The following is a 65,574-nucleotide window of genomic DNA, read 5'->3' on the forward strand; positions in this document are numbered from 1 at the left end:
TACAGACCATTGCTATTAGTACACTTTGGGTCTTATGAAACTACCTTTTGTTAATACTAACTCAAACTAATAACAGTTGTTCTTGCATGAAAATGTGGCATGTAAAAAATAAGTTAAAATTGGTTTGAAGAAAAGAAATGCAACAGGGAGTGTAAACTGGAATACAAAGGTTTCTTATGATCTTGACAACTGGAATCATGTTGATCGCTTCCATTTCAATGATCAGGTAATACGGTTTTGTTGATGTTTGTGTTATTACTAATCGTTATATGTCAGCGATAGTCAATTAAGACGTTATATGTCAGGGATTAGTCAATTAAGACAACTGGAATCATGTCTTGAATGCAGGTGGCAGCAAAGATGTGGAGATTCTTCTGTATACCGTGGTTATAAAAACTGACTTGATACCTTTTGGAATTGGAATAGTAGGTGCAGTGTCTATTTCATACACCCCACCTTAGTTCTATTCACGTTTCTGTGTGCCTGTAAATTTAAATTATATTTAACTGAAAATAAACCAATGTTTTTTAACTATTTTGAATAAGCATCAACAGCTTTTTAGTCCTTTTATGTGCAATTGGTATATATATTAAATTATATTTTTTGATTAACTGTAGTGTTCCTCCACTGAAAATGGCACCCAAACCGAGAATGATACATCGAACATGACAGTGAGTCTGCAAATGGTATATATGTGATTGCATATTATGTGGAACATTTCTGTTAAATAACCATATTGGTGTCTCGATACCATGGCGATATGGTATGTCAATATAATTTAAATGGAACTTGATCGGATATATTCATAGTGAATGAGGAAATTGGACCGTTATATGTTACTGAGAAACAAGAAAAATGGTACACCCTTGCTGCTAACTGTTTTATTTAAAGCTATCTCAAACAGAATTAGCCCTAGTAATATGAACCTTGTCGGTAATAATTACGATTTATTCAGGATATGGTGTTAATGCAATTTTAATGTATATATACCCTTTGTTTCCATTTTAAAATATCTATGCTAGTCTGTACTTGAATTCATATTTTTTTTATGTTGTTGCAGAATAAGAAGATAAACCGTGATGATTTTGTGAAAAGACTGAGGATTATTGTTGGAGATGCATTACTGAGGTTAGCAATTCTAAAGATTTAAGCATATTCGCTGGAGATGCATTGCTGGAGATCCATTGCTGGCTTTCAGATTTGGCAATGTTTAAAGTGAGTTCTAAGAGACACATAGGGCATGTATATCCTACCGGCCACTGTACGGTTACGGCGCTTGTTTACTTATTATTTATTTTAGCGTGAAAGCTAATTTTTTTAGGGTATCCATTTGAGTAATAAAATATTCAATGTAAATGCTCTTTATTTTGATGATGATAATAGACAGACTATGTATTTAAGCATGCATTCAAATCCTATTATTTCCTTAGTCTACCTGATTGCAAGATCCATATATTTGATGTATGCTAGTTACAAAAGCAATTGGACATCACTTTTAAAGAAGAAAAGTTGATGCCAAAAAAGTTAATGTACATCATTTTAAGGTAAAAAAATTGATGTCAAAGAAATCCAGGTTCAAGTCTAAATGAAACATAGAAATCACTTTGTTTAAGATAAAATTGATGTCTATGTGACAGTATACACATCACTTTTAACCAAAAAATACTGATGTCAAACAACACAATGTACATCAGTTTCAGACAAACAACTGTTGTCAAAGACTAACATATTCAAATCTAAATGAAACATAGACATCACTTTATTCAAGAAAATACTGATGTTATATGCTAAAATAGACATCACCTTTCAGTGAAGAATCAAATGTTTAATACACCATTTTACATCACCCATATGAAAATTTTTGATGTCTTTGTGACAAAAAACATAGCTCATTATATGTTTAATCTGTTTTAATAGGTGTTATTTAGTTATTAAATAATTTATTTATAACATTTTTTGTAAAAAAAAATACATGGACATCAGTTTTTTAACCAAAATCGATGTCTAAGCTTGCATAGACATCGGGTATCCACCGATGTCTAGAATAGACATCACCGACATCAACATCGGTTGGTTAACAGCATAGACATCGGCCAAAAACCGATGTCTATGGACTTTTTCTTGTAGTGTATCTCTGTCCTTCTTCTGTATTGCAACATTGTTTAATCAAATTACACCTAATACTATTTTAACTATGATTCAGAGATGTTAAATTTTCTCAGCAATAATATAACATATATCAACATATTTTCACAACTTAGTATAATCGCTTTGCACATCACAAATGCATTAATGTTATATACAAGAAGAAAATATAGCTACCAAAATTTTAATACCTCTGCTACATGTCCTATTGTCTGTTGCAACCGCAATAACACCTCTTAAACACTAAGAAACATAAGCACCGCACACTTTTGATAATCCATAATTGTAAATTTATCAAATTCTTGACATAGATATAAACACTTAACAATTAAAATCAAAAGAAACTATACATAAAACAAAAAATAGTGTTAGTGGTTGAAGATATGAGGCTGAACAAAGATGTTAAATAAAAATAAAAATAAAATTGAAAAATAAATCTGAAAATACTTACAAATTAGGGGTCGATTCATGTTTTAGAAACTCTATTACAACATGGAAGAGACTCAATTCTTACTTTGCAGACTCAATTAGACCTTTATTAAAGCTCGATTAAAGTTTTTTAAAGCTCGATTCGAGTTTTATGAGTTCCAGTTAGTGTTGTATGTAGACCTAGTAGACTCGATTGCTTGAAAATTAGGGCAAAAGAAGAAAGATGTGAGAATAATGACCGAAAAGGTTTGAATTTTATGAAAAAAATATTAGACAACAGTTATTTTGAAAATTCTGATGTAAAAATATGTCTTTAACATCAGTTGAAAATAACTTATGTAATATATGTTTTTTACATCGGTTATTTTTTGACTGATGTTAAAAGGGTGATGTCTATTGGCCATTTTCTAGTAGTGTAACTTGTGTAGTTTGATTTTGTACTTCCCATTTGGATTTCTAATTGCCTTGGTTAGATTCTAATGTTCTAGTTGCATGGTATTCATGGATGTACTACATTCCAATTTGCCAACATTCGCTTAATACTTAATTTCATTTCGCAAGATCGATTGTTTCTCGAAAATGTTTCACATCATAAATCCTTTTATCCTAAATTTCTTATTATTTCTTGTACTTGAACTTGGTTGCATATATGAAATTCTAATTCTCGTATCCCTTGATGTCCCCTAGAAAATGGCCTTTCGAAATATCAATTTTCTATGAAAACTAACGACCTTTACCTACACTCATCTGTAACGTAAAAACGTAATATCAACTCAAAATCATAATTTAAATACTCGTGTAAAGTGTGGTCTTAATTTTTTTTATTTATACCGTAATATTACTATTCATAAAGATCTTTTATCAATGTCCAAAATTCAGGTTTTCACAGTATTCTCCCATTTAATCTTCACAGTTCCGCTTTCATTTTCGGAAAGATCGAGCACTAACTTATTCAATCCATGACATCCCTTTTCACACTCGGTCATTAATAATATTCTCTATATTTCAAGACATCTTCAATTCTTTCCATTACATAAAAATGGTTTTTTCCTCTCATTATTCTTTCTCAACACAACCTCAACATTTTAGTCAATTATTGAGTCATATTTCTAATTAAGTCCTTTAGTTACGTTCAAAGTATCTGAACTTCAAAATCCATCAGCTCAATCTTTTCTCTTTTACTTAAAGTGTCGGCCACCACACTGGCCTTTTCTTGTTGATAATAAATTCTCACATCCTATCCTAAATTAATTTTGACTATAGCCTCTAACGTCGTATTCTATGTCAGTATACACTCCGCAATATGGTTAAGAAAAAAAAAATCACGATTTTCCTCATCAGTTAAAGTCTTTATCCCTCAGAGGGGGCCTTGTCGCTGTTATTCTAAGTCATTATTAGGATACCTTTGTCACGGTCCTTAAATCGCTTACACACATCATTATAGTTCACAGACAAAATCCTCTTTTTATCGTCATGTATTGCTAACACAAGAGTGTTACCAATCTTACCTTCACTTTTTGAAAAATAAAATTCTCAAATTTCCTACATGCTTGGTTATTCTCGAATCCATTACATACTCATTCTGAAAAATTTTCGTAAGAGCGTACTCTTACTAATCACATCAGTATCTTTCAAATTTTCCCTCTATGATCATATTAAAGATCCTTATGTCTTTTCTAAATGTGTTGTTCCCACTTCAAAATACTTTACTCATCACGATGCTTCAATTACACAATCATATCACTCAGTTTTCATTCTCAGTTTAGATCAACGATTCTCAATTTTCTTTCCCCTTGCTCATATTGTAATCAATATTGGAAAATGATTTTCAAAGATAGTAATTTCATTTCGACCATTTTAAAAAAGATTCTGACATGGGATGTTCCAAGAAATAAGAAGCTCTGGATATAAAGAGCCTCAATGCTAAAAATATATAAGAAATTGCAGAAAGAATGTAATAAGGTTTATCGATCCTTCCACATCCTTAAAATTTTATATCATGATATTTTAAGTAATATTACTCGAAGGCGATAATTTCTTGGACGTAAACCCCATAAGGGTGGTCTTTATGAGATTTTCACATCAGAAGAATACTTTTCCTCTTGAGAAATAAGTGGATAATATTGAATAACTCATTGATTAAGGTTGACCAATAGGGATTTGTAAATTACAATAATTTAAAATATAAGTTATACATCATGGTAAAAATAATAAAGTAATTTGTTATTCAATTTATTATATAAACGAAAGAATAGAATATTCAAAGAAAAAAATAATTTCATAGAACTAAATTGAATTCTCGTTTGAGTTGAAAACCTAGTTATATCTCAATTAAATCATTCTTTGGAAATTCCTTTATCATACATGCTTGCATATTTATGAATTCTGAATAAAATTTTAGATTGGAAGTGGGACTAGAGGAACAATATCTAGTCCATCTCAAGACATATTACAACCGACTAAGAAACTGGCTAGCTCAATTGGATTAACATATAACAATTAGGTAGGACGATTAGCAACATTTTCATCATATTAAATAAAATTTCAACTAGTTAGGATAATTAACTAGTCGTTCATGAGAACATATGCAACTAAGCAGATTCAGCTTGTTCGTATAAAATTTTAATATTGTACCAACTGTAGAAAATCGTGGCTACCTGGGTAATGAGTAAAATAAAATTTTTTCAATTTTCGGCCAAAAGAGAATATAAAATCTGAATCGAGTGATCTTGGTATCGGAAAAATTGGTAGCCTCTCATCAATATTTCATATTAATAAACCGGTCCACCCAAAGGTGCCTCTGTATATATATCTTATCAGATTCTTACATAAAATTTAATTTAAAATACCAATATCGAATTGATATCCTAACTATGATTTCAACATTTGATAAGCAATCTAATCTTGAATTGAAGAAAAAAATTCACGAAGAATCCGTGGATATGAAATCATTCATGTTCTCAATAATTTGTCAATTATTAACGAGCTCGACTTCGAAGTGTAAGTATAAAAGAAAGAATTGAATGTAAATATTCTATAAGGAATATTTGTCAGTTAATTAAGAAAATATTTAAAATAAATTCCTTGAACAATTGAAAGAGAGTATAAATCGGTGTGAGCCTGAATAAGATAATCACAATTTTGAATAGAACTTCGTGGATCAAATAAAAGAATTGGAAAAGTCCTGGTTCATATAATTTTTTTAAAGTCATTGGTAATATCAGAAGTTCAAGGTAGATAACTAAAATGATTTCTTGATGTGACTTATCAAGGAAATATGAATGATACAAAGTTTTAAGGGTGTAGCTTTTCGAGGAGTAAATGACAAAATAAATCACCGATTATCCTAAATCTCACAATTACCCATTTGAGGATGATCCCACCTCCTCGCCTTCATAGTTACATATTCCAACTAGTGTGTCTCTTAACATCATTTAAGTCACTCATTAATTCGGTATCACAATTACATATGTTATTCCAGTAATTTTCCTCGAAGACCTTACTCCATATTATTTTAAAGGCATATGTTAAGCCGATAGGGTCCAACTACATGCATTCGTCACAAATTACAAGTGGCCAGTTACTTTTGGGAACAGATCAAAGAGATCTCTCATGGATCTTAATGTAGTCCATAAGTTCAGGGCCATGTGTGTGTAAGTAACATATGCTACCAAATTGATAGAGGTTTATGAATATATATCTGTAATCTCTAATAACAATTCTGCCGAAAATTTTTACTTTAGAGTCACTAGTCTTCTCCATTTAGTAGGTTTCAAGATTGAACCATCATTCATTGTAGTCCTATGCAATTCCATTGCGGATATAATCATCGATTTTATAAAGTCATCGATCTCCGGGTTGACCCATCATGGTCTAACGTATGAAGCATACTCATAATATCATGATATAGCTTGCTCGTCTTACAATAACGTCCTCATACAGAGTGGAACTCTTTTTTAAGGGTAATAAAATCATCAAGGGTGTAGTGGATATTATCTTTGGCGAATATAATGTTTATAGGGTATTGGATCCTTATAAGAAAATAATACATCTAAATATAATCCGTAACTTATTAACCCATTAACCTTAAATCTGTAATCATAATGAGACTTCATGGTTCTCACGTGTAAAATCCCGAATTTTTGACATCGGTAAAAGACCTTTATGAATAGTAACCTTGCAGTTCAATAAAAACTTTTACGAAAACACCTATATATGAGCTTTTAAAATAAAATTTCTAGTTGATAGTGTGATTTTACGTACCAAATGAGTGTATGTAAAATCCCTTCGTTTTCGGAGAAAACGAACTTTATAATCTTACGGACTATCGAGGAATACGAGAATCACATTACGATCAAGAATTTAGAATTCTAAAAATGAAAATCCAAGTATAAGGTTTCAAAGCATAAATGATTTATAAGAAAGGATTTACCCAACGAATAGATTACGAAGATTTACCACAAAAATGAATAAGCGACCAAGCGAATCCGTAAGTGAATAAATGAACCAACTAAGGCCATACAAATCCCATGCAAAAATATGCCAACCAAATTAGTACAAGGAGAAACCAAATTGGTTGATCAATTTGAACGAAGTTCGAAATATGGTTCCTTGAAACAAGGATTCTTGTTATTCATCATTAAAAGTTTGACAAATCCATGTACTAGCCAATGGCTAGCCTTAGAAAATAGATGCATCTTCAATTATTAAACATACATACATATTACATATCACACATATCACTGAATACTTCTAAAGGAATCCAATCCAAGCAACGCGCTCTCTCTCTCTCTCTCTCTCCAAGAACACAATGCTGATTTTCAAGAATACCACGGAAAGAAGAATTCAAATCTCATGTTCTACTGATTCATAAATCATCAAATTTTAACCAAATCTCCTCCATATTATGGGTAAGCTACTTACCAAATTTGGAGCCCATCAATGAAGTTTTCAATTTTATAAAAATGATTTAAGTTGAGGATAAATAGTAACTCCGAAAATTACTAACTTGTTTTCTTGATTTTTCATGGAAGTTTAAGTGTCCTAAAGCTAGACAAAGGCTTAATCAAGGATATTAGGACTTAATCAAGTATTATAAAGCTTCAAGGAAGGTATAAACATCATCAACCCTTTGATTTGCTTGAGTTATAAGATTGAGCATGAGTTATGTTTAAGTAAATGCTGATTGATTGAGTTTGGATTGTAAAAAGTTAGGTTTTGATGGTTGATTGTTATGGATTTATATAAGTGATTATTTCATATAGTTTAGGAATGATCTTGCAAGAAATATGAAATAATTGGTGTTTGAGTTGTTGCCAATGAAATTAACGTAATTAAAATCGGGAATCATTGCGCGTATAGCCGTCGTAATGTCTGTTTATATTTATGACTGTTTTAAACAATAAATTTAATGTTTTTATACACCACTAGACATGGATTTAAATTTCTTGTTTTTTAGTATGTAAACATATAAAAATCGTGCTGAGAAGATTTACGGATTAGGAGAAAAGTTCGGTTTAGTGAACGTAATCGAGAAAAGCAAATTGCTACATAGTTTTGACTTTAAGGGTATAATTGAGGCCTTTAAACATTTTTTAAAATCATGAAACTTGCTCAGTAGCTTAGTTATATAATGGGAAAGCACTCTTTAAATATTTAGTTAAAGATGTTAATTTTTTGATTTTATAAAAATGTCGGAGCCGAGGTCAGGCAAGGAGTTATCACCAAGAACACCTACTACCATTAAACCGTCACTTTAGGATTTTCACCCCTGCTACCAGAAAACCATTTTCAATTATTTGGTTCTAAATTTTGTCTAGATCATGCACGAGAAAATGGTACATCAATTCAGTTAACGGTTTGAGAGAAATCAATGTTTTAGTGAAAGCAGTATGAATAGTAAAACTCTGTAGTTGACCGAACATTTAAAATGCTTTTGACCTATTTAAATTCATTTTATCAAAATGAAACTTTTATGATAAATATTAAAACACTCCAGAATCTACTCGATGTGGTTCCGTAATAAAATATTAATTTTTGATTTATTTAAAATTTTAGAGTGCGATTCACATAATAGTAACATTGGGTAAAGTCAACTCTTGAAGACCACTTTGACCGTCCGTTTCGAACAAGGATTGATACTTATTTTGATTCGGTAGATTATTGAAAATTATGAAGTATTGTACTTATTAGAAATATTAGTCGGTGATGGGATTAGGAATGATGATTAAGATTATGATATTTGTTGATTAGAAAACCCGAAACAAGAGCAAGTCGAAAAACATATCTTGGACTCTAGGCAAGTTTTTAAACCTTACCTTTTAAAATTGTTGTGTTGTGTTTATTTTCAAATAAATGCTATATATACATGATGTTGTATTACGATATTTTATGAATTGTAATATGTAATATCATACAATATGTTAATGATTTTGGTACATGAATATTACCGAATTCAATAGACAATGCTACATAGTAGCGTTGTATATAGGAGGTGTATATTTTATACCGAGGATCCGTCAGTATAATTTGATGAAAACGGGAAGTATTCAGGATGTGTTTTATTTAAGAATATTAATGCCATAGTAGAGCGTGATGAACAATTGTAAGACCAAGAGTCGGGAAACTTTTATAAAGTATAAACCCGAGAATCATACTGGAGATGTTTTGGACGATTAAAAGTCCATAGGTATTTTATTCTGAGGGACTCGATGTCCCCTCGCAAAGCATTAAGTACCTCAAACTTTTATTAAAACAATTTCCAAAGATCGTGTTCCCTCAACTTATATTATTTATTTAAATGATGAATATTATTTTAAATACTCATTTTAAAGAAGAAGTATTCTTGGAAGAATACTTATTTAAAAATTTTAAATATTTAACATTTACTTAAGATTTAATCTATTTACTTAAACATAAATCATTCAGGGAATATTATTCAAATATTCTTTTAAAATAGAATTGTTCGAGGTTGATTATTTTAATAAATATTAATTGGTTATTTAATATTTATTTAGTGATTTTATATGGTTTCAAAACCATAAATCTTATTTCAAAATATTTTCTGAGTTTCAGAAAATCATTTTGGTATTATCCGAACTTTGAAAAATATTATTTCAATATATATTAATTATTTTGACTATAGTGTCAAAGGAAACTTCCCCTTAAATACTTATCTGTTGACAATGGTCAAGTCACATTATCTTATTACTTCCTCCGGAAATTCTCGGAAGGACATATATACATATATAAGATGAGTTGTATCTATGAACAAGCAAAAGACTTGAGGAACTTCGATATAATTCAAGTTCCTGTTTTATAATAAGATTTTTTAAAAGGACAAGGAAGGGTAGACTCTAGTACTTTGTGTACTAGAGCGACTACTGGTGTGCCACATGTAAACATGTGGAGTATGTAGAAAGTCTGGATGTATGAGACACACATAATATGCCCGAATGCGGCAAGGGTGACAACCGGATGTATGGTAGTCGTCCTTCTACTAGTAGAAAAGGTTACAGATTTCCGTATTATGACTGATCATTATATGCGGTGGCTCCGTTGAATGTCCTATTCTTCCAATTGGAATTGAGATGCAATACAGTAACTAAGCCTATGCATTGGGTTTACCATTAAGGTATTTACAGACTAATAAGTCAATCGAAAACATTATTTCAAAAAGAGATGTATATCACCAAGAAAATAATTATCCTTAGTATATAAATCGAGAACATTGTCAAGATATTTTGATATAGATAAGATATCTTATTTGATTTAAAAAGAAAAAGGTGTATACCACCAAGTTTTCAAATTTTCATATTATACGATGAAGTATTATATTAACAGTTATTCCCAAAATGTTTTATACATTATGGCTGAGCATTATTGCTCAATCTTGCTTTCTTTTAAATGTCACAACACAACATATAACCAGTATGCTAGTAAGAGACCAAGTCGACTGCACCTGCGAGGAGAAGTCCTTGCATCATTGCTTCAGGAAAGCCAGAACATATAGATAGGCTTCAAATATTTGTAAGATTATTGTAACTTTATGTAGAGGTTATGAATAATAGTTTAAGATCCTGGAAAGTACATTTGAGTTGTAATAAAAGAAGATTACATTTTGTACATCATTTCTAAGGCTATAATTGTGTGTGTGTGTGCGCGTGAGATTGAGGTTTGTTGGATTATTGAGTTAATACAGGTTAAACATGATTGAAGGATTGCGTGACCACCCAGATTTCTTACCCCGAATTATGGGGAGTTACATCACGTGTAATGCCCTCTCATGGGAAACCTATAAAAAAGTACGAGTAACAAGGCTCGTGTTGTCGAAATCGACATATGGTGTTGGTAATGATGTTTCAACCTCAAATGCGCCGGACACTCAGCTCCGTGTTTTATATCAAAATATTTTATAAATCATGTAAGATTTTCAATTCTCATCTTCCATTCTAATTATCTCTAGTGATTCCATTGGTCTTATTATAATACCTCAATTATGTTTTCCAATAAAACTTACTCATAGGTACTACATCTGGTAGTCCTATAACGAACTCTATATGAGCTCTTGCGCTATGCTCACATCTAGACTTTGCTCCCAACACTCTCGTCTCTAAGTACTATAACTTATTATTCTGATACCATTTCTATAACACCCCCAAATTCGGGATCAGGAATCTGGGTTGTCATGCAATCCTTCAATCATGTATAACATGCATCAACTTAATAATCCAATAATTCCACATCAAAGAACCCCAATCTCTCTCTCTCACACACACACATGTTATAGCCTCAGAAATGATGTACAACAAGTACCATTTGTTATTACAACTCAAATGTATAAAAGATCTCAAACAATTATTTGTAACCTTTACATGAAGTTACAATAATTACTACTAATATCTTATACCTATATGAATGATATAACCCACCTTAAACTAAGCTGCAGTAGCTACAGAAATCTTTCCATCTTCCAAGTTTCTTCACCAACATACCGGTTATCAATTGTGTTGTGACATTTAAAAGAAAGAAAGAGTGAGCAGAAACGCTCAGCAATAATATAAAATAGTTAAAATTGACTGTTAAATCTGACTGTAATTTCTAGTATAATATTATATAATTAGGAGAATAACTTTCTTTGTGATATACACCTATTTCAAAAAAAATATTTCATTTCTCAATTATTTTGCGAATACTTTCAGTAAACCCAACACCTAGGCTTGAGTTACAGTATCGCAAACAATTTCAATTGGAAATTTTTTAGGACATTCACGGAGCCGTACTATACGATGCTCAGTCGTATAGCATAATGTTGTTATTATTTTCTACTAATAGAGGGATGACTTCCTTACTACCGGGTCTTCACCCTTGCCGCATTTGGGCATTCTATGCATCTCCTTTCTCCCAGGTATATTTTGCATACTTCGCATGTCCATCGGTATTCATAGTACCTTCTCATGCAGTAATAATTAGTAGTCTCCCAGTACATAAAGTACTGGAGTCTACCACTCCCCGTCCTTAAAGAATTCTATCATATATCTAGATATTATTTTGTTCCCCAAGCATAATGCTTGTTGATAGGTATATACCGATACATATACACACTTTCGGAAATTTTGGAGGAAGTATTATGATAATGTGAGTCGAAATAATAGTTTTTGACGTTTTGTTGGAGGAAATACCGTTGTCAACGGATAAATATTTAAGGGGGAGTTCCTTTTGAAACTATAGTCAAAATATTTAAAACAAGTCAAAATTTTATTTCTTCACGATTTGAAAGTACTTGAATGATTTACTAAAATTCAGAAAATATTTAAAAATTTGATTTATGATTTTTAATCGCTTAAAACCTAAAATAAATATTTAATAATACTCAATAATCATTAATTATATTAAAACTCGAATAATTCTCTTTTAAATGAATATTTGAAATAACATTCATCTACTAAATAATATTTAATTTGAGTAAATAAGATTCTTGGAGATCGTTTGATAAAAATTTGAGGTATTTGATAAACCGTGAGGGAATATCGAGTCACTTGGAATATTTACTTTAATATCAAATAGAAAATAATTGTTTCAAACGAATCTGGAATACTTTCGGATTTTTAATAATTATATATATCGACCGACCCCCGGTCAATAATATAACATAATATACCACGCTGCTTATTAGCGTTAACATTCTTGGAAACACCTCAGGAATGCTTGTGGATTTTTATCAACTTATATCGACCAACACTCAGTCTCAATACACATCTGATATGTAATCTGCTCTTCTCTAGCATTATCAATTGAACTCCGGTAATATATATTTATACCAAAATCATCAACATATCGGATGATATTTTTATATCACAATTATTAAAACATCACAATACAACATTGTGTATATATCGCAATGATTGAAAATATTAACACAACATTTTGTAAAAGGTAGGGTCACTACAACAAATCTGGCCATTTACGACGGTTTTTTTGAACTGAAATCGTCGTAATTGAGCCATTTACGACAGAAAAAAATTGTCATTTTTGGTCGAGTAGTAAGTTCGTTTTTTCGTCACAAGATAAAATTGCGTCGCAAGTTAGGAAGTAGGGGCCCACATAATCAATAAAATAATAAATCTACTTACGACGGAGTATATTCCGTCGTAAGTTATCAACATATGACGAAAAATAATGTCGTATGTTCTCTTGCTGGACCCATATTTAATGAAATTAAACATAAATTTATGACGCAACTATACGTCATAAGTTAGTAAATTCCGACAGAAAAAATGTCGTATTTTGGGAATTAGGGCCTATTTACGATGGAATTTGCGATGAACAACCGTCGTAAGTTTGTATTTCCAGGTTTAAAAAAAATATCTAGCCGAATTCCGGTCACTTTTCGGCAACCCCAATTCAACTATTTAACCACTAGTATTATCCCAATTCGGGAACATATCAGGGTTCCCTAAATGAATCCTACAATAGGAAACCGCCAATTTCTTTGCTTGCTTAATAACGGAAACCATATCATCCCTCAAATTCTTATCTTTCAAAGATAAAACCTTCTTCCCCTCATCATAAGCATGATGATAACAACCTAAAAAATAACAAAAAGCCGGCAACAAAATTCCCCGATAAGCGATCAATCAAAACCCTCTCCATTATATCACGAGACTATTTCAAGTTCGCGGCCTCGGCGCATTCCACATTGCATAGTATGGACTCAAATAATGAATTCTTCCTTGACTATCCTGATGTTCATCCTATGCATGCCTTCAACAACACAGGCATTAGAAATAAATATTAAAATTAGTTGCATACCAAGTAGTTGGAAAAGAATATATATAAATGCAATTGCAATAAAAATTGGACGGTACAAAAGGAATCGAACCAACTCCAAGAGAAAATAAGTTAACACATACAGTAGAGTGGAGAGGGAGGGTCGACAGAGAAAGAGGGGGAGAGAGAGTTGTCCTGATACCTAAATTTCAAGAGTTATGCTCAGTGATCAGGGATGGCAGAGACTTTCGAACAAATTCCAAATCACCAGTTTTGTTATATATATCTACTATCATTGCACTTAAAAGTGGAGGCTGGCTGCATGGCTGCAGAACAGTTTTCCCCGGATCAGTACCTATAACAACAACAATTAATTAAGCTCAACAAAATGAAGCACAAAAGTATTACAAGCTTAAAGAGAAGCTGGACTAGTTATGCTACAGAATAATATTGCAGGTTTGCCTTATGCATAATTAGGACAGAAGTTAGAGAAAGGAACATGTTCAACAACATGCTTCTAGGGGAGTTGAGCCGGACCTCCTCCGAACCTCAACGTCTGGCTCGAGATAGATGTTCCTTTCTGGTAAAAATGTATCTGGCTCAACTCCCCTAAAAGCATAGATTACGGATAATAAGCGCAGGCTGTAGCTGAACATAATCCTGTACAACTTAGCGCACCTGAACCAAAATTGAACAAAGGGTTTTACGTTGATGACATAATTTCTTAGCCCCGGTTCTAAGAAATTATACCCGGGCTAAGAAATTATACATATATATACAAAAACCTATGAGATTGATTGCTTTTTTGACAAAAGAATTATAATTGGTATTACCATGTTACAGAACATTTAGTACAAAATTAGATACATAATTACAAAATTTAAAATGAAAAAAAAATCAGAATTTGCTTAGTGAGAAGTGAGTATATAAATGGATTATTTGTTATGTAATATATAGATCATAATTCATAAACAAGGCGAGGTCAAGCCAAGTCAAGTTCTAAGTGTAAACGAGTTGTGCTTTAGTATGGCTTCGCTTCAAAATTTGTTTGATCTCGCCTAGTTTGTGAACTCTAGCCAACTTGTGAACATCTCAGCTCTCATATTACAGGTCCATATAGGCTACAACTTATATTTAATGTTCGATAGAGCATTCAGTTACACCAAGTTATTTTTAATGTTAAATAGAGTACTCAAGTGATTTATGTTTTCTGTATGCAAGTGATTCAAAATCTTAAGAAGCAACTAGTTATTGCTTTTACTATGAAGCAAAACTTATTTTCTTGCATAAGCACAAGGCCTTGTTACTAGATTCCGTGTGGATTAAATTTTAAAATAAAATGCAGGTGACATCTAAGAAGAAAAGTATAGCAGGTGAGGCAGGAATGATTTTACAAGAAAAAGTGAAGCAATTGGCTCCTGCAACATAAACTGTAGTGGATAGGTAAACTGTTATTCTATACCTTAATAGGAGAGAGATTTTGACCAATAAAAATGTATCTGGTAAGCCAAACACCAGCTGCAACACTATCTTCCTCAACAATAACCAGATGTTCATCACCATTATTTTAAATTCCCAACCCACCTCTATCTTCCTCAACGATAACCAACTAATTTCACTCTTCACACTCTCAACTCACCCCTTTTCTCTGTTACTTCTGAAGCAACTAATAACAGCAACAACAATGCGCCTTCTTTGAATAAAACTGGTGAATCTTCTTCACCACCCATCACTCTTGTTTCTCAAGACTCTGTTCCTCTTGCAGGTGTCATTCAGTTTGAAAAACCCAGCTTTTCTGCTCGGATTATTTGTTGGCTTCTAGTAAAAGCTGTACTAGATCAGGCCGATTTTGACTAATGGCCAAATGAAGTAAAGTTTGACCATCAGCATCAGCTGACTCAACAGCCTTCCAAGAAGGATCACTTTATCTAATACATCTCTAATTTCATCCATAGCATCATCGATAACAAGTTGAATCAGAGCAGGAGATCCAACAAACATGATTTTTATAGCACTATCAATAAACACTTGTTCGTGCAATTGAAAACTGACTGAAACTAGTAAAGATCTTTCCGCAAGTGGGTTGTCTGATTGGATCGAAAAGTAAATGGGTTGCATCAAATTTTGGTTTTTGTTGATGTATGGGGATTAAGATTGTAGATCTGGGCAGTGAGGCGGAGAGAGAGGAGATGTATGTGTTTATCTTTGTCCAGTGTGCTGTGTTTCTCAATATTATCCAAGGGCTGTAAGTTGATTGCATACTAGCAATCCGTGTTAGACCCGTTCATCAAATAAATAAGTGACACGTACTCTATTATGTAGCTCAGATTACCATCTCCACCAGATACAGGGTAATAAAATTATTAAAAGATAAATTAGCGGAGGTAGAGATTTTGATATCAAAAACTTTAAAATTTCAAGTGATTTTTATTTTATTTTTAAAATTCAATTAATCCTTATATGATTTCTTTATAGGAGTATATATAAAAAGTTAATAAATTAATATAGTATATCCATATAAGAAGATCAACTAATATTTAATTGATCTCCTTATCACGCTAAACTACGATCACGGCTATTTTCTAATTTTTTTTATAATTTTTATTATAAATCTATAATTATTATATATTTACATAAATATATTAAAATTAATATATGATTGAATAAATAAAATTTAAAATTTATTTATATATTAACGCAATTCATGTATTGCACAAGATATAAAATATTATTATTCAATAGTGAGTTTGTGGACTGCTCTTGCAACCTAAAGTTACCACTTACAAGTCACACACAATCAATGGTTGAGTTATAATAGACTAAAGAGAGAAAAATGAAGTAATAAATAATTGAAGAGTTTGTGAATGACTTTTTTAATGATATAACTAATTATTTTAAAAATATTTGTCAACGATTCAACCGTGTGAAGTTTAATAGATATATATATATATATATTAGTGACATAACTAAAGTTACATATGAAAATAAGTTTATTTGGTTTGTCATTTGACTATTACATCTAACTAGTATTTAATCTTGAATTGGTGTTTTAATTATTTTAAAAATATTTTTCAACGATATAACCATATGGATTTTAATAGATATATATTAGTGATATAACCAAAATTTCATATCAAAATAGTTTTATTTGGTTTGCCATTTTAACAGTTAAGCGTTTGAGTAATACCACTAACTAGTGTTTAATCCTAAATTAGTGTTTCGATTATTTAAAAAATATTTTTCAACGATCCAACCGTATGGATGTAAATATATATATATATATATATATCAGTGATATAACCAAAATTTCATATCAAAATAAATTTATTTGGTTTGGCATTTTAACAGTCAAACATCAATTCGACTAGTACAATTAATTAGTGTCTAGTTCTGAATTTGTGTTCCGATTATTTAAAAATATTTTTCATCGATCCAACCGTATGGATAACAATATATATATATATATTAGTGATATAATCAATGTTTCATATTAAATTATTTTATCAAAATATTTAATTTTTTTCTGAAATTCTTGAAATGTCACCCAAAAATATAAATGTTGACATTAATATGGTTGGATCATGAAATAATATTTTTTAAAAATTGAAATTATCAAAAATCATGTGTTAATTTACGACGGAATCCGTCATAAATTGTTATCTGCAAAAAAATTGAGAAAAATTAAATTTACCGCCAAAATTTTTGGAAAAAAATTTAAATTTCCCTCTTTGATAACTTACGACGAATTTTAATTTTCGCCGTGAATTGGATGTTCCAATATTTTCCGTGACAAATATTTCGTCATAAATTTAGATGAAATATTTTTTATATTTATTTCAAGTTAATAGTTTAATAAAAATATTTAACTTACGACGAAATGTTCAAATCGTCGGAACTTCAAATGATTTTTATTTTCCCGCCAAAAAATTGGGAAAAAGTTAAATTTCCCTTTTTGATAACTTACGAAGAATTTTAATTTCCGTCGTAAATTTTAATAAAAATAATTAACTTACGATGAAATGTTTAAATCGTCACAACTTCAAATAATTTTTATTTTTATTTAATCATGTCGTCCAGAATTTTATTAATAAAATACTAAACTTACGACGGTTTTTGGTTTCGTCATAAATAATTACGACGTTTTACTTGTTTCCGTCGTAAGTTTGGCACGCATTTTTTTCCGTCGTAAGTTGGGCGTCGTAATTGGCCTATTTTGTTGTAGTGGGTTTAACAACTTGCTTTGAGTCCAAGATATATTTTTCGACTTCTACTCGTTCCAGGTTTTACAATCAACAAAATCAAAATCTTAATCATTATTCCTAATTCCATCAATGACCTCTTTTACTAGTAAGTGTAAAACTTTACATTTTTTGAAATTTTACTAGTAATTTGTATAGGTCAACTTCGAAATTTGGGGTTGTAAGATCGTGCTTTGTATCACTTGTTTGAAAAGTGAATGGGATTTAACCAAAACTCCGCTAATATTATTAACATAAATTGAAAAATACTTTTATTTCACTGAATAACAAAAGTACAATTATATATTTTGTTACCACAGACCTACATCCTACATCTCTCTCTCTCTCTCAAATTCACTCGGTACATGTTATAAACTTGTTAGGGTGGTGTATTTATATTCCCTCGTAGCATTACCTCAATGCTTGCTTATGTAATCTATCAGCTGTCCCACGTGATTAAATATACATATAATTGTAACAAGCATAACAATTTTAAATATGTGAGATCCTGCATCTACAAGTTTCAATAAAGTCTTTCTTCTTTCTAAGATTTAATTTTATGAACCAGCTAGTCCACCTTGCATATAGTGCCGAAGAATTGACAATAGTATGCAACATTAATCTTCCAATCTTGAATCTTAAGCGTATATAACTGATGCATCCATGGATGGTTTTATTTCTTTCATTCATGTTTCTCCTTCACAATTGTTTTGTTTGACCTAACTAGTTGCTGCTCATGGGATTTCAAGAACTTTGACTATTTTCTGTTTTATTATTTTATCTATATTATTAATATTTCACCGGGAAGAGTTTGAATTCTGACAATCACACATAATGCTAAAAAAACTGGAAGTGGGACTAGAGGAACAATATCTAGTCCTTGGAAATTCTTTGGAAATTCCTTTATCATACATTCTTGCATAATTAATGAATTCTGAATAAAATTTTAGATTGGAAGTGGGACTAGAGGAACAATATCTAGTCCATCTCAAGACATATTACAACCGACTAAGAAACTGGCTAGCTCTATTGGATTAACATATAACAATTAGGTAGGACGATTAGCAACATTTTCATCATATTAAATAAAATTTCAACTAGTTAGGATAATTAACTAGTCGTTCATGAGAACATATGCAACTAAGCAGATTCAGCTTGTTCGTATAAAATTTTAATATTGTACCAACTGTAGAAAATCGTGGCTACGTGGGTAACGAGTAAAATAAATTTTTTTCAATTTTCGGCCAAAAGAGAAATATAAAATCTGAATCGAGTGATCTTGGTATCGAAAAAATCGATAGCCTCTCATCAATATTTCATATTAATAAACCGGTCCACCCAAAGGTGCCTCTGTATATATATCTTATCAAATTCTTACATAGAATTTAATTTAAAATACCAATATCGAATTGATATCCTAACTATGATTTCAACATTTGACAAACAATCTAATCTTGAATTGAAGAAAAAAATTCACGAAGAATCCGTGGATATGAAATACTTCATGTTTTCAACAATTTGTCAATTATTAACGAGCTCGACTTCGAAGTGTAAGTATAAAAGAAAGAATTGAATGTAAATATTCTATAAGGAATATTTGTCAGTTAATTAAGAAAATATTTAAAATAAATTCCTTGAACAATTGAAAGAGAGTATAAATCGGTGTGAGCCTGAATAAGATAATCACAATTTTGAATAGAACTTCGTGGATCAAATAAAAGAATTGGAAAAGTCCTGGTTCATATAATTTTTTTAAAGTCATTGGTAATATCAGAAGTTCAAGGTAGATAACTAAAAGGATTTCTTGATGTGACTTATCAAGGAAATATGAATGATACAAAGTTTTAAGGGTGTAGCTTGACGAGGAGTAAATGACAAAATAAATCACCGATTATCCTAAATCTCACAATTACCCATTTGAGGATGATCCCACCTCCTCGCCTTCATAGTTACATATTCCAACTAGTGTGTCTCTTAACATCATTTAAGTCACTCATTAATTCGGTATCACAATTACATATATTATTCCAGTAATTTTTCTCGAAGACCTTACTCCATATTATTTTAAAGGCATATGTTAAGCCGATAGGGTCCAACTACATGCATTCGTCACAAATTACAAGTGGCCAGTTCCTTTTGGGAACAGATCAAAGAGATCTCTCATGGATCTTAATGTAGTCCATAAGTTCAGGGCCATGTGTGTGTAAGTAAACATATGCTACCAAATTGATAGAGGTTTACGAATATATATCTGTAATCTCTAATAACAATTCTGCCGAAATTTTTTACTTTAGAGTCACTAGTCTCTCCATTTAGTAGGTTTCAAGATTGAACCATCATTCATTATAGTCCTATGCAATTCCATTGCGGATATATCAACGATTTTATAAAGTCATCGATCTCCGGGTTGACCCATCATGGTCTAACGTATGAAGCATACTCATAATATCATGATATAGCTTGCTCGTCTTACGATAACGTCCTCATACAGAGTGGAACTCTTTTTTAAGGGTAATAAAATCATCAAGGGTGTAGTGGATACTATATTTGGCGAATATAATGTTTATAGGGTATTGGATCCTAATAAGAAAATAATACATCTAAATATAATTCGTAACTTATTAACCCATTAACCTTAAATCTGTAATCATAATGAGACTTCATGGTTCTCACGGGTAAAATCCCGAATTTTTGACATCAGTAAAAGACCTTTATGAATAGTAACCTTGCAGTTCAATAAAAACTTTTACGAAAACACCTATATATGAGCTTTTAAAATAAAATTTCTAGTTGATAGTGTGATTTTACGTACCAAATGAGTGTATGTAAAAGCCCTTCGTTTTCGGAGAAAACGAACTTTATAATCTTACGGACTATCGAGGAATACGAGAATCACATTACGATCAAGAATTTAGAATTCTAAAAATGAAAATCCAAGTATAAGGTTTCAAAGCATAAATGATTTATAAGAAAGGATTTACCCAACGAATAGATTACGAAGATTTACCACAAAAATGAATAAGCGACCAAGCGAATCCGTAAGTGAATGAATGAACCAACTAAGGCCATACAAATCCCATGCAAAAATATGCCAACCAAATTAGTACAAGGAGAAACCAAATTGGTTGATCAATTTGAACGAAGTTCGAAATATGGTTCCTTAAAACAAGAATTCTTGTTATTCATCATTAAAAGTTTGACAAATCCATGTACTAGCCAATGGCTAGCCTTAGAAAATAGATGCATCTTCAATTATTAAACATATATACATATAACATATCACACATATCACTGAATACTTCTAAAGGAATCCAATCCAAGCAACGCGCTCTCTCTCTCTCTCTCTCTCTCTCTCTCTCTTCAAGTACACAATGCTGATTTTCAAGAACACCACGGAAAGAAGAATTCAAATCTCATGTTCTACTGATTCATAAATCATCAAATTTTAACCAAATCTCCTCCATATAATGGGTAAGCTACTTACCAAATTTGGAGCCCATCAATGAAGTTTTCAATTTTATAAAAATGATTTAAGTTGAGGATAAATAGTAACTCCGAAAATTACTAACTTGTTTTCTTGATTTTTCATGGAAGTTTAAGTCTCCTAAAGCTAGACCAAGGCTTCATCAAGGATATTAGGACTTAATCAAGTATTATAAAGCTTCAAGGAAGGTATAAACATCATCAACCCTTTGATTTGCTTGAGTTATAAGATTGAGTATGAGTTATGTTTAAGTAAATGCTGATTGATTGAGTTTGGATTGTAAAAAGTTAGGTTTTAATGGTTGATTGTTATGGATTTATGTAAGTGATTATTTTATATAGTTTAGGGAATGATCTTGCAAGAAATATGAAATAATTGGTGTTTGAGTTGTTGCCAATGAAATTAACGTAATTAAAATCGGGAATCATTGCGCGTATAGCCGTCGTAATGTCTGTTTATATTTATGACTGTTTTAAACAATAAATACAACTATAAATTTAATGTTTTTATACACCACTAGACATGGATTTAAATTTCTTGTGTTTTAGTATGTAAACATATAAAAATCGTGCTGAGAAGATTTACGGATTAGGAGAAAAGTTCGGTTTAGTGAACGTAATCGAGAAAAGCAAATTGCTACCTAGTTTTGACTTTAAGGGTATAATTGAGGCCTTTAACCATTTTTTAAAATCATGAAACTTGCTCAGTAGCTTAGTTATATAATGGGAAAGCACTCTTTAAATATTTAGTTAAAGATGTTAATTTTTTTATTTTATAAAATGTCGGAGCCGAGGTCACGCAAGGAGTTATCACCAAGAACACCTACTACCATTAAACCGTCACTTCAGGATTTTCACCCCTGCTACCAGAAAACCATTTTCAATTATTTGGTTCTAAATTTTGTCTAGATCATGCACGAGAAAATGGTACATCAATTCAGTTAACGGTTTGAGAGAAATCAATGTTTAAGTGAAAGCAGTATGAATAGTAAAACTCTGTAGTTGACCGAACATTTAAAATGCTTTTGACCTATTTAAATTCATTTTATCAAAATGAAACTTTTATGATATATATTAAAAACACTCCAGAATCTACTCGATGTGGTTTCGTAATAAAATATTAATTTTTGATTTATTTAAAATTTTAGAGTGCGATTCGCATAATAGTAACATTGGGTAAAGTCAACTCTTTAAGACCACTTTGACCGTCCGTTTCGAACAAGGATTGATACTTATTTCGATTCGATAGATTATTGAAAATTATGAAGTATTGTACTTATTAGAAATATTAGTCCATACATTCTTGTTAATAAATTCCTTATATGGTTACTATTCGGTGGATTGATACTTATATGATTTCTTTATAGGAGTATATATAAAAAGTTAATAAATTAATATAGTATATCCATATAAGAAGATCAACTAATATTTAATTGATCTCCTTATCACGCTAAACTACGATCACGGCTATTTTCTATTTTTTTTATAATTTTTATTATAAATCTATAATTATTATATATTTACATAAATATATTAAAATTAATATATGATTGAATAAATAAAATTTAAAATTTATTTATATATTAACGCAATTCATGTATTGCACAAGATATAAAATATTATTATTCAATAGTGAGTTTGTGGAGTGCTCTTGCAACCTAAAGTTACCACTTACAAGTCACACACAATCAATGGTTGTGTTATAATAGACTAAAGAGAGAAAAATGAAGTAATAAATAATTGAAGAGTTTGTGAATGACTTTTTTAATGATATAACTAATTATTTTAAAAATATTTGTCAACGATTCAACCGTGTGAAGTTTAATAGATATATATATATATATATATATATATATATATTAGTGACATAACTAAAGTTACATATGAAAATAATTTTATTTGGTTTGTCATTTGACTATTACATCTAACTAATATTTAATCCTGAATTGGTGTTTTGATTATTTTAAAAATATTTTTCAACGATACAACCATATGGATTTTAATAGATATATATTAGTGATATAACCAAAATTTCATATCAAAATAGTTTTATTTGGTTTGCCATTTTAACAGTTAAGCGTTTGAGTAGTACCACTAACTAGTGTTTAATCCTAAATTAGTGTTTCAATTATTTACAAAATATTTTTCAACGATCCAACCGTATGGATGTAAATATATATATATATATATATATATATATATATATATATATATATATATATATATATATATATATATTAGTGATATAACCAAAATTTCATATCAAAATAAATTTATTAGGTTTGGCATTTTAACAGTCAAACATCAATTCAACTAGTAGAACTAATTAGTGTCTAGTTCTGAATTTGTGTTTCGATTATTTAAAAATATTTTTCATCGATCCAACCATATGGATAACAATATATATATATATATATATATATATATTAGTGATATAATCAATATTTCATATTAAATTATTTTATCAAAATATTTAATTTTTTTCTGAAATTCTTGAAATGTCACCCAAAAATATAAATGTTGACATTAATATGGTTGGATCATGAAATAATATTTTTTAAAAATTGAAATTATCAAAAATCATGTGTTAATTTACGACGGAATCCGTCATAAATTGTTATCTGCAAAAAAATTGAGAAAAGTCAAATTTACCGCCAAAATTTTGGGAAAAAATTTAAATTTCCCTCTTTGATAACTTACGACGAATTTTAATTTTCGCCGTGAATTGGATGTTCCAATATTTTCCGTGACAAATATTTCATCATAAATTTAGATGAAATATTTTTTTATATTTATTTCAAGTTAAAAGTTTAATAAAAATATTTAACATACGACGAAATGTTCAAATCGTCGGAACTTCAAATGATTTTTATTTTCCCGCCAAAAAATTGGGAAAAAGTTAAATTTCCCTTTTTGATAACCTACGACGAATTTTAATTTCCGTCGTAAATTTTAATAAAAATAATTAACTTACGATGAAATGTTTAAATCGTCGTAACTTCAAATAATTTTTATTTTTGTTTAATCATGTCGTCCAGAATTTTATTAATAAAATACTAAACTTACGACGGTTTTTGGTTTCGTCATAAATAATTACGACGTTTTACTTATTTCCGTCGTAAGTTTGGCACGCATTTTTTTCCGTCGTAATTGGCCTATTTTGTTGTAGTGGGTTTAACAACTTTCTTTGAGTCCAAGATATGTTTTTCGACTTCTACTCGTTCGAGGTTTTACAATCAACAAAATCATAATCTTAATCATTATTCCTAATTCCATCAATGACCTATTTTACTAGTAAGTGTAAAACTTTACATTTTTTGAAATTTTACTAGTAATTTGTATAGGTCAACTTCGAAATTTGGGGTTGTAAGATCGTGCTTTGTATCACTTGTTTGAAAAGTGAATGGGATTTAACCAAAACTTCGCTAATATTATTAACATAAATTGAAAAATACTTTTATTTCACTGAATAACAAAAGTACAATTATATATTTTGTTACCACAGACCTACATCCTACATCTCTCTCTCTCTCTCTTAAATTCACTCGGTACATGTTATAAACTTGTTAGGGTGGTGTATTTATATTCCCTCGTAGCATTTCCTCAATGCTTGCTTATGTAATCTATCAGCTGTCCCAGGTGATTAAATATACATATAATTGTAACAAGCATAACAATTTTAAATATGTGAGATCCGGCATCTACAAGTTTCAATAAAGTCTTTCTTCTTTCTAAGATTTAATTTTATGAACCAGCTAGTCCACCTTGCATATAGTGCCGAAGAATTGACAATAGTATGCAACATTAATCTTCCAATCTTGAATCTTAAGCGTATATAACTGCTGCATCCATGCATGGTTTTATTTCTTTCATTCATGTTTCTCCTTCACAATTGTTTTGTTTGACCTAACTAGTTGCTGCTCATGGGATTTCAAGAACTTTGACTATTTTCTGTTTTATTATTTTATCTATATTATTAATATTTCACCGGGAAGAGTTTGAATTCTGACAATCACACATAATGCTAAAAAAACTGGAAGTGGGACTAGAGGAACAATATCTAGTCCTTGGAAATTCTTTGGAAATTCCTTTATCATACATTCTTGCATATTTAATGAATTCTGAATAAAATTTTAGATTGGAAGTGGGACTAGAGGAACAATATCTAGTCCATCTCAAGACATATTACAACCGACTAAGAAACTGGCTAGCTCAATTGGATTAACATATAACAATTAGGTAGGACGATTAGCAACATTTTCATCATATTAAATAAAATTTCAACTAGTTAGGATAATTAACTAGTCGTTCATGAGAACATATGCAACTAAGCAGATTCAGCTTGTTCGTATAAAATTTTAATATTGTACCAACTGTAGAAAATCGTGGCTACGTGGGTAACGAGTAAAATAAATTTTTTTCAATTTTCGGCCAAAAGAGAAATATAAAATCTGAATCGAGTGATCTTGGTATCGAAAAAATCGATAGCCTCTCATCAATATTTCATATTAATAAACCGGTCCACCCAAAGGTGCCTCTGTATATATATCTTATCAGATTCTTACATAGAATTTAATTTAAAATACCAATATCGATTTGATATCCTAACTATGATTTCAACATTTGACAAACAATCTAATCTTGAATTGAAGAAAAAAATTCACGAAGAATCCGTGGATATGAAATACTTCATGTTTTCAACAATTTGTCAATTATTAACGAGCTCGACTTCGAAGTGTAAGTATAAAAGAAAGAATTGAATGTAAATATTCTATAAGGAATATTTGTCAGTTAATTAAGAAAATATTTAAAATAAATTCTTTGAACAATTGAAAGAGAGTATAAATCGGTGTGAGCCTGAATAAGATAATCACAATTTTGAATAGAACTTCGTGGATCAAATAAAAGAATTGGAAAAGTCCTGGTTCATATAATTTTTTTAAAGTCATTGGTAATATCAGAAGTTCAAGGTAGATAACTAAAAGGATTTCTTGATGTGACTTATCAAGGAAATATGAATGATACAAAGTTTTAAGGGTGTAGCTTGACGAGGAGTAAATGACAAAATAAATCACCGATTATCCTAAATCTCACAATTACCCATTTGAGGATGATCCCACCTCCTCGCCTTCATAGTTACATATTCCAACTAGTGTGTCTCTTAACATCATTTAAGTCACTCATTAATTCGGTATCACAATTACATATATTATTCCAGTAATTTTCCTCGAAGACCTTACTCCACATTATTTTAAAGGCATATGTTAAGCCGATAGGGTCCAACTACATGCATTCGTCACAAATTACAAGTGGCCAGTTCCTTTTGGGAACAGATCAAAGAGATCTCTCATGGATCTTAATGTAGTCCATAAGTTCAGGGCCATGTGTGTGTAAGTAAACATATGCTACCAAATTGATAGAGGTTTACGAATATATATCTGTAATCTCTAATAACAATTCTGCCGAATTTTTTTACTTTAGAGTCACTAGTCTCTCCATTTAGTAGGTTTCAAGATTGAACCATCATTCATTGTAGTCCTATGCAATTCCATTGCGGATATATCATCGATTTTATAAAGTCATCGATCTCCGGGTTGACCCATCATGGTCTAACGTATGAAGCATACTCATAATATCATGATATAGCTTGCTCGTCTTACGATTACATCCTCATACAGAGTGGAACTCTTTTTTAAGGGTAATAAAATCATCAAGGGTGTAGTGGATACTATATTTGGCGAATATAATGTTTATAGGGTATTGGATCCTTATAAGAAAATAATACATCTAAATATAATCCGTAACTTATTAACCCATTAACCTTAAATCTGTAATCATAATGAGACTTCATGGTTCTCACGTGTAAAATCCCGAATTTTTGACATCGGTAAAAGACCTTTATGAATAGTAACCTTGCAGTTCAAAAAAAACTTTTACGAAAACACCTATATATGAGCTTTTAAAATAAAATTTCTAGTTGATAGTGTGATTTTACGTACCAAATGAGTGTATGTAAAAGCCCTTCGTTTTCGGAGAAAATGAACTTTATAATCTTACGGACTATCGAGGAATACGAGAATCACATTACGATCAAGAATTTAGAATTCTAAAAATGAAAATCCAAGTATAAGGTTTCAAAGCATAAATTATTTATAAGAAAGGATTTACACAACGAATAGATTACGAAGATTTACCACAAAAATGAATAAGCGACCAAGCGAATCCGTAAGTGAATGAATGAACCAACTAAGGCCATACAAATCCCATGCAAAAATATGCCTACCAAATTAGTACAAGGAGAAACCAAATTGGTTGATCAATTTGAACGAAGTTCGAAATATGGTTCCTTAAAACAAGGATTCTTGTTATTCATCATTAAAAGTTTGACAAATCCATGTACTAGCCAATGGCTAGCCTTAGAAAATAGATGCTTCTTCAATTATTAAACATACATACATATTACATATCACACATATCACTGAATACTTCTAAAGGAATCCAATCCAAGCAACGCGCTCTCTCTCTCTCTCTCTCTCTCCAAGAACACAATGCTGATTTTCAAGAACACCACGGAAAGAAGAATTCAAATCTCATGTTCTACTGATTCATAAATCATCAAATTTTAACCAAATCTCCTCCATATTATGGGTAAGCTACTTACCAAATTTGGAGCCCATCAATGAAGTTTTCAATTTTATAAAAATGATTTAAGTTGAGGATAAATAGTAACTCCGAAAATTACTAACTTGTTTTCTTGATTTTTCATGGAAGTTTAAGTCTCCTAAAGCTAGACCAAGGCTTCATCAAGGATATTAGGACTTAATCAAGTATTATAAAGCTTCAAGGAAGGTATAAACATCATCAACCCTTTGATTTGCTTGAGTTATAAGATTGAGTATGAGTTATGTTTAAGTAAATGCTGATTGATTGAGTTTGGATTGTAAAAGTTAGGTTTTAATGGTTGATTGTTATGGATTTATGTAAGTGATTATTTCATATATTTTAGGGAATGATCTTGCAAGAAATATGAAATAATTGGTGTTTGAGTTGTTGCCAATGAAATTAACGTAATTAAAATCGGGAATCATTGCGCGTATAGCCGTCGTAATGTCTGTTTATATTTATGACTGTTTTAAACAATAAATACAACTATAAATTTAATGTTTTTATACACCACTAGACATGGATTTAAATTTCTTGTTTTTTAGTATGTAAACATATAAAAATCGTGCTGAGAAGATTTACGGATTAGGAGAAAAGTTCGGTTTAGTGAACGTAATCGAGAAAAGCAAATTGCTACCTAGTTTTGACTTTAAGGGTATAATTGAGGCCTTTAACCATTTTTTAAAATCATGAAACTTGCTCAGTAGCTTAGTTATATAATGGGAAAGCACTCTTTAAATATTTAGTTAAAGATGTTAATTTTTTGATATTATAAAAATGTCGGAGCCGAGGTCACGCAAGGAGTTATCACCAAGAACACTTACTACCATTAAACCGTCACTTCAGGATTTTCACCCCTGCTACCAGAAAACCATTTTTAATTATTTGGTTCTAAATTTTGTCTAGATCATGCACGAGAAAATGGTACATCAATTCAGTTAACGGTTTGAGAGAAATCAATGTTTTAGTGAAAGCAGTATGAATAGTAAAACTCTGTAGTTGACCGAACATTTAAAATGCTTTTGACCTATTTAAATTCATTTTATCAAAATGAAACTTTATGATAAATATTAAAAACACTCCAGAATCTACTCGATGTGGTTTCGTAATAAAATATTAATTTTTGATTTATTTAAAATTTTAGAGTGCGATTCACATAATAGTAACATTGGGTAAAGTCAACTCTTGAAGACCACTTTGACCGTCCGTTTCGAACAAGGATTGATACTTATTTCGATTCGGTAGATTATTGAAAATTATGAAGTATTGTACTTATTAGAAATATTAGTCCATACATTCTTGTTAATAAATTCCTTATATGGTTACTATTCGGTGGATTGATACTTATATGATATCTTTATAGGAGTATATATAAAAAGTTAATAAATTAATATAGTATATCCATATAAGATGATCAACTAATATTTAATTGATCTCCTTATCACGCTAAACTACGATCACGGCTATTTTCTAATTTTTTTATAATTTTTATTATAAATCTATAATTATTATATATTTACATAAATATATTAAAATTAATATATGATTGAATAAATAAAATTTAAAATTTATTTATATATTAACGCAATTCATGTATTGCACAAGATATAAAATATTATTATTCAATAGTGAGTTTATGGAGTGCTCTTGCAACCTAAAGTTACCACTTACAAGTCACACACAATCAATGGTTGAGTTATAATAGACTAAAGAGAGAAAAATGAAGTAATAAATAATTGAAGAGTTTGTGAATGACTTTTTTAATGATATAACTAATTATTTTAAAAATATTTGTCAACGATTCAACCGTGTGAAGTTTAATAGATATATATATATATATATATATATATATATATTAGTGACATAACTAAAGTTACATATGAAAATAATTTTATTTGGTTTGTCATTTGACTATTACATCTAACTAGTATTTAATCTTGAATTGGTGTTTTGATTATTTTAAAAATATTTTTCAACGATACAACCATATGGATTTTAATAGATATATATTAGTGATATAACCAAAATTTCATATCAAAATAGCTTTATTTGGTTTGCCATTTTAACAGTTAAGCGTTTGAGTAGTACCACTAACTAGTGTTTAATCCTAAATTAGTGTTTCGATTATTTAAAAAATATTTTTCAATGATCCAACTGTATGGATGTAAATATATATATATATATATATATATATATATATATATATATTAGTGATATAACCAAAATTTCATATCAAAATAAATTTATTAGGTTTGGCATTTTAACAGTCAAACATCAATTCGACTAGTAGAACTAATTAGTGTCTAGTTCTGAATTTGTGTTCCGATTATTTAAAAATATTTTTCATCGATCCAACCGTATGAATAACAATATATATATATATATATGTATTAGTGATATAATCAATATTTCATATTAAATTATTTTATCAAAATATTTAATTTTTTTCTGAAATTTCTTGAAATGTCACCCAAAAATATAAATGTTGACATTAATATGGTTGGATCATGAAATAATATTTTTTAAAAATTGAAATTATCAAAAATCATGTGTTAATTTACGACGGAATCCGTCATAAATTGTTATCTACAAAAAAATTGAGAAAAGTCAAATTTACCGCCAAAATTTTGGGAAAAAATTTAAATTTCCCTCTTTGATAACTTACGACGAATTTTAATTTTCGCCGTGAATTGGATGTTCCAATATTTTCCGTAACAAATATTTCGTCATAAATTTAGATGAAATAATTTTTATATTTATTTCAAGTTAAAAGTTTAATAAAAATATTTAACTTACGACGAAATGTTCAAATCGTCGGAACTTCAAATGACTTTTATTTTCCCGCCAAAAAATTGGGAAAAAGTTAAATTTCCCTTTTTGATAACCTACGACGAATTTTAATTTCCGTCGTAAATTTTAATAAAAATAATTAACTTACGACGAAATGTTTAAATCATCGCAACTTCAAATAATTTTTATTTTTGTTTAATCATGTCGTCCAGATTTTTATTAATAAAATACTAAACTTACGACGGTTTTTGGTTTCGTCATAAATAATTACGACGTTTTACTTGTTTCCGTCGTAAGTTTGGCACGCATTTTTTTCCGTCGTAAGTTGGGCGTCGTAATTGGCCTATTTTGTTGTAGTGGATTTAACAACTTGCTTTGAGTCCAAGATATGTTTTTCGACTTCTACTCGTTCGAGGTTTTACAATCAACAAAATCATAATCTTAATCATTATTCCTAATTCCATCAATGACCTATTTTACTAGTAAGTGTAAAACTTTACATTTTTTGAAATTTTACTAGTAATTTGTATAGGTCAACTTCGAAATTTGGGGTTGTAAGATCGTACTTTGTATCACTTGTTTGAAAAGTGAATGAGATTTAACCAAAACTCCGCTAATATTATTAACATAAATTGAAAAATACTTTTATTTCACTGAATAACAAAAGTACAATTATATATTTTGTTACCACATACCTACATCCTACATCTCTCTCTCTCTCTCAAATTCACTCGGTACATGTTATAAACTTGTTAGGGTGGTGTATTTACATTCCCTCATAGCATTACCTCAATGCTTGCTTATGTAATCTATCAGTTGTCCTTCACAATTGTCTTGTTTGACCTAACTAGTTGCTGCTCATGGGATTTCAAGAACTTTGACTATTTTCTGTTTTATTATTTTATCTATATTATTAATATTTCACGGGGAAGAGTTTGAATTCTGACAATCACACATAATGCTAAAAAAACTGCTTCTTCATCGAGAAAAGCTAGCTAAATGTAGCAAAATAATTTTATTATAATGATTGATACGCGAATGCCTCTGTGTGTTTGGTTAGATTTGTCATCATGTGCTCACTCAGATTCATACGTTTCATGGTCTTCCATCATGTTCGAGGAGAACACTTGATGCTCTCAGCTCTACTCTCAATCCTCATAAGAAATGTACATGATACTAAATTATGGTAAGAGGATAAATGCGGACAATAAAGTCTGTGGATAAAATTTAATTACTTGATACATTATTTGTCTTCTCCCAAAAAAAACTCAATTTTCAGTACATTCTTAGTGGTACCATAAGCGCAATAGGTTTTTCTTAACCTTGAATTGTGTAACATTCTGGTGAGCAAATTTTTGAGGCAGAAGTGCATTTTCGAGTGTGTTAGTAACATGAGGTCTAAATTATTAATTGATTGGTAAAATATTACAAATGTTAAAATCGACAATATCTCGACAATATCTGGGAGGAACTAATCATATACCTTTTCATACATTTCAAGATTTGTCTCTTTCATGTTAGGTGCACTTGTGACCAAAGGGTGATAATTAAATTTATTATTTGGCCTCGAAATTTAATAAATATCCTAAAATTAAATAATGGAAAAATAGCAAGGAAGCATAACATATATTCCAACTTTTTTTGGATTAAGATCAAGAAAGCCAGCATAAGATGATTGGTAATTTATTTGTGAATGGTTTGTTACAGATGTCTAGTAGACTATGTAGTGAAATATAATAACATATGATATTTTTTAATATGACCCATTTTAAAAAGTGATTTACAAATTTGTTCAACTTTTAATATTAATTATAAAAATATCCTAAAATTCATTTTTTTCATAATTTAAATGTAATCATGATTTACTTTTACTTGCACGCATTTTAAGATTTTTTTTATCAAATCTCTTATAAATCATTTAATCAATCAATCAATCAATGGTACCCAATAATACCTCCTATGACAGTGTCTGAGGTGGGTATATAGTACGCAACATTACCCTCATTCCAAAAAATAAAGAGGCTATTTCCTCAAAAGACCCACGCCTTGTGTGTGTGCACAAATATGTGTGTCATAGGTAAGCAATGATCCATAAACATAAGTATAATAAGCGAGGCAACGATAAACAATGATACAATACCTCATCCCATGACCTTCTTCACATGGGACTTACTATAAAAAGTTTCGTTTATTGGTTCATGGTCGTAAGCCCCCTTCTATTTCTCATTTTGCACTCCTTTTGATGCCTCAAACTTAATATTTCCCTTGGAGATCACTCTCCAAACTAAATATTTGAATTACCACAAACCTGTCCAAAAAAAACTAAAACAGCACACAACTCATCTACCATATCATATAATTAGTCATATAGCTTTAAAAAGGGACATTGTAGCACCTACACGAGTAACTAAGACTATTAATAACTATGAGAACAAACTACCAATCTTATTAAGTCTAAGTACTAGACAAAGAAAATTATAACAAGGTATCAAAAAGTGCACTAAATTACAAACTACACATGCAAACTAGGAAAGTCCAAACTAATCTGCCACCCTAATCCTCCTGTGCCAAAATCTCCTATCCGAGGTCATGTCATAACTGAGGTTTAGGGCCTTTAAGTCCAGCGTGATTAGATCAGACCAAGTCCTCCTTGGCCTCCCTCTCCTTCTCGATCCCGATACCACTAAGTCCTCCACCCTGCGCACTGGAGCAGCTACCCTTCTTCGCCTAATATGCCCAAACCAACGCAGTCGGCCTTCACTCACTTTTTCTGCAATAGGCGCAACTCGTAATTTAATCCTGAAAAAACTATTTGACAATCTATTCAATATGGTACGTCCACAAATCCACCTTAACATTCTCATTTCCGCCACCTCTAAACTACACTCTTGAGCCTTTTTCAATGCCCAACACTCCTACCCTTATAACAAGGCTGGTCTGATCGCTACCCTATAAAATTTTCCGTTTACTCTGAAACAAACCCTCCTACCACACAATACTCCTGTAGCAGCCCTCCATTTTAGCCATCCTGATTTGATACAATGTGTAACATCCATATCTATCCCCCTTTCTTATGCAAAATGGAACCCAAATACCTGAAATTATCTTTGGGGTAGTACTTGATCGTCCATCAGAACATCCACCCCCCATCATTCGGTTGATTACTAAAGTTACACCACAAATATTCCGTCTTAGACCTACTAACCCGCAATGCATTAGAATCCAATATAAACCTCCATCGCTCTAATGTTACATTAACTGCAACCCTTGTCTCCTTAATTATGACTATATCATCCGCGAATAACATACACCAAGGTACAATATCCTGAATTCCCCTAGTTAGAACATCCATTATATCTGCGAAAAGAAATGGGCTTAGCGAGGATCCTTGGTGAAGTCCTATTCCTACCAGAAAATAATGTGTATCCCCAACCGATGTTCGAACACACATCCTTACGTGAAAATACATCTCTTTTATCGCCCTCAAATATATCCATTGCACCCCTCTAGCCACCAAACTTTCCTAAATTACCTCACGCGGAACACTATCATATGCTTTCTCCAAATCTATGAACACCACGTGTAAGTCTTTACTATGTATACAATATTTCTCCATCAACTGTCTAAGAAGGTGAATTGCTTCCAAGGTCGACCTGCCCGACATAAAGTGAAATTGATTTTATGACACTTCCACCTTACTTCTTAAGCTATTTTCAATCACTCTTTCCCATAATTTCATAGTATGACATAAAAGTTTAATACCACGATAATTGCTACAGTCTTGTGCATCTCCCTTATTTTTATAAATCGTCACTACCATGCTAAGCCTCCATTCCTGTGGTATGTCACTAGTCCGAAGTATATTGTCGAATAACCTCGTTAGCCATTGCTCTCCCTCTTCACCCAAACACAACCATACCTTTATAGGTATTTAATCCGGCCCCGTAGCTTTAGCTCTCCCCATCTCATGTAATGCTCCCTTAACTTCGGCTCTGCTCATAGAAGGCTGAAAACCGAAGTCAAAGCTAGACTCACTATCTGCTCCTATCTCCCTAACACCGATTCTCTCCTTATTAAATAACTCCCTAAAATAGTTATGGCATCTGTTCCGAATATCCGTATCATTCACTAGAACAAGTCCATTGACATCCTTTATACACTTAACAAAACCTAAATCTCTTCTCCTCCTTTCTTAAACCTTCGCCAATCTATAAATACCATTTTGACCCTCTTTTATACCAAGGTGATTATACATAGCCTCATACGCCTTTGATTTTGCCTCCTCTACTATCTTCTTACCCGTACGTCAAGCTTCCTTACATAAAATTCTTCTCATGTCAACTTGTTCATCATCTTGGCAACACAAAAGTTCCCTAAAACGATCATGTTTAATTTTTACTCGCTCTTGCACCTCCTGGTCCCACCACCAAGCTTCCTTCTGCACCTGAACCTTTCTTGAGGTAACACCTAAGATATCTGTAGCTATATTTATGATTGTACATGCCAATCGATTCCACATTTTATTAACATTCTCATCATAAAATCTGTCTCTTGCCAAACCAATCCTTTCTTTAAAAATACCTACTTTGTCTCCCTATAGATTTTTCCATAAAATGTTTCGGTGTCACCTCTCTATTATCTTGTACTACTCTTTTCCTCATACATATATCCATTACCAACAAAAGATGTTGCATAGTACATGCCTCACCCGAGAATACTTTACAATCTTTACAATCCATGTTGCCTTTTCTCATATGAAGATAATCGATTTGTGAGTTATAACCTCCAATCCTAAAATTAATCAGATGATCATCCATTTTTTTAAAACAAGAATTAACAATCACTAATTCATGTTCCAATGCAAACTCCAAAAGATCCCACCCATTCCTGTTCCTCGTCCCAAAACCAAAACCCCCATGAATGACTATATAACCATCCGACTGTTCGCCAATATGACCATTAAAATCACCTCCTATATAAAAAATCTGGTCCCTAGGTATCAACCTAACTATTTCATCCAAACAATCCCAGAAATTCTTACCAAATCCAAACTATCACCACCACCGCCCCTACTTCTTACCAAATCCATCAATCAAAGATAACTCTATGACACGAAAACACACAACTTAAAAATGAAAAACACACACTATATAACAAGAAACTATAAAAAATGCAAATAAACTAAAAATAAATAAACAACAAGGAAATATATGTAATATCCCATATTTTCAAATATTATTATTATTATTTGGAATTGTTTATGTGATTTTTATGTGATTTTTATTGAATTATATGATAATTGGAATTGATTGGGTGTTTATATGTGATATTATTTGAGTATTTTAATTATTATATGTCCAGAATAAATATAGATAATTGTGATATTTTTCTGATAATTTTTTGATTGTTTTATGATTTTATAATGATTTATGAATTATTAATTATTTTCTGAATAATTACCAAAATTATTTTATAAAGCCGGGAATCGTCCAATTTCAACTGTTTTTATATTTTTACAACCTGAAACTCTTCCGAAAACTCTTTCCTAACCTAATCTGGTAATTCCGGACATTTTTCGTGTTTTGACTTTTTCGATCCGGATTACGGTTTGACCCATGCGCGGCACGACACAAGATTTTCAATACGATAGTTATTTCGATAAATCAACAAAACCCGTACTATCGAAAGACGGGATATTATTACATTATTTCCGTATAAAGTATTTTATAAGAAGCCCAGTTTTGATAATTTTCCAAATCTTATACTAAATTGTATCGTTTAATAGTTACTTAGCGGCTAGGTAATCTATTTTCGGATCGCTTTGCAGTTACTTAGCGGCTAAGCAACAAATTTATCGATCCAATATAAGTCAATGCGTACCAATATTCTATAAGTATAAATAGCTTTTTATTTATTAATAATTATTATTAAAAATCAGTTTTTATTTTTATTTTTCAGAAAATCAGATTTTTCTCTCAAGAATTAGGGTTAGGGTTTGATTTGTTCTTGAAGATCAAAATAAATTTGGGAATGATTCTGTGGTCCAAATCACAAGTATGAATATCCGTTTTAAAGCTCTCAACATCCTCTTTCTGATTTTAGCATCAAAATCAACAAAGGATGGGTAATTTATAAAGTTGAATTTTAGGGTTTATATTTAAGTATTAGGGCTTTCGATTTTATGAGTTTTTGATTGTTTCCGATGATATAGTTAGCTTTATTATGATTAATATGATTTATTTGGACCGGTTTTATTGATGTTTTAGTTCAATATGTTAAAATCAGAGCTCTTGAGTATATCAGATTTTTGAATTGAATTTCTGGATTACCTGGTGTTTGTTTGTTAGTTTTAAGATTGTGATTAGTTTGGATATGAATTCAGGATTATTTTGATACCAGGATTGTAAGTTTTTGTTGAGTATTGGATGAATTTGATTTTCCGATGTATTCACCGGAGAATTAGACTTTTTGGATCGGAATAGTCGACTCGGGCAATTTTTTTGATTTCTGGGTTGGCGTATTTGTTCATAGTAAGATTTGGAATCGATTTGGTATTGAAATCGATCAAAACGAGGTTGATTGGATGTGTTCTGAGTGTTGTCGGAGTTCCGCCGGGCTTACCGCAGTCACCGGAAAACCTCGTCGGTTTCTGGGTTTTCAGAAATTCGGCAGGTATTCTTGGCGACCTGGTCGGTTTCTTGAGGACCCGGATATAACCCGACTTTGACCCGATTTAGATCCTGTTTTCTCCTATTCCAAAATCAAAAACATGTTTCTGCAATTCCTATTTTATTTTGAATCAAAAGGCAGTTTCTTTTATTCTAAAAATTCGTTTTTATTTTAAAAATCATTATTTATAATTCTGAAAATTTATTTTAATTCAAAACTAAATCCAAATTATTTAGTTAATTAATTTTAGTTGATAATTAATTATTTAGTTAGTCAATTAATTTAAATATTAATTGATTAATTAATTTAATTAGTTATTAAATAATTTTAATTCATAATATAATTAGATTTAATTATTTTAAATTGTTTTAAAATTCTGAAAAATAGTTCAAGCTTTAAAATATTATTTTAAATTATTTTCCAGGATTGATAATTATTGTAAACATATTTTCGGGTGTTCGAGCCCTATTATTTAATTATTAAAAGATTTGGAGACTCCTTTTAATTCCGAAAAATGTTCAAAAATTCATAATAAATCAATCGTTCGTCCGTTTAATACGAAACGAACACGTACAGACTCAGAAAAATATTCTGATTTCATTAAAAATAATTTTGAGACCCAATTTTTTTTGGAAAGCTCCCTTGTTTTAGGAATCTTTCTGAGTCGATTTTTGATCGACAAATACTGTTATTGAGTCGAACCTTTTGACGAAACAAGTCATATATAATATGAATTATGTGATACATGAGTTATGTGCTTATGTACTATGTGAATTACGTGTGTATGTGGATCAAGAGTCCTGTATTTGTCTGTTATATTTATGTGTGGGCTATCGTATGGGTAGACGATAGGGTGTTGACGTGCAGTTCGTTGAGTAATTATCGATTAGATGATTAAAGTGTAATCTTTTAAATATAGATGCAGATCTCTCGAATTGATCGGGACAAGATGATGGATAAATAGTAAGATGGAATGATATTAGATATCTGGCTTCTAGCAATCACAGGAGCAGCATATCTGTAAAGTGTTGAAAAGCAGAACATTGATGCTTTGAGACAGAATGTCAGAATAAATGCGTCTTTGCGAGTGTGACTAACTGCTAAAAACCCAAAGGCAAGTATCCCTATCATCACTTATTGTTCAAGTTATATTTATTGTAAATCTTATGAATTGATCGGGACAAGACGATGGATAAATAGTAAGATGGAATGATATTGGATATCTGGCTTCTAGCAATCACAGGAGCAGCATATTTGTAAAGTGTTGAAAAGCAGGACATTGATGCTTTGAGACAGAATGTCAGAATAGATGCGTCTTTGTGAGTGTGACTAACTGCTAAAAACCCAAAGGCAAGTATATCTATCATCACTTATTGTTCAAGTGATATTTATTGTAAATCTTATCATGCAAGTATTGCTTTTCCTATTCACAGTTCAGAATAGATAAATGTTTTATATATCACTGAATTAAATAATTCTGTTTATGCAAGTACCCTGTGCTATTTATGTTCAGAATAGTTAAATGTTTTACTTATCAAATTACTGGATTTATAAATATTTTAGATTTTAAGAAAGATGATTTTGTTGCGAGAATTCCTACCCAAGTGATTGGGGGAATAAAAATTATTTAGGATGTCGAAGGATTCGGCTCCTTTTTTAATAAAAAAAGGTTTTAAGATTGGAATGGTTACTGGTTACTGGTTATTGGTTACAGCATAGGTGATCGAGATAACAGTCCAGCTGTAATATCTTTCAAGGCTAGTTATGCCTTTTCTGGCACCCTATAGGTACCGTATGTCTTCGGGATACGGGTAGTACCTATATTTACGGTATGGGTGCGGGATACCGGTGTTGTTTCGCGACTGATCATCGGGAACATCATAAAATGTTATTGGTTCCAATCTAAATTGATATCTAAATTTCTTTATGGTTTTGATAATCATAGAATAAATGATTTATCAACTGATTCTGTTTTGGATTAAAAGTGAATTGCGGATTTGATTCAGTTCTGATTTATGTGGATACTTAGTTTATTGTTAAATATCAAAGGTGGTACTAATATAGATGATTGATGTTGACTTCAATATGGAATGTTATGAGCATCAAAGTTCGTATTGATATCTAATTTGATATGACAACAAAATAAGTATTATCGTCAAGAGTTCGGTTTTGAGTAAAATTTATGATTCAATCTGTAATCATTGTTTCTTGTTATTATTGTTTACGACATTTCCGTAAACACTGTTTTACGAGTTTTATTCTCGTCAAGATTCAAAGTATTGCTGAAGCATTTCGCTCGAAAATATCAAAAAGGGTTTTGAATACAGCGAGAGACAATTATCTGATTTTTCAATAAATTTTTTGATTCAGCAATTATGATTTTAAATGTTCTGCTCTATTGCGGATGTCGGTTTTTTTATCAAAAGACTTTATATATGCTATAATGAACTTACTGAGCATTTCTTTCGCTCATACTTGCCTGTTTTCAAATTTAACCTCCAGTGAGGATTAGCTTGCGTTGTTTAGCTGCATAATTCAAGAAAGCAAGGAAGAAGCTTTTGGAAGGTGGTTGGTCCAGGGTTTGCGGACTAGTGTAAGTTTTATTGTGTAAAATGGTTTATATTATATTATATTATAGTTGTGTATATTATTTGGGCCTAGTATACTTCATTTCGAAGTTATACTAGTGGGTTTAGTTTTGAGTTGGAATTTATTGAAAAGAGTTTTAAAAGGAAGTGCAAATTTTATTTATGGAATTTGGATATCTTGTTTCTAGAACTATAACCTTAAAAGATCTTGGATTAGTTTGTGGTCATAAATGATAAATATCTTCCGCTGGCATTTAGTTATTGATTAAACAAATTAATTTAGATTGAGATTTTATAGTGATGACCAAATCCTCTGACCCCGGATTTGGGGGCGTTACAGGTTTGTATCAGAGCTGAGGTTATAGTAAACTAGAAACGAGAGTATGTAGGAGTGTGTATAGCTATGTGAGGACGCTTGAGCTCATATCGAGTTCCTGTTGGACTATTGGATATAGTACCAACAATTAAGTTAAGATAAGGCGTATTCGTTTGAGATGATTGTGCTGAGCTGGATGGAACTCCGGGAAGCTGCAAACTTCTATTATGGATTGTGGAATCTTCCGAGGCTACTACGATTCAACGACGATGACGATTATCGATATCCTCAGAATATGAAGAAGTGTCAAGAATCAGATGGCGAGTCAACAGAAGAGCTCAAATAGAAGATAAGTATTAAGACTTTGGTAATACCTTCTCTTTCTTTAACTTCTTTTGACCTCTCTCAAAAGAGGTATCTGTTAGAGGATATATTCCGTAACACTCGTTTAATCATTTTGTTCCAAAATCTTGTTTTCTAGATTTCATTTTCTCCAGAAATATCAGCTTTGAAATCTTTCCAGTTTTATTCCTTTGATTTTGGATTCTTTTGATATTCTTTTATTCTGACTGAGATGAACAACCCTAAATATAGGGGACACAAGGTATACCTGTCTGCGTGATAGGAGTTGGATGAGATGCCATCACTTGTGTGTATTGTGAATATATGAAGGTTAACAACCATTAGTAGTATCCTAGTTGGGCACGTAATACCAAGTTCGTTTGATCATATTGATCTCTCAGTTATTCTTTTATTTCAATAATACTTTTTCTCAAATTCAGATTTTGGTCTCGTTATGGTATCAAATTCATTTCTTTTTGAAATTCCATGATTGTATCATTCCAAATATTCGAAGGTATGTCAATCAAGTTAAGCTCAGTTATCCTGGTCGAGTCAAAGTAAGGCTATGTGATGGGATTACCAACAGCAACAGTGGATTGCAATGTGATTAAAATATCAGTGGCATATACCGAAGTTGGTCTGTTTCTTTACTTCTCTCTCTTTATCTATCTCTCTCTTTCTTTTCTCTCTCTTTATTTTTCTCTCTGTTCTTCTTTCTCACGATCAGTAAAAGTGATTCTATTGAGGAATTTGTCAAAGGATGTAGACGAAACAGTGGTACACAGTGAAGCTCCTGTAAAAGTTTTATTATACAAGGAATAGAAGATTTGTTTGAGATTATGAAAAATTGAGGTTATTTGGAAATGGAAAGTTGGTCAGAAAACCCTTAGTGCTTTCTTCTGCTGATTCGAAGGACGAAATCCTTATAAGGGGGGTAGATTGTAATATCCCATATTTTCAAATATTATTATTATTATTTGGAATTGTTTATGTGATTTTTATGTGAATTTTAGTGAATTATATGATAATTGGAATTGATGTTTGGGTGTTTATATGTGATATTCTTTGAGTATTTTAATTATTATATGTCCAGAATAAAACATAGATAATTGTGATATTTTCCTGGTAATTTTTAGATTGTTATATGATTTTATAATGATTTATGAATTATTAATTATTTTCTGAATAATTACCAAAATTATTTTATAAAGCCGGGAATCGTCCAACTTCAACTATTTTTACGTTTTTACAACCCGAAACTCTTCCGAAAACTCCTTCCTAACCTAATCTGGTAATTCCAGACATTTTTTGTGTTTTGGCTTCTTCGATCTGGATTACGGTTTGACCCGTGCGCGGCCCGACGCAAGATTTTCAATACGATAGTTATTTCGATAAATCAACAAAACCCGTACTATCGAAAGACGGGATATTATTACATTATTTCCGTATAAAGTATTTTATAAGAAGCCTAGTTTTGATAATTTTCCAAATCTGATACTAAATTGTATCGTTTTAATAGTTACTTAGCGGCTAAATAATCTATTTTCGGATCGGTTTGCAGTTACTTAGCGGCTAAGCAACAAATTTATCGATCCAATATGATCTAATGCCTACCAATAATCTATAAGTATAAATAGCTTTTTATTTATTAATAATTATTATTAAAAATTAGTTTTTATTTTTATTTTTCAGAAAATCAGATTTTTCTCTCAAGAATTAGGGTTAGGGTTTTGATTTGTTCTTGAAGATCAAAGCAAATTTGGGATTGATTCTGTGGTCCAAATCACAAGTATGAATATCCGTTTTGAAGCTCTCAACATCCTCTTTCTGATTTCAGCATCAAAATCAACAAAGGATGGGTAATTTATAAAGTCGAATTTTAGGGTTTATATTTAAGCATTGGGGCTTTTAATTTTATGAGTTTTTAATTGTTTCTGATGATATAGTTAGCTTTATTATGATTAATATGATTTATTTGGACCATTTTTATTGATGTTTTAGTTCAATATATTATAAACCGAGCTCTTGAGTTTATCAGATTTTTTAATTGAATTTGTGGATTACCTGATTTTTGTTTGTTAGTTTTAAGATTGTAATTAGTTTGGATATGAATTCAGGATTATTTTGATACCACGATTGTAAGTTTTTGTTAAGTATTGGCTGAATTTGATTTTCCGATGTATTCACCGGAGAATTCGACGTTTTGGATCGGAAAAGTCGACTCATGCAATGTTTTTGATTTCTGGGTTGGCGTATTTGTTTATAGCAGGATTTGGAATCGATTTGGTATTGAAATCGATCGAAACGAGGTTGATTGGATGCGTTCTGAGTGTTGACGGAGTTCCGCAGGGCTTACCGCGGTCACCGGAAAACCTCGTCGGTTTCTGGGTTTTCCAGAAATCCGGCGGGTATTCTTGGCGACCCGGCCGGTTTCTTGAGGACCCGGATATAACCCGACTTTGACCCGGTTTAGATCCTGTTTTCTCCTATTCCAAAATCAAAAACATGTTTATGCAATTTCTATTTTATTTTAAATCAAAATTCAGTTTCTTTTATTCTAAAAATTCATTTTTATTTTAAAAATCATTATTTTTAATTTTTGAAAATTTATTTTAATTCAAAACTAAATCCAAATTACTTAGTTAATTAATTTTAGTTGATAATTAATCATTTAGTTATTCAATTAATTTAAATATTAATTGGTTAATTAATTTAATTAGTTATTAAATAATTTTAATTTATTATTTAATTAGATTTAATTATTTTAAATTGATTTAAAAATTCTGAAAAATTGTTCGAGCTTTAAAATATTATTTTAAATTATTTTCCAGGCTTGATAATTATTATAAAAATATTTTCGGGTGTTGGAGCCCTATTATTTAATTATTAAACGATTTGGAGACCATGTTTTAATTCCAAAAAATGTTCAAATATTCATAATAAATCAACCGTTCGTCCGTTTAATACGAAACGAACACGTACAGACTCAGAAAAATATTCTGATTTCATTAAAAATACTTTTGAGACCCAATTTTTTTTTTAAAGGTCCCTTATTTTACGAATCTTTCTGAGTCGATTTTTGATCGACAAATACTGTTATTGACCCGATTTCTGTTTTAAACGTATTGAGTCGAACCTTTTGACGAAACAAGTCATATATAATATGAATTATATGATACATGAGTTATGTGCTTATGTACTATGTGAATTATGTGTGTATGTGGATCAAGAGTCCTGTATTTGTCTGTTATATTTATGTGTGGGCTATCGTATGGGTAGACGATAGGGTGTTGACGCGTAGTTCGTTGAGTAATTATCGATTAGATGATTAAAGTGTAATCTTTTAAATATAGATGAAGATCTCTCGAATTGATCGGGACAAGACGATGAATAAATAGTAAGATGGAATGATATTGGATATCTGGCTTCTAGCAATCACAGGAGCAGCATATCTGTAAAGTGTTGAAAAGCAGGACTTTGATGCTTTGAGACAGAATGTCAGAATATATGCGTCTTTGCAAGTGTGACTAACTGCTAAAAACCCAAAGGCAAGTATCCCTATCATCACTTATTGTTCAAGTGATATTTATTTTAAATCTTATGAATTGATCGGGACAAGATGATCGATAAATAGTAAGATGGAATGATATTGGATATCTGGCTTCTAGCAATCACAGGAGCAGCATATCTGTAAAGTGTTGAAAAGCAGGACATTGATGCTTTGAGACAGAATGTCAGAATAGATGCGTCTTTGCGAGTGCGACTAACTGCTAAAAACCCAAAGGCAAGTATCCCTATCATCACTTATTGTTCAAGTGATATTTATTGTAAATCTTATCATGCAAGTATTGCTTTTCCTATTCGCAGTTCAGAATATATAAATATTTTATATATCGCTGAATTAAATAATTCTGTTTATGCAAGTACCCTCTGCTATTTTATGTTCAGAATAGTTAAATGTTTTACTTATCAAATTACTGGATTTATAAATATTTTATATTTTAAGAAAGATGATTTTGTTGCGAGAATTCCTACCCAAGTGATTGGGGGAATAAAAATTATTTAGGATGTCGAAGGATTCGGCTCCTTTTTTAATAAAAAATGTTTTAAGATTGGAATGGTTACTGGTTACTGGTTATTGGTTACAGCATAGGTGATCGAGATATCGGTCCAGCTGTAAAATCTTTCAAGGCTAGTTATGCCTTTTCTGGCGCCCTATAGGTACCGTATGTCTTCGGGATACGGGTAGTACCTATATTTACAGTATGGGTGCGGGATAGTAGTGTTGTTTCACGACTGATCATCGGGAACATCATAAAATGTTATTGGTTCCAATCTAAATTGATATCTAAATTTCTTTATGGTTTTGATAATCATAGAATAAATGATTTATCAACTGATTCTGTTTTGGATTAAAAGTGAATTGCGGATTTGATTCAGTTCTGATTTATGTGGATACTTAGTTTATTGTTAAATATCAAAGGTGGTACTAATATAGATGATTGATGTTGACTTCAATATGGAATGTTATGAGCATCAAAGTTCGTATTGATATCTAATTTGATATGACAACAAAATAAGTATTATCGTCAAGAGTTCGGTTTTGAGTAAAATTTATGATTCAATCTGTAATCATTGTTTCTTGTTATTATTGTTTATGACATTTCCGTAAACACTGTTTTACGAGTTTTATTCTCGTCAAGATTCAAAGTATTGCTGAAGCATTTCGCTCGAAAATATCAAAAAGGGTTTTGAATACAGCGAGAGACAATTATCTGTTTTTTTAATAAATTTTTTGATTCAGCAATTATGATTTTAAATGTTTTGCTCTATTGCGGATGTCGGTTTTTATCTCAAAAGACTTTATATATGCTATAATGAACTTACTGAGCATTTCTTTCGCTCATACTTGCCTGTTTTCAAATTTAACCTCCAGTGAGGATTAACTTGCGTTGTTTAGCTGCGTAATTTAAGAAAGCAAGGAAGAAGCTTTTGGAAGGTGGTTGGTCCAGGGTTTGCGGACTAGTGTAAGTTTTATTGTGTAAAATGGTTTATATTATATTATATTATAGTTGTGTATATTATTTGGGCCTAGTATACTTCATTTCAAAGTTATACTAGTGGGTTTAGTTTTGAGTTGGAATTTATTGAAAAGAGTTTTAAAAGGAAGTGCAAATTTTATTTATGGAATTTGGATATCTTGTTTCTAGAACTGTAACCTTAAAAGATCTTGGATTAGTTTGTGGTCATAAATGATAAATATCTTCCGCTGGCATTTAGTTATTGATTAAACAAATTAATTTAGATTGAGATTTTATAGTGATGACAAATCCTCTGACCCCGGATTTGGGGGCGTTACAGGTTGGTATCAGAGCTGAGGTTATAGTAAACTAGAAACGAGAGTATGTAGGAGTGTGTATAGCTATGTGAGGACGCTTGAGCTCATATCGAGTTCCTGTTGGACTATTGGATATAGTACCAACAATTAAGTTAAGATAAGGCGTATTCGTTTGAGATGATTGTGCTGAGTTGGATGAAACTCCGGGAAGCTACAAACTTCTATTGTGGAATCTTCCGAGGCTACTACGATTCGACGACGATGAAGATTATCGATATCCTCAGAATATGAAGAAGTGTCAAGAATCAGATGGCGAGTCAACAGAAGAGCTCAAATAGAAGATAAGTATTAAGACTTTGGTAATACCTTCTCTATCTTCAACTTCTTTTGACCTCTCTCAAAAGAGGTATCTGTTAGAGGATATATTCCGTAACACTCGTTTAATCATTTTGTTCTAAAATCTTGCTTTCTGGATTTCATTTTCTCCAGAAATATCAGCTTTGAAATCTTTCCAGTTTTATTCCTTTGATTTTAGATTCTTTTGATATTCTTTTATTCTGACTGAGATGAACAACCCTAAATATAGGGGACACAAGGTATACCTGTCTGCGTGATAGGAGTTGGATGGGATGCCATCACTTGTGTGTATTGTGAATATATGAAGGTTAACAACCATTAGTAGTGTCCTAGTTGGGCACGTAATACCAAGTTCGTTTGATCATATTGATCTCTCAGTTATTCTTTTATTTCAATAATACTTTTTCTCAAATTCAGATTTTGGTCTCGTTATGGTATCAAATTCATTTCTTTTTGAAATTCCATGATTGTATCATTCCAAATATTCGAAGGTATGTCAATCAAGTTAAGCTCAGTTATCCTGGTCGAGTCAAAGTAAGGCTATGTGATGGGATTACCAACAGCAACAGTGGATTGCAATGTGATTAAAATATCAGTGGCATATACCGAAGTTGGTCTGTTTCTTTACTTCTCTCTCTTTATCTATCTCTCTCTTTCTTTTCTTTCTCTTTATTTTTCTCTCTGTTCTTCTTTCTCACGATCAGTAAAAGTGATTCTATTGAGGAATTTGTCAAAGGATGTAGACGAAACAGTGGTACACAGTGAAGCTCCTGTAAAAGTTTTATTATACAAGGAATACAAGATTTGTTTGAGATTATGAAAAATTGAGGTTATTTGGAAATGGAAAGTTGGTTAGAAAACCCTTAGTGCTTTCTTCTGCTGATTCGAAGGACGAAATCCTTATAAGGGGGGTAGATTGTAATATCCCATATTTTCAAATATTATTATTATTATTATTATTTGGAATTGTTTATGTGATTTTTATGTGAATTTTAGTGAATTATATGATAATTGGAATTGATGTTTGGGTGTTTATATGTGATATTCTTTGAGTATTTTAATTATTATATGTCCAGAATAAAACATAGATAATTGTGATATTTTCCAGGTAATTTTTAGATTGTTATATGATTTTATAATGATTTATGAATTATTAATTATTTTCTGAATAATTACCAAAATTATTTTATAAAGCCGGGAATCGTCCAACTTCAACTGTTTTTACGTTTTTACAACCCGAAACTCTTCCGAAAACTCCTTCCTAACCTAATCTGGTAATTCCAGACATTTTTTGTGTTTTGGCTTTTTCGATCCGAATTACGGTTTGACCCGTGCGCGGCCCGACGCAAGATTTTCAATACGATAGTTATTTCGATAAATCAACAAAACCCGTACTATCGAAAGACGGGATATTATTACATTATTTCCGTATAAAGTATTTTATAAGAAGCCCAGTTTTGATAATTTTCCAAATCTGATACTAAATTGTATCATTTTAATAGTTACTTAGCGGCTAAATAATCTATTTTCGGATCGGTTTGCAGTTACTTAGCGGCTAAGCAACAAATTTATCGATCCATTATGATCTAATGCGTACCAATAATCTATAAGTATAAATAGCTTTTTATTTATTAATAATTATTATTAAAAATCAGTTTTTATTTTTATTTTTCAGAAAATCAGATTTTTCTCTCAAGAATTAGGGTTAGGGTTTTGATTTGTTCTTGAAGATCAAAGCAAATTTGGGATTGATTCTGTGGTCCAAATCACAAGTATGAATATCCGTTTTGAAGCTCTCAACATCCTCTTTCTGATTTCAGCATCAAAATCAACAAAGGATGGGTAATTTATAAAGTCGAATTTTAGGGTTTATATTTAAGCATTGGGGCTTTTAATTTTATGAGTTTTTAATTATTTCTGATGATATAGTTAGCTTTATTATGATTAATATGATTTATTTGGACCAGTTTTATTGATGTTTTAGTTCAATATTTTAAAAACCGAGCTCTTGAGTTTATCAGATTTTTGAATTGAATTTGTGGATTACCTGATTTTTGTTTGTTAGTTTTAAGATTGTGATTAGTTTGGATATGAATTCAGGATTATTTTGATACCACGATTGTAAGTTTTTGTTGAGTATTGGCTGAATTTGATTTTCCGATGTATTCACAGGAGAATTCGACGTTTTGGATCGGAAAAGTCTACTCATGCAATGTTTTTGATTTCAGGGTTGGCGTATTTCTTTATATCAGGATTTGGAATCGATTTGGTATTGAAATCGATCGAAACGAGGTTGATTGGATGCGTTCTGAGTGTTGACGGAGTTCCGCAGGGCTTACCGCGGTCACCGGAAAACCTCGTCGGTTTCTGGGTTTTCCAGAAATCTGGCGGGTATTCTTGGCGACCCGGCCGGTCTTTGACCCGGTTTAGATCCTGTTTTCTCCTATTCCAAAATCAAAAACATGTTTATGCAATTTCTATTTTATTTTAAATCAAAATTCAGTTTCTTTTATTCTAAAAATTCATTTTTATTTTAAAAATCATTATTTTTAATTCTGAAAATTTATTTTAATTCAAAACTAAATCCAAATTACTTAGTTAATTAATTTTAGTTGATAATTAATTATTTAGTTATTCAATTAATTTAAATATTAATTGATTAATTAATTAGATTTATTTTATTTTAAATTGATTTAAAAATTCTGAAAAATTGTTCGAGCTTTAAAATATTATTTTAAATTATTTTCCAGGCTCAATAATTATTATAAAAATATTTTCGGGTGTTGGAGCCGTATTATTTAATTATTAAACGATTTGGAGACCATGTTTTAATTCCAAAAAATGTTCAAATATTCATAATAAATCAACCGTTCGTCCGTTTAATACGAAATGAACGCGTACGGACTCAGAAAAATATTCCTCTTTCATTAAAAATACTTTTGAGACCCAAATTATTTTGTTTTGAAAGTTCGCTTATTTTACGAATATTTCTGAGTCGATTTTTGATCGACAAATACTGTTATTGACCCGATTTCAGTTTTAAACGTATTGAGTCAAACCTTTTGAGGAACCAAGTCATATATGATATGAATTATGTGATACATGAGTTATGTGCTTATGTGCTATGTGAATTATATGTGTATGTGGATCAAGAGTCCTGTATTTGTCTGTTATATTTATATATGGGCTATCGTATGGGTAGACGATAGGTGTTGACGCGCAGTTCGTTTTAGTAATTATCGATTAGATGATTAAAGTGTGATCTTTTAATTATAGATGCAGATCTCTCGAGTTGATCGGGAGAAGACGATGGATAAATAGTAAGATGGAATGGCATTGGATATCTGGTTTCTCGCAATCGCAGGAGCAGCATATCAGTAAAGTGCTGAAAAGCAGGACAGTGATGCTTTGAGACAGAAAGTCAGAATAGATGTGTCTTTGCGAGTGTGACTAACTGCTAAAAACCCAAAGGCAAGTATCCCTATCATCACTTATTGTTCATCTGATATTTATTTTAAATCTTATCATGGAAGTATTGCTTTTCCTATTCTCAGTTCAGAATAGATAAATGTTTTATATATCGCTAAATTAAATAATTCTATTTATGCAAGTACCCTCTGCTATTCTATGTTCAGAATAGTTAAATGTTTTACTTATCAAATTACTGGATTTATAAATATGTTGGATTTTGAGAGATGATTTTGTTGGATGAATTCCTACCCAAGTGATTGGGGGAATAAAAATTATTTAGGATGTAAAAGGATTCGGCTCCTTTTTCAATAAAAAGGTTTTTAAGATTGGAATGGTTACTGGTTACTGGTTACAGCGTAGGTGATCGAGATATCGGTCCAACTGTAATATCTTTCAAGGCTAGTTATGCCTTTTCTTGCGCCCTATAGGTACCGTATGTCTTCGGGATATGGGTAGTACCTATATTTACGGTATGGTTGCGGGATACCGGTGTTGTTTCGCGACTGATCATCGGGAACAACATGAAATGTTATTGGTTCCAATCTAAATTGATATCTAAATTTCTTTATGGTTTTGATAATCATAGAATAAATGATTTATCAACTGATTCTGTTTTGGATTAAAAGTGAACTGCGGATTTGATTCAGTTCTGATTTATGTGGATACTTAGTTTATTGTTAAATATCAAAGGTGGTATTAGTATAGATGATTGATGTTGACTTCAATATGGAATGTTGTGAGCATCAAATGTCGTATTGACAACAAAATAAGTATTATCGTCAAGAGTTCGGTTATAATCATTGTTTCTTGTTATTGTTGTTTACGAAATTTCCGTAAACACTGTTTTACGAGTTTTATTCTCATCAAGATTCAAAGTATTGCTGAAGCATTTCGCTCGAAAATATCAAAAAGGGTTTTGAATACAGCGAGAAACAGTTATCCGATTCTTTAATAAATTTTTTGATCCAGCAATTATGATTTTAAATGTTCTGCTCTATTGCGGATGTTGGTTTTTATATCAAAAGACTTTATATATGCTATAATGAACTTGCTGAGCATTTCTTTCGCTCATACTTGCCTGTTTTCAAATTTAACCTCCAGTGAGGATTAGCTTGCGTTGTTTAGCTGCGTAATTCAAGAAAGCAAGGAATAAGCTTTTGGAAGGTGGTTATTCCAGGGTTTGCGGACTAGTGTAAGTTTTATTGTGTAAAGTGGTTTATATTATATTATATTATAGTTGTGTATATTATTTGGGCCTAGTATACTTCATTTTGAAGTTATACTAGTGGGTTTAGTTTTGAGTTGGAATTTATTAAAAAGAGTTTTAAAAGGAAGTGAAAATTTTATTTATGGAATTTGGATATCTTGTTTCTAGAACTGTAACCTTAAAAGATCTTGGATTAGTTTGGGGTCATAAATGATAAATATCTTCCGCTGGCATTTAGTTATTGATTAAACAAATTAATTTGGATTGAGATTTTATAGTGACGACCAAATCCTCTGACCCCGTATTTGGTCCGGATAAAATTAATAACATGGATATATTACAAGTCACTCTATTATGGTTCAAATATTTACTAGAGCAAACTGTCTGATTTGTTATAGAGAACCAAATAACTACAACTTTTTTCTCATGATTAATTATGAAAATATAAGAATGGATGCTTGTAACTTCATAAACCTTTCCCCCAACATTTTTATCATACTTTAAACTCCTCTATTTTTTTCCGCACCTGGTCTAGCACTCTTGGTATTGGGAATCAAATCTCCACAATACCAACCAACAAAATCATTTGTTCTATTGTAAAAAACCTCATTACAAGTTACCCATACATTTATACAAATTTTCAAAGATGTTTTTGCTTAATTTTTTCCATCATATTATTGAAACTCTCTCAAATGTTGTTACTGAATGTTTGCAACAACTTTTAAGATCATATAAGGCCCTACACACGTTCTTTGAATCCTCAACCATCAATTGCTCAAAATCTTTAATATTTTTCACCCTCATAATATCCATATTAGTCTCTAGTTAAAATATGTCCACTTAAAATTTATAATTATTGAGAAACTAGGAAAAATTGATGAAAAAGATTTAGAAACTTGACAGAAAATTTTTTAGAACCCAAATTTTAAAAATTTTTACCAAGACCATCAATATCCATGTTGAAGAGGCATTGATTGCTAGCAACACTAGTTTGAGTAGGATATCTCTTCAAAATAATTTTCAAAATCAATCATTATCATTATAACCCTTTCACTTAATGGGTTAGCATTTTCAATTTAATTTGTTAACACTTTAATTTAATTTAAATTTTTAGGTGTTGCATATCTTTGTACATTACAAACCGAATGCATCTTCCCTCCATAATTATTTTGATAGATGTATAATGGGTGCAATAGCGAACTAAATGGAGGGGAATAAATATGTTAGAAACAACAAAGTGGCCGTTGATTGTAATGATCACTTAACACCCTAATTGATATGGATACTCTAGTTATATGAGTTAAAAATATTCTTAAATATTGAATAAAAGCTCATATATATATGCATAGTGATTTATTAGGTTGTGATATGTTACCCCAAATTCCTATAACACATGATTTTATGCATGATAGTTGAAAATATATCAAAATGATTAACATGTATAGACTATAATAACACTCAAATTACAGTGTCTACTATAATAACAGTCAAATTAGAGTGTCTACTATAATAACACTCAAATTACAGTGTCTACTTGGACCATCAAACCATCAGCTAAATTTTTTACATGTGAAATGTTAAACACCAGGTGTATGTTTGGTTCTCAAGTTATGACAAGTGAGGATAAGATTTTGATATAAAACTATGAAAACACACATACTCATTTTTAAGTTGTTAAAGGATTATTATTTCAAAACCATAAAAAACCCACATAATTATTTTGATATTATCTTTGTTCAAAACGTCTGTGAACTAAATGTACTTACTTAGATGATAAAATTTCCAAGACAAGGAAAAATGAAAGGCATCTATAAATGTATTTGGAAATAAAAGTAAGAAATATGGTAACAACACTCATCCCTTTTAACCTATCATGAATCATGTTATTTTCTTTTTGGAATTAGATTGCACTCTACTTTTATTTAAAAACAAATCATATTAAGAAAGAGTATATACACAACATGTTACTATTAGTTGTTCAATTTGTATACACATTTTAATGTACATCGTAAATATAGTTAAAATAGATTAATTTATTTTTTCATTATGTAAATAAATATATGTATTTATATATAACTATTAAAATTAACAGGGTTTTTCAAAAATACGGGTATTGGAGAAAATAAACATTTGCAGCGTGATATGCAACTTCAAGTTACCTCCTCTGCAATTTTTGCAACCTGTATGCAATTTGAAAAAACTTTCTCTACACCCAGGTATACAACATTAATAGTATTTTGATAAATAAGGTAAAAACATGACTATTTTTGACATATTCCGTAAAATTAATTTTAATTACATCTTTACAATTTTGTGAAGAAATATAAAAATTTGAACTCTAAGTATTTACTATGCATTAATTATTGTACCAAACTGAAACTATGTTTTCTACCATTTTTGGTAATTAGAAAATAAGGTGAAAGACCCAAATTCATTAATTTAGATTTATCACCAAAGAAAATTTTGAAGAGCCTAATTTTATTTTCTGCAATTATGTGTGACATGATTTATATAATCATTTTCTAGTATAAACCTCAAACCTATACATGTTTTCCATACATAAAAAAATACATGGGAAATTGGCAGAAAAGATTTTTTATGTTGAGATATATATTAGAAATTGTTGACAAAAAGGTAGTCTGCTCTTTGTAGCTACACAATTCCATATTCCAAAACCTTAATGTGTGGTTCCCTAGTTTCTCAATCATTGCTTTGAATTAATGCTCCTCTATAAATAGCAGAGCTAGAATCACTAAATTTATCACCAATAGACTTAGAATTATGTAATTTAGAACCAAAATAAACACATAGACATGTATATATATTAACATTTTATTATATACAAAAACATAAGCATCCTCTTCTTATTCAAGTTTAGACTTAACTAGCTAGCATAAAACTATTTTATTAATCGTGTATGTATAGAAATAGAAATTGAGTATATAAGAAGAGGAATGTTTAAACTTTTTTCATATACAAATGATGTCTAATCTAATTTCTTCACACTTTAATATATATGTTTAACACCCTAGTCAACCTCGATAAGAATTGAAACTTATGTTCAGTTTATAAGGATAAATACTACTACCATATGTACCAACAAATTATGATGTGTTCGGGCATGTGGTGGGATAGTCGTTACTCAAGTTGTATGCATTTGGTATACTAGGCTTGGACTAATTTTGAACTCGGAATCATAACTTGACATGGTACTTGAAAAAGACTCAAAATTTGGGTTTTCACATACGCTCTCGAAATTTTGATGCATAAAGTTGTCGGAGGCTGGTTGTATTATCTTACAGTGGATAGAGATACGGAGGTGGCCACAATGGCTAGAGAGGTACGACTTGGACCTATGGGCTATTTGTGGACCTCTGGGCTGTTTGTTTGGCCTGATGGGAACGTCAAGTGTTTAAGAGGGGGAGTTTGTAACACCCCGGTCCAACATCCATAAGAATTGGAACTTCGGTTCAGTTTAGAAGGAAAAGTACTACTATTATGTGCACGAGCAAATCATGATATTTTGGGAACTTGTGGCGGCTAGTCGTTGCACAAATTGGTTACATTTGGAACGGTAGAGCTTATTCGACACGATTTTCGAAAAAGATTGAAAATTTGACGAGGTTTGTCATAATATGTGTATTAACACCTGTGACGATGACACCTTATATTTAACCATTAAAGAATACCTATGGAAGATTTTTTTTATTTAAAATATAACCAACTATTGACACAACCAAGTTCATGCATATATTAGATATATGCTTTAGAGTACATCAACACCAATTTCAATTTTTTTACATCTAACAGAAGTGTGTGGAGAAATAGTTTTGTGTTTTGTGTGATTATAAACTTCTTAATCTATTAAACAAATAAAAATTGAACAATAAATATGAGATAAAAAATTTATAAAATTAGAGTTTTCAATCAGATGAATGACTAATTTTGTTTTTCTCTGTTAAAAAAAATTCTACTAATTCGTCTCCCAAAATCTATAATATATCATTATAAGCGAAACACGATTTCGTTTAATCTATTGGTTAACACCTTGGTAAAAAGTACACTAACAGGTTCCAAAATAAAGTTTTAAAAAAAATCAAGTATCTAATATTACTACAAATTATATGAATTCTTATCCAACTTAATATCTAATTGCACTCGTACACTTTCTTATATTTTTTGTAGGAAACTAAACACGTTCAAAATTAATTTTAGTAATTCAAATTATAATACAAAAATATAATTAATAAATCAAAAAAATTAAAAAATATATTTAAAAAACTAATATCAATCTATATATACTATACTATACTATTATAAGCAAAATATAGTTCTATTTGGTTGATTGGTTAACATTTTTCAAAAAATCTGCCTTTTACATTAAAAAATAAAAATAAAAGTCTACGCTACAAAGTACGATGACTCAATGTATGTCCCTCCTTCTCAGCAAAAATCACTTTTAGTTCATGGTGCAGACTAAAAATATATATAATTAATTTAAAAAATGTTATATAGACAAGCTATACATCCATTAGTCCACCCAAAGTTCCCACACTCAGCATACTTGCAGGTAGTTGTCACATCACTAGCTATTGAAAACCTACTTTATTGGCCATTTAATTATATTAAAAACATATTTGGATAAATTATGAAATAAATTTGAACAAAATAATATAAAATAATTTACATTAAAAATAATATCATAATTTCAAAAACTTATTTATTTTGTTTCATAATTACCTTTTATAATAAAAACTAAATATAATAATAATAATAATAATAATAATAAGAATAATAATAATATGATAATAAGTAATAAAATTCAACCATACATCACATATGTTATATGATACTTTAAGGTAATAGGCTATAGATTATGATTGAAGGGGGACCCAGGATATTCTAAACCTACTGCTGCTAGTGCAAATTTTTTTTGTCAATCCTATATAAAGATAAGGCAGCAAACTAGCATATACATGTAAAGTAAAGTAAAGAGTTCAAGAAAAATAGGTAATAAAGTATTAATTTACGCTGAAAAATTAAAGCAAAATTTACTCAGAATATAAATAAATATTTGACCTAACACTAATTAAGTGCATTAAAATTAAAAGATACACATATTTAATTTAACCGTATATTGGTACTCACATTCAATCACTTGCATTAGATTTAATTATAAATAAAAAGAAAACTTCATAACTTCAAAAAAAGGAACAAAATAAATCAATCAACCCAGCTTATCAAATAAATAAATAAATAAGTTACATAGTTAAAGAGCAAAAGTGGATTCTAGGATGATTGATGAACAATATGATACTGCCTCATAAAAATACCTCTTTTTTTGTTTGCAGTAGTGTAGCCCGAGATATAGCTGGCTGGAATCATATATAGGATTTTAATGGGCCTATAAAATTTCATCTAGCTAGGAGCCAACCCTAGCCATGGGTTAGGTCCGTCCTTGTGATCGGCTGTTTGGTTAATACCTCCTAAAAAATAGTTAACAAGACTTTCAAAAACATTATTAATATTAAAAATAAGAAAAACATATATTTTGACTCTTCTAAAATGAATTCAAATTATAATTCTCTCCGAGTGGGAGACCAAATAATATCACAATCAATTAATTCTTAATACTTAATACACATCATCTGGTCATAAAAACTTTATTTAAAAATTAAATTAAAAATACCTGAAATTGGTAAAAACATAAAATATACATTCTCTTACGGTCTTAGTTAGATGAGCCAGCATGAAATAGGATTCCTTATGTTGAAATAAAATTTCTTATATTTAAAAGCGCCGATAACTAAAAAAATGATATTTTTGATGTAAAAAAAATTTGAATTTTGGTTTGTACACTAAAATTTTAGTTTTAAAATAAAGAATTAATGATGTACATATAAAAATAAGAGTAGTTATATGACATTTTTAATATATTTTGATTTTATAATATAGTATTGACAAGTGATGGTATTATTAAATTTTAAAATAAATATATGACAATCGTTACATTCATTATGAATAATATTCTAAATCTTAAAATTTTAAATATCCGTCAAAAGTATAATATAAAAAATATAATATAAATAATATATGTATTATTAGTTTCTATATTACATAGTTATTATATTTTATTTAATTATCTTTTATATTTTTTTATTTTTATAAAATTTATCATATAAATAATAATATTATATTATAATCACGCTGTGCATGGCACGGGTTAGAGGCTAGTATATTATTGTGCTTACAACTATGAGAGCTCAACTATACACTATTAAAAGACAAGAATTATGAGTGTCACAACTCTCATATCATCTCCGGATCTAATACTTAATATATGTCTATCAAATCATTTATAAAAATTACAATTCTTCTCCTTTTCCAACATCCAAATCGACAACTCAATGCATACCAGACTCGACACTCCACCTAGGCCGGTGCGAAAAAGTTATCAATTTGGTACACATTAGTTTTTTTACTTGAATCTATAAAGGATGTTACAAATACCACCTCTTTTTAGATCACGCTAAATTCTTCTTCTTACCCGCACACACATACGGAACCTGGGCAATGCCTCTGCAATTACGGATGGTAGAGCTCTAATACCATTTTTAATATCAAAGCCCGGGGTCGAATATATACCAGACATAACCTAGTGCTTTTATATCTATCAATGTGGGATGTTACCATTATAATTCTTATGGACACAACTAAAGGTTCACGACTCATGATTCGTTATTTTACAAGTACAATCAAAATATTCGCGATTCCCTTGATTGGGTTAAGCTCTCAATGACACATCAGCCATCATAATAAAAACATATTACAACTAAACAAACACAACAAGCCTAAAAATTACATTACTGTTGGATAAACGGATTAGCTAGTCATGAGATGATAAAACAAACTTACCTTAACATTGTAAACAATTAACATAAGAGTTCAAGCATAAAAAATACAACTTTATAATTTATTTCGAAATCCGGACGAATCTCTTCGCTGCTTTTTATATTCTCCAAGTGCCTCTCAAGAGTACGACTATCTAATTATATTCTATTCTATAATACAATATATTACGATTCTTCTCTATAATATCTCTAAAACCTAATAAAATAAAGAGTTTTAATGATTTTCAAGAAAATGGAAGTAATATTTTAGAACTTGAGTTATGGGTGAGGCATTGTTGTATTTGCATGTACCGCAATAAATCGGAATTTTCTCATTCCTTCTCACTTTAGAAAATCTTTATTTCCTGTCATAAAGTATTAAACTCTAGTTAGTAATATTCAATTATTTATAAATTACTATAAACATGAGAATAAAATCATATAAACATATATAAACAAATGCTCTAATACTTCACATAATACCTAGAATAGCTTAATTTCTTTTTCTTTTCACCATGTTTTCTAGATTAATGCTTGTTGATCATGATCTCCAAGAGCCCTTGTTTGATGGTGATGGACTTAACTAAGTTGACGGTATATTATATACCTCTCTCGTTCCTTGTTGTAGATATTAAAATTTCATCTGATATTGTTGTAACCTCAATAATGGGACCTATATTGTTAAACATTAAACAAACACATATAAGTAATTAAAAAATATGATCAATCTGTCCATATACATTTTGATAAAAAAAAGTATTATATGCCAATAAAGTCACAATATAGATGTGTAGTAAAGACTAGAAAATCACAAAGAAGAAACTTATGTAATAGTAATAAATGTATATTAAGTTATTCTATATGTATATACTCAACATTAAAGAAAATTGAGAAGTAATTACTCTTTAATTTAAGCAAGGTTAAGAGAGTCTTGGAGCATTTTCTTCATTGTTTAGAAAATTTCGAGTAAATGAAGAGTTCGTACAAAAAAGAAAAAGAAAATGCCATTAAGGTTTTAGAAATCCTTCTATCAAGTAAAAATATTTTGATCAAATGGAGACAAATATAAAAAGTGTTTTTTTCCTTATTTATAAACACTATACATAATTTATAAAAAGCCATTTTGTTGTCATCTGAGCAAAGATATATACATCTTTGTTTATATAAAGTTCTATCTCTTTATAATTTCATGACAAGAAATACGCGGTGGTTTTAAGTTTTGTAGTGCATGAAAATTGAGGATATGTGGTAAATAATTTATAGATAGACCAGAAATGTTTCACTTGCAAATTTATATATTTATTTTCAATTTCATAAGATTTTTAGCATTATTACATTAAATGAATATTTGATTCAAATTTAACAATTATATAAATTTATGTGATAATTAAAGACGATATCTTAAAGGAGTCAAAATCCCAATAAGTAAAAATCCTTTATAAAGGTTCTAGAATGTACTGATGTAATGTTTAATATAATTTTCAGTGCACCTAATTAATCAAATATGTATTAATGTTGTAGGCTAACCAAGGGTAAGAAATATAAAATATGGGAAACCTAAGGGGCAGTCTTATTTGCAAACATCCAAACACATGGCAGATTTTATAAGATTTTATAGATTATTCTTGTAACTCAATATTCAATAACAATTTCAAACAAGATTATTGTGGTAACTGATTATTCAATAAGAATTTTAAACAATTTTCTAAAATTACGTGATAGTTGACGAGGGTATTTAACTTTATTAAAAAGATAATTTATATTTGACGGGTACTAGCAAAATCTATATATTCATATCCATCACAAATATTCCTATGCAACCCATATTTATTAAAAAAATCTTAAAGTTAATCTCAACGATTACAAAAAAATAGTTACAGATAATTGCTTTTATAATTTTATAATTAAAATAAGATATCTTATATTTCAAATTAATTTTGAGTTAAAAGTGGCACCATGAATTCAAAATATTAAAAGTCTAGCATTTAATCACAAATCGGCTTTGGTGTCGTGCAACTATTTTCTTAAAGAACTTAACGATCAAAAAGTTAACTATTATCTAAAGTTAAGTGAGTTATTAATACAAACTTAAGGTTTTTTTTTGTAAATGCAGGGGTTAATTCCATTATAGTATTTTTTTTATTAAAAGTGTTGCATTTATAATTTTTAATATTGAATTTGCAAAAGTATTATTGTATTACATAATATATGATGTTGCCTCAACTAGAATTTTAGTGTTTGCATGAGACTGTGGGCTGATTGATGACGTGCCAATGTGAGAGTCACTACTGATTGGCTGTCAGGGTCCCACATATAATGTCGAAGTTATGGGCCCATTACTTACGTGGCACTGATGTGGGACCTGCCGATGACATGACACAAGGTGGGCCCCATACATGCCATGTCATTCTATTATGCCGAATATATGTGGAACCCATCTGTGGGCCCATACTAATGAGATGGCAGTTATGGGACCCAAATGCTTACGTGTGAAGTCCTAACGTATGAAGTCCTATATGGTGGTGGGTGACCCCGAGTCTAACGTGGTTTGTTGTGGGATGTACTGATGATGTGGCATTCCAAGACCCACAGCTGATGTGTTTGTTTATTGTTTATGCAACACTATTTGATTTTATATAATAGGCTTATTGGGTTGCAGTTTTCCTAAATACATTGATATTTGCTGTTGTAGTTGATGGTAAAAAAAATAATGCACTATGGATCAAATCTAATCCCCGCAGGTGCAACATTTTGTTTTGTTCTATTTTTCAAAAACAAGCTTAATATAACACTTTTTTATCCTATTGCTACATTAAAAATCCCACAAAAATTATATTTTCATTTTTATTGGACCGGGCCCCTATCGGGACGTCAAACCCCACAAAAATTATATTTTCATTTTTATAAAATCGTGGGGCTTTGAAATATATTATATTTTCATATTTTTGAAATATTCATAATTTTTAGGAAATTTTGGTGTAAGTTTTATAGTTATTTAGTTAAATATTATTCCCCTCTAATTATTAATTTTGGGATAATTATTTTAATGTTGTATTGATTTTAGTAAAAAAAAAATAACGTGTAAACAAAAAACGTGTCAGCCCCTCCCCACACCCTGCCACGCCCCCCTAACCCCGTTCCCTTGTCATTCTTTTCCCGCACCCCTCCCTTCCCTTTCCTTTACCTTCTTCTGTCTCTTCTCTGTTATATCATTTTTTTTAATTTTTAATTTTCAAAAATTCATATATTCTCAACCGTCCGTCCAAATTTTAATTGTTATATATATAAACTATCAGCGCTTCAATACCTACGCATAGGTATATATTTTGCAAGATTTTGAGGAGATAATTTGCGGAGCATATTCCCCATTTTAATTTATTTTCGGGGCATAGAAAAAGAGCTTGGAGGCGGTGATTACTCCACATGGCATCTCAACATGTATATGTCTATGGCTATTAATTTCGAATTTTTCTGGAGATATTTTCCGGACATCAGATATTCTCCTCGGGGTGACCAGAATTTATTTTGGGTAAGGATTCCAAGATTTTGCTTTTATATTTTGGATATATTATAGCATGTTAGTGATTATATATTTATTTCGTAATTTTTCGAAGTGGTTGTAGAAGTCATTTTTGACCGTGTTATTCATTTCTCGAGTGTTTATACGCGTAAATATAAATTATTGTTTTGATTGTTGTTGGTGTCAATATGATATCGACTGGCAGTCCGAGAAATAGAGGAGGTATTGTCCGATTTCTAAAAAAATATTATTTTTAGTTCTGAAGATTATTATTTTTATTATTATTCGAAAATAAATCCAAATTATTTAGTTAATGAATTTATAATTGATTATTTAATTAGAGTTAATTATTTCTTATGATTTAAAAATTCTGAAAAATAGGTTCGAGCTTTCAAATATTATTAAAGCTCGATAAATATTATTAAATGATTTATTCTTATTTTATTCGTATTAAATAAACTGTTCATCCGTTTATTTAGAAACGAACGCGTATAGACTCAGAAAAATATTTTGCTTTCTTTAAAATACTTTCTAGACCTAAATTCTTTTATTTCGGGGACTGGACTGTTGTTGCAAATCATTCTGAGTCATTTATTGATCAAGAAATCATATTTTGACTCGTTTTAAATTCTTAAAATACCGAGTCAAGTCTTTTAGCGAATTGAGTCATGTGTGGTATGAATTATTTCATACGTGGCTTATGTGTTTATATGTTATGTGAATTGCGTGCGTACATGAGTCAAGAGTCTTGTGTTTGACTATTTCCTTTATATATGGGCTATCGTATGGGTAAACGATAGGGTTTTAACGCGCAGTTCGTCGAGCAATTATCGTTTAGACGATTAAAATTATATCTTTTAATTATAGATGCGGATCGCTCGAGTTGATCGGGACCAGACATTGAAAAGAGTAAGATGGAATGGTATTGTGTATCTGGCTTTTAGCAATCACAGGAGCAACATATCAGTAAAATGTTAAAAAGCAAGATGGAGATGTTTTGAGACAGAATGTCAGAATAGATGTGTCTTTGCGAGTCTGACTAACTACTAAATCTCAAAGGCAAGTATCTCTATCATCACTTATTGTTCAAGTGATATTTATTTTAAATCTTCTTATGCAAGTATTGCTTTTCCTATTCTCAGTTCTGAATAGATAAATGTTTTACATATCGCTGAAATAAATGATTTTGTTTATGCAAGTACTTATCTGCTATTCTATGTTTAGAATAGTCAAGTATTTACTTATCCAACTATCGGATTTATAAATGTTTTGGATCTTGAGAAAGATTACGTTGTTTTGGTTTTTTTTCTGCCCAAGTAAATGTGCGAATAAAAGTTTATAAGGGTGTCGAGTATTATGACCCCTATCAATAAAATGTTTTAAGATTGGATGGTTGCGTAAGAGGCCGTGGCGACGGTCGAGCGGATATTTAGGTATTATACTGCCGATATATGCCTTGGGTGCCCCATTTGTTTAGTTTGATATGCTTCGGCATACTGGTGTTGCTCCGCGGCTGATCACTAGCGGCAACACACCGTCGTTCAAGGATTCCAATCTAAATTATTATATTGCTTTTGATAATCTTATAAGGAATGATTTATCAACTGTTTTGGTTTTGAATAAAGGTGGAATACAGTTTTACTTCGGATGCTGATTGATGTTGATATTTAAGTTGTTGTTAAATATCAAAGGTGGTATTAATACAGATGATTGATGTTGACTTCCCTATTTTAGCGCGGGTAGGTTGTGAGCATCAAAGTTCGTATTAATATCTAATTTGATATGATAGCAAAATATGTATTAATTTCATGAGTTTAATTTTGAATAAAGTTTGTGATACAATCCATAATCACTGCTTCTTGTTATTGTTGTTTACGATATTACTTTAAACACTGTTTTACGAGTTTTATTCTCGTCAAGATTCAAAGTATTGCTGAAGCATTTCGCTCAATAATATCAAAATGGTTTTGAATACTATTAAGGAACCAATTCTGGGGTTCCTCAACTAAAATTTTATGATTCAGCAATTATGATTTTAAATGTTCTGCCCTAATGCAGATGTCAGTTTTATATCAAAAGACCCTATATATGTCATAATGATCTTGTTGAGCATTTCTTTCGCTCATACTTTCCTGTTTTAAAATTTAACCTCCAGTGAGGATTAACTTGCACTGTTTAGCTACGTAATTCGAGGAAGCAAAGAAGAAGCTTTTGGAAGCTGGTTGGTCCAGGGTTTGCGAACTAGTGTAAGTTTTATTGTATAAAGTTGTTTATAATATATTATATTATAGTTGTGTATTGTATTTGGGCCTAGTATACTTCTTTTCGAAGTTATACTAGCACGTTAGTAGTGAATTGGATATTATTGAAAAGAGTTTTAAAAGAAAGTGAAAAATTTATTTGTGGAATTTGGATATCTTGTTTCTAGAACTGTAACCTTAAAAGATCTTGGATTAGTTTGAGGTCATTTATGGTAAATATCTTCCGCTAGCATTTGTTTATTGATTAAACAGGTTAATTTGGATTGAGGTTTCATATTGACGACCAAATCCCTTGACTCCGGATTTGGGGGCGTTACAAGACCTCTCTCCCATTACATAAATATTTCAAAATTTATGTAATTACCTCTTGAGGGTCCAAATTCAGGATATCTGGTTATCGAAGATGAGGAATCTGATATTTATTGTTGTTTCTGATAATTGTGGAAAACTGGGACCTTATTGATATACCTTTTCCTCAAAATCTAACTATTAGATGTTTTATATGATGACACTTGAGACGAGATATATGAATAGAAGGAGGAGGTATAATTGAACTGTTGGAGGATTGGAGTTGTCAAAAGTGCAAAGGCATCTACAATTGCAGTTGCTGCAGGTTTGTTTTTAATTATTTCTAACCATGTAGTGTAATTATTCTCTAGGTGATATCGCTACTCGATTTTTTACTACCGAACCCCTCCGATGCAGCATCAGTTAATGAATATTTCCAAGAGGGTCAGAGATTAGTGAAAAAGCTGAATGGTGTCAACAGAGGAAGCTCTCAGCCTTCTCGACAGAACATTTTATCAACTTCCAAATAAAGGTATTAAAATAAAGTTTCAACTTGGATTCAGGTTTGCATCATATGATACTTTTATTTAATACCTTCATGGTGTTGTAATGAGGATAATTGATATAACCTAGTGTTGTCCATTGAAAGTGTAATTATGTTTTGCGAGTGTGCGGTATGGATGAACATTCAAGGACTCGTACCAACGAAGCTATTTTGCTATTCCACTTGAGGATCAACGAAAATCTAATGATCAAGAACTTGATGATTCTTGTGGTACTAGAAGTTGAACCACCTGCTTCCCCGTGTTTGATATTATAGTGGATGAGCAAGAACCAAAAGCATGTTGTATGGGAATTTCATTTTGATTTAAGAATTATGTTTTTAATATCGTCAATTTTGTATATTGGAATGCTTTTTATTAGTTTGATAATGATAAATTATTTTAGGTTATTTATATATAATATGATTCATTCTTCCTATTTTGTTCTGGTATAATTGATGCATATATATAATAATTAAATATGTAACTATAGACATCGGTTAATGACTAATGTCTTATTATGTCTAATACATCATTTCTATTTATAGAAGCGTTGAGATATATCTCAATTAACATCATTTATTTTTTTCACATCGATTCCTAACTAATGTCATGGTATGTCTAATACATAGGTTGTTTAGCTAGAAATGATGTATTACATTATTTTTCTCATCAGTCTAGAACTGATGTGAAGAACACATAATTTTCTCTACACCCATCTAGACATCGATTTTTTGAGTTTTTTTACATCATCCCAGAACTGAAGTCT

General features: G+C 30.6%; 2 long non-coding RNA genes across 3 annotated transcripts; one reads left to right on the forward strand and one right to left on the reverse strand.

The window, feature by feature from the left end:
• Nucleotides 1–135: 135 nt before the first annotated feature.
• LOC141702468 (uncharacterized) lies at nucleotides 136–1,129 on the forward strand. Its single transcript, XR_012567121.1, has 3 exons — nucleotides 136–226; nucleotides 349–429; nucleotides 1,061–1,129. It is a non-coding gene; the product is annotated as an uncharacterized LOC141702468 (long non-coding RNA).
• A 12,025-nt stretch (nucleotides 1,130–13,154) lies between these two features.
• On the reverse strand, nucleotides 13,155–16,072 carry LOC141702467 (uncharacterized). Of its 2 annotated transcripts, none has more exons than XR_012567120.1 (3): nucleotides 15,305–16,072; nucleotides 14,045–14,197; nucleotides 13,155–13,836 (listed from the first exon to the last, which is right to left on the reverse strand). It is a non-coding gene; the product is annotated as an uncharacterized LOC141702467 (long non-coding RNA). The 2 variants fall into 2 exon arrangements; XR_012567119.1 differs by having other exon boundaries at nucleotides 13,333–13,836; nucleotides 14,045–14,168.
• Between the last annotated feature and the right edge of the window lie 49,502 nt (nucleotides 16,073–65,574).

The sequence above is a fragment of the Apium graveolens genome, unplaced genomic scaffold, assembly GCF_009905375.1.
Source record: "Apium graveolens cultivar Ventura unplaced genomic scaffold, ASM990537v1 ctg5184, whole genome shotgun sequence".
NCBI classification, from domain to species: domain Eukaryota; kingdom Viridiplantae; phylum Streptophyta; class Magnoliopsida; order Apiales; family Apiaceae; genus Apium; species Apium graveolens.